Source organism: Streptopelia decaocto (assembly GCF_964273445.1).
Source record: "Streptopelia decaocto genome assembly, chromosome: Z".
Classification (NCBI taxonomy): domain Eukaryota; kingdom Metazoa; phylum Chordata; class Aves; order Columbiformes; family Columbidae; genus Streptopelia; species Streptopelia decaocto.
The window spans coordinates 31,844,212-31,910,765 of NC_138657.1; the positions used below are offsets into that span (position 1 = coordinate 31,844,212).

At 39.3% G+C, this 66,554-nt stretch overlaps 1 protein-coding gene across 1 annotated transcript; it reads right to left on the minus strand.

The window, feature by feature from the left end:
* Window positions 1-35,396: 35,396 nt before the first annotated feature.
* On the minus strand, window positions 35,397-45,063 carry LOC309451123 (protein FAM240B-like). The gene is made up of 3 exons (XM_082074579.1): window positions 45,017-45,063; window positions 39,319-39,467; window positions 35,397-36,851 (listed from the first exon to the last, which is right to left on the minus strand). Exons 2-3 carry the CDS (start codon window positions 39,462-39,464, stop codon window positions 36,719-36,721), a joined length of 279 nt encoding a protein of 92 aa, XP_081930705.1. The 5' UTR covers window positions 39,465-39,467; window positions 45,017-45,063; the 3' UTR covers window positions 35,397-36,718.
* Window positions 45,064-66,554: the final 21,491 nt, after the last annotated feature.

Consider the following 66,554-nt stretch of genomic DNA (forward strand, 5'->3'; position numbering starts at 1 on the left):
TATAGAGCATATATTTTGTATAACTTTCACTTAACAATCTTTCAGATTTAGTGTGTATATACAGCAGAACTTAGAGGAAACAAGAATTTGTGAAACTGATGCCATGACTGAGAAGAATCTGCTGTCCCTGAGTGTGCAGGAAGAGCCAGTGGGGGGTCCACCTCTCGTGTACCCCTCACATGGATATGTCTCAGTTGCAGGCCCCATGAGTCTCTTCCTGAACTGAACCTTGTAAAAGCATCCTGAGCTGGTGAAATTCCACAGGGGACCAGCTGAGGTGCTGTCGGAAGCAAAACAGCCGTGATTTGGGGAACTAGGTTTGAGGTTATACACATAATGTTTCTTTCTGCCAGTCGTCTTTCTTGTTTCCTTCTGCTCCAGTGTGGTTTATTCATAGGTCACAGTCCCTTTGGGGGAGTTCCTGCCCTGGCATATGTTCTCCATGAACCACACTCCCTTTGGGAATGTCCCTGTCCTGGTGGTGACTGATGACTCAGGGATGTCCCTACCCTAGTGCGTGTCACTCAAGGACCACAGCCTCTTCAGGGCATCCCGGCTGTGGGCTGCAGTCCCTTCAGAGATCCACCTCCTCTGGCATGGAGCGCCTCTGAAGAGCACATCTCCATCTGTGCCTTCAGTAATGTTTCTATCCATGTGTCTCCTCTACTTCTCTTCTCCCACCAGATGCAACTCTTTCTTAATAATGTCTGGACAGAGGCACCATGTGGTTGGTTGAAGTTTTGGTGTGTGATGTGGAGTGCGCACTGCTTTCAGAGCCAGCTGGAAGCAGCCGTGAATGCACAGGCCAGCTAATGGATAGGGTTGAGTGTTTATGGGTAAGAAGGGGGAAGGCCAACAAGGCGGATATCCTGTTACAGACCACCCAACCAGGATGAAGAGGCAGATGAAATATTCTGCAGGCAGCTTGGAGAAGCCTCACAGTCGCTAGCCTTTGTTCTTGTGGGGACTTCAACTTCCCAGATGTCTGCTGGAAATACAACACAGCAGAGACGAAACGGTGTAGGAGGCTGGTGGAGTGTGTGGAAGACAACTTCCTGACACAGCCGGTCAGTGAGCCTACTAGGGAAGGTGCCCCTCTGGATCTGTTGTTTGTGAACAGAGAAGGACTTGTGAGTAACGTGTCCGTTGTAGGTCGCCTTGGGCATGACAATCATGAAATGATTGAGTTATCTGTTCTAGCAGCAGTAAGGAGGGCGATCAGCAAAACTGCTACATTGACTTGCAAAGGGCAGACTTTGATCTGTTTAGGAGGCTGGTTGGCAGATCCCCTTGGGAGGCAGTCCTGAAGGACAAAGGAGTCCAGGAAGGCTGGTCACTCTTCAAGAAGGTAATCTTAGAGGTGCAGGATCAGTCTGTTCCCATGTGCTGAAAGACAAGCTGGTGGGAAAGAAGACCGGCCTGGCTGAATAGAGAGCTTTGGCTGGAACTCAGGAATAAAAGGAGAGCTTATGACCTGTGGAAGATGGGGCAGGAAACTCATGAGGACTACAAGGATGTTGTAGGGTTATGCAGGGAGAAAATTAGAGGGACAGAAGCCCAACTAGACCTGAGTCTGGCTACTGCTGTAAAAGGCAACAAAAAAATGTTTCTGTGAATACATGAGCAACAAAAGAAGACTAAGGAGCCTCTCCATCCTTTAGTGGACACCAGCGGAGTCATAGTGACAAAGGCTGAGGTACTAAATTTCTTCTTTGCCTCAGTCTTTAACAGTAAGAGCAGTTGTGCTCCAGGTACACAGCCCCCTGGACTGGAAGACAGGGACAGGGAGCAGAATGAAGCCCCGGTCATCCAAGGGGAAATGGTTAGCCACCTGCTACACCACTTAGACATGCACAAGTCTATGTGGCTGGGTTGGATCCACCAAGGGTACGGAGAGAGCTGGCGGAGGTGCTCACCAAGACACTTCAAATCATTTATCAGCAGTCCTGGCTAACTGGGGAAGTCCCGGTTGACTGGAGTTTAGCAAATGTGACACCCATCTACAAGAAGGGCTGGAAAGAGGCTCTGGGGAACTACAGGCCTGTCAGTCTGACCTCAGTGATGGGGAAGGTTATGGAGCAGATCACCTTGAGTGCCATCACACAGCACATACAGGACAACCAGGTAATCAGGCTCAGTCAGCATGGGTTTATGAAAGGCAGGTCCTGATTAACTACTGGTGGTCTCCTTCTGTGACAAGGCGACCGGCTTAGTGGATGAGGGAAAGGCTGTGGATGTTGCCTACCCAGCCTTTAGTGAAGTCTTTGACACAGTTTCCACAGCATTATCCTGGAGAAGCTGGTAGCTCATGGGCTGGATGGGCATACTCTTCACTTGGTAAAGAACTGGCTGGGTGGCCGGGCTCAAAGAGTTGTGGTGAATGGAATTAAATCCAGTTGGCGTCTGGTCACGAGTGGTGTTCCCCAGGGCTCAGTATTGGGTCCAGTTCTGTTTAATCTCTTTATTGATGATCTGGATGAGGGGATTGAGTGCACCCTCAAAAAGTTTGTAGATGACACCAAATTAGGTGGGAGTGTTGGTCTGTGGTAGGGTAGGAAGGTTCTGCAGAGGGATCTGGACTGGCTGGATCATTGAGCTATGGCCAGTTGTTTGAGGTTCAACAAGGCCAAGTGCCAGGTCCTGCACTTGGGTCACAACAACCCCAGGCAGCACTAGAGGCTTGGGGAAGAGTGGCTGGAAAGCTGCCTTGGGGGAAAAGGGTCTAGGGTTGTTGATTGTCAGCCAGCTGAATATGAGCCAGAAGTGTGCCCAGGTGGCCAAAAAGGCCAACAGCATCCTGGCTTGTATCAGAACTAGTGTGGCCAGCAGGACAGGGGAAGTGATCGTCCCACTGTATTTGGCACTGATGAGGCCGCACCTCAAATCTTGTGTTCAGTTTTGGGCCCCTCACTACAAGAAAGACACTGAGGCGCTGGAGAGAGTTCAGAGAAGGGCAGCAAGGCTGGTGAAGGATCTGGAGAGCAAGTCTTATGAGGAGCAGCTGAGGGATCTGGGATTGTTTAGCCTGGAGAAAAGGCGGCTCGGGGAAGATGTTATCGCTGTCTACAACTACCTGAAAGGAGGTTGTAGCAAGGTGGGTGTCTCTTTTCCCAAGTAGCAAGTGATAGAATGAGAGTAGATGGCCTCAAGTTGCACCAGGGGAGCTTTAGATTGCATATTAGAAAAATTCTTCATGGAAAGTTTTTTTCAAGCACTGGCACAGGCTGCCCAGGGAAATGGTTGCGTCTCAATGGCTGGAGTTATTTCAAAGACATGTAAATGTGGCACTTATGGACATGGTTTAGTGGTAGACTTGGCAGTGGTAGGTAAATGTTGGACTTGATGATCCTAAAGGTCTTTTCCAGCCTGAGTGATTCTGTGATACTGTACCTATGATATACTTAAAACTGAAGTAGTTGCACTTCCTCTTTGTTATAGCAAAGTTTCTTTTGAAAATGGCTCCTCCTCAAGGATGTCAGACAGTCCATTGGACTTCAGCAGTTGAAAACAGATGAGCAAGAATTAAAGCAAATGGAACTGAAAGTGAGGCTATTGAGAAATGAAACGTGCTGGATATTTGTCACAACACTGACTTTCTTTGGAGTTATCTACCTCTAATTACCAAAGACAAGGCTTGCAAAGCTCTGAGTTAGTATGAAGACTGCGGAAATGCTTTCTTTCATGTCTAGCTTGCTAGGCAAAAGTTGTTATTCTTTATCACATGGAACTACTCACAGCAATCTATTCCTGTGATCCTCATCTCAGCAAAGACTGCTATAATAATTTGTATCTGAAGCTTATGGTAGACACCAGCTTTACCTGGTGTAAATGCTGCAGTTAATTCTCTTTACATAAAAAATACACTACCAGTAGTTGCTATAGTTCCCAGGATCCTCCACAGTCTCTTATTTGACTTATAGTGTCCGCTCGAGAGGCCTTAATCTTCATTTGCGCCTTGATGGGAAAGCTATGCTCTCAGGAACCATGTAGTTATAAAGCTCTGGACAGATGGGGACGGTTCTTGGAGGAGGTAATCTGACTGTGGAGAGAGCTAATGGATTAAATGAAAATGAATTTAAACTGCAATTTGCAATGCTTGCCTTCTAGGAAAATCTTTTGTGTGTTACTGCTGGCAGAATTATATTAATAGAAAGGTCAGGAATGAAAGAAATCAGCAAGCAAATAAGAATTTGGACGTACTTGCCTTAAATGTCCACCAGGCACACATGGAGAGCAGGGTCCACTGTGAAGCATTCGTTGCATGTCCTAAAGAATTGGAAATATGTTGGAATTGTGGTGATGACTGCCTTACAGGAAGCAGAAATGAACATAATTGTACTCATTTTAATTGTTAATTAGCCATAGAAATTTAAAAGGAAAATGGGATTTTTTTTTACCCTGAATGCTGATGACAGTAGGAGCAGATTTTTTACTGTTGAGAGAGCCTGAAGACATCTGGTTCCCAATAATCATTAACTTTGAGAAACAATTGGTCTCAACAAAATTGCAATCGTGCTGGTGTGTTTGCTTTCCTGTTCTTCTTGGCTGGTACTTTTTTTGTTTGTTTGATTGGTTTTTGGGTTTTTTTTTTGAGGGTTTGGTTTTGCTTTGTTTTTTTGGTGTTCCCCCCCCCCCCCCTTTTTTTTTTTCCTGACTTGCTGCTGTAACAGAAGGGGAGGGGCACAAGTCTGATCCATGTCAGGCTTAGTTTTAACTCCTGTTGGGGATCTTTTTTGTTTGTGAGTTCCTTCTAAAATATATTGTGTAGGGGTTTAGTAGTCTCCACAGAATGTGGTTATGATTTCTCTTAGATGTGATCTTTTAAAATAGCTAATCTGACTTCTGAATTGAACACTATTTTGAATATCAGTAAAGGAAAATTCATTTGAAAGGTAAAGAAGCTGGAGTGAAATAATATAAAAAAAGTTTATTTGACAGTAAGTGGCATTCCTATGCAAGACTGTCTCAGGACCTGTAACCCGACCAGGAGTGGGCTCAGGAGGATTGTCTTTATAAGCACCTTGGAGTGCAACTTCATTTTAACAGCCTTGTGAACGCGAAGCAGCTTGTTGAAGCGATGAGCAGAATGCACCTTTACAGATTAACCACTTGGTGTCAGGAAAGCATAGCCCAGTATTGCTCAGATGCGATGTCAGTCAGACTGACGGTGCCTAACATTCTGTAGGCTTATTTTTAAGTTGTGGCTTCAGCAAAAGGCTGGATCTTCTGTTTCTTTATTCTTAATTTTATTTTCTTTTTTCTAGTCTTTAGGTTTTCATGAATAATTTTATTATGTGTATGTGGTATACACACTTCTAGCCAAAAACATCCTCTGGAGAAATATAATATTCTATATTTCATGTATCTTAAATTAAAACGCAGAGCCGTACCTATTGCCATAGTGTCGATGTATTATAGTGTATCTGAAATCTAGGTCTGCCCCAAAGTTTGACAGCTTGACTTCATTTTTGAAAGTACTACAGCTTTTTAGAGGTACTGGCTTCTCCCTCAGACAGAGCAGAATTTACTCTGAAACCCAGTAGGTTCATCTGGATACTGAGTTATTGTCGGCTTGCTTAGTTAATTGTAGCTCAGCTGCTCATGTTTTTGTGCCAGTATATTTATCAGAGAATCCACAATTCACTTCAGTTTTGTGCAAGATCTGTCTGCAACAAAAATGAGACTTGGGTTGTGACTACCTCTTCAAGGAAGCATTCCTCAGACGATATATTTGTCCAATAATGAGTTAAATTTAGAGTGGGATTTACTGAAGTGGTGATTTGGGAAAGACACCCTTTGAGAGCACAGAGGCACAAACCCAGAACAGAGCAGATCCTATTAATTGTAGTTTACTGTAGCCTACTAGGAAGAATACTATCTGAATACTGGTTATTTCAAGCCACAAACAACCCTGTCAGAAAAACAATTAAGAATGACACTAACCCCTTTTTGAGTTAATAAGTGAAAGCTGTAGTGAACTCCAGAAAGTGAAGAGCTCTGACTTTACTCGTGACTGATGCATTAGCTGTGGTATTTTTCAGAAAATTGAAGGAAAAAAGTGAGATATGTTAATGAGGATTGTATGTTGTTATGTCTACAGTCTTTCTAGATATACAAATAATTGGCTGTCACGTCATCTGCTTGCTATCTCCCAGCTAAAGCTTCCTGATACTTTAGTGCTGTAATTCTTTGAAATCGAATGCAAATATATTTAGAATGCAAACAGGGGGTTCCAAAGCATTGTGGCTTACAGCGAATTTCCATATACCACAATTTAATGAAGTTTCCTATCCATTTCCTTTATGATTCAGTTGATCACTCCAGCCTTGACATGGTATTTTGGTACCTGGCAGCTTTTCCTTTTTCCTGAATCAAAATTGCCCTCTGGGTATCTTAACCATTTGGATGTTGAAAACTCATTTTCTGTTCTCCAAGGCTATAAAAAATAGTTCAATTTGTAAAAAACATCTTGTCTCCTTGAAATAAAGAAGAAAGAAAAAGAATATATAAAGCTACAGAATAATCTTGCACCTATTATATGCCATATCCTTGTCACTGCCATGACTCTTTATATGTCTACTCTGAATTAGTTTAAATAGTCATTAGCATTCGACGTGGCACGGCGTATAATAGGGATTGCAGTGCTGATTCTAGGCAAGTGGCAACGTGAACTTCAGGGGGTTGTTTAATATTCATTGTACACACTTTGAAAAAAGACAGAACATGTTTTTCAAACTTCACTGCACATCTGTGCATGATTGCATGTGTATTGTGGGCCCTGGTGGCCACTGAACAATCTGGGCCAAATCTGCCCTCAGTTGCACTGTTAAAAATCTGGATAAATTCCTTTTAAGAACAGAAATACCCTATTTACACCACTGTAGCAGAAGGCAGATCAGGCCCCCTGTTTGTTGCTGGCTGCTGTGATCAGCTGATGGTCTGTGCTTAATTATATTACAGGCCTACAGGGGTATCTATACAACAGACTCAATTCAATTTGCTGATTTTAAATAAACACACTGCACTGAGACCTTTCTTAGGAAGAAGTAAAAAAGAAAAGGAATAAGTACCAGCCTCCTCTGCCTTCAAAAAGGTTCCTTTGGTAGAGCCTTCTGGTCCCTAATCTTCCATGTTCTTCTACAGGCACCCACTCCCCAAAGAGCCTCTCTTATCCCCAGGGTCAAAGCCTTTCGTCCTCTTGGGTTTTCTTGGCTGTAATGCTGGGTTTCTAGGTAAATGTTTTGCATAGTAGTGCATTAATATACTTGAAGTACTTCATCTTAGAAACTGCAAGATCATCTCTTGCTGTATGTATTCTGATGTACTTCCTTGATGAGTGCTAGAATCAATCCCAGTTTTCATGTTGCAGAACACACCACTACAAACAGATGTATGTCAGGGAGTCTGAGAATTGATTTCAGTTTTTATTTGTCCTGAGCTATGTGGTTCTGATTGCTCTTTTCTAATTTGCTTAGTTTATGTCACACAACATTGATAACAATTCTTCCTGTAGGTACAGAAGCTTCAGGGTTAACTTTATATTGAGCTGTATTTGAATGAAACTGAGATGTACAAGCATGTTAGTGGGCTAAGTGATTTTTTTTTGTTGTTGTTCCTGTATGTCTATTGTCAGTAGAAATTATGCTAATAAAGCATATATGAGCTAAGATTATTTACTGCATGGTCCTTGCTATTTAGAAACAGAAAATTCTGAATTGTCTGTAAATATGAAGAAAGCTTGTATGCTAGCTATCATTGATAACTAGTTCACTGTATAGGTATAATGTATGATGGTTATAGGAGGTGCTTTGTGAATATGGCCAAGATGTATTATTTTTAAGTACAAGTTTTGGAATTAGGGGGATATATTGAATGACCTTTATACAGTGCCTAGAAAAATAATCTGAGATATTTTTCTAACCTCTGTCAGTACAGTTTATAAGAATTGACATTTCTAACATTTCATGCTGAATCACTGAGATGAAGTGACACTATATTTATTTTTTCAAAGATGCTGGTAACAAATTTGCTCCATTCGTAATGTAGTGGGTTTTTTTTTGTTTTGTTCTGTTTTCTTTTCCCTAGTTGCCAACCCAACCCTGCTAACCCAACCTGGGATCTGAATTCTGAGCAATTTTCCTAATGTCATTGGCCCCATCCTGCTTGGCAGCAACGATAAGCTTAATGAAGGTATATGAGAGAAAAAAAAAAAAAAAAGAAAAAAGAAAAAAGAAAAAAAGAAGTGACTCCCTCCTTGGTGGAAAGGTTAAGGAAAAAACACTGATAAAAATTTGACTATTTGAATCATAGAATCATTTTTGTTGGAATAGACCCTCAAGATCATCGTGTCCAACCATAACCTAACTCTGACACTAAACCACATCCCTAAGAACCTCATCTATGTGGCTTTTAAACACCTCCAGGGATGGTGACTCAACCACTTCCCCTGGCAGCCCATTCCAAAGCCTGACAACCCTTTCCACGAATAATTTTTTCCTAATATCCAATCTAAACCTCCCCTGGCGCAGCTTGAGGCCATTTCCTCACATCCTGTCACTTGCTACTTGGGAGAGAAGAGACCAACATCCTCCATGCTGCAACCTCCTTTTAAACATTAAATTGATAAAAGTATATGATGCAAGATGTAATTGATCCATACAGAATTGCAGTCAGTGGGTGTAGTTTAGGCTAGGATTTTGATGAAATTTAGATACATTGGATATACTTTCAACAAGTACCTGTCACTACTAGCCTGCGCTTCTGGCATTTCTGTTTGTGGTTCCAGTTCTTTTTACATGAAAGCAACTGAATAAACAGTCAGTAAGCATTTATTAACTGTCTGTGGTACTAAATGTGACCTGGAAGCTCTTCTTCACAGCCATTGCTCAAGTACAGCTTCATGTCAGCCCAAATCTGTGGTCCTGCTTCTGCTTACTGAACAGCAATACTCATGTTGTTTTTCCAGCATTCTGCTGTACACACCTGTGACATCCCTCCCTAACACGTCTGACAACATCACCTTGCAGCAAAGAATAACTGTTTTATCCTTTTCACTGCACAAAAGGCCACAACCACCAACTGCTCTGTTTAGTACACTGGGCTGAGCAGTGCATACACTCCATGTTGCAGTGATTAGTAGTGGGTGTCTTTACCTAACCTTGAAGGTGTCACTGCGTGACCTTGAAGCCATATTTCATGTTGCAAAGTACTTACCTTCGGTCCTTTTTTCTCACACTGCAGCCACATTTACTTGCTCAGCCGGTTGACCATGCTATCTGCCTACAAAACCATTTGACTCATTTCCATGTTGTGATGATTTTAATCCTCCCTCTCCCATGAGTTGCCTTGATCACACAGTGACTGCCGATCAACTTCATTCTTGTTGGGGTTCAGCTTTTATCAGCTCTTCAGCAAAGTGTTGTTTTAGGTGATGTATTATGAAACCTGTGTGAGGATAGCTTTTTCTTTGTTCAGAAAAAATTGCAGAAGGAGGTGTGTACTGTTGCTGTCTTTGGCATGACTGTAGCTTACCAGCTGTCCCAGTTGATAAATTTAAGGAGGGATAAAGCTAGAGAGGGGCTGGCCTCTGTTACTTCCTAGTGAAAAGGCTTTAGGGCTAATACTAGTTGACTCAGGATAAAAAAGATTGAGAGATTGCAGTTTGGAGGCTGTTTAATACTGTATCAGGAGGATGAATACTTCATCTGTGAGTCAGCTCTGTAGAAAAAAATAATTAAAGAAACTAAAATTGAATTGTAATAGCTGTAAATTACTCTGAATGATGAGAATAAACAGAGAGCAAGCAAACAAAAAGCCACAAAAGGAGTAAGAATTGGAAAGGCTATATCTTTTATTTCTTTGGTGTTATGGTGATATGACTCATCCCTCTGTGGCTTGCTTTATTTGGTATTCATTAATCACTCCACAAATAACTCCATGACTCATCTGAGCTTGGAGCTAAACATCTCAATATTTGAAAGAAAATTCATGTTTGTGAAAGTCGGCGAGATGAGAAAATTGTACAGCCTCTATGTCTGTGAATTGCTAGGTCTGAAGTAGGAGAGCTGCAAATTTCCCCCCACTGGTCCACCTTTCTTCTTCAAACCTGCCCTAGAGGATACACCTCTCTGAGTGTGATAAATGTTCAGTCACCTTGCTTGTTGAGTGTGGTCTTAAATGTGAAATAGAGCACTTTAACGGTTGTGTACTTCTCCTAAAATGGAACAGACAAGTGTATTTATTTGTTTTACTTCTGATTTGAAGCAGTGCTGTAAGGGTGAAAGGTTTTTTGTCTTCCCAACTAAGATATCCCAAGAGAGATTCAGCTGACCCGAACATTGTCTCTGGCTGTGCAACCTGCGTCTAAGACTTTCTGCTGCTTGTATATCTTAGAAAACTTCTTTTCCTGTTAAGTACCGATATCAGCTCCGAACGCAATTGCTCCCGCTTTAAGCAAGCCTTGAGGTCCCTGCAGCATGCTCACTCGGGGAGCGCTCCACTAGATGGCAATGTGTATCCAGAATCTGTTTATGTTTGCTTTAGTGGGAGATCTTCCAAGTGCATCAGCAGATTTTGCCGATGGGGTAAAATATTAAAAAGTTCCATATGAGAAAAACCGTATATAACAAAATAATATTAGATATTTTCTGTTTAAATTAAAACCATTGTGCGTTGTTTTAATATTGGCAGATTAATATGCAAAAAAAAAAAAAAAATGATTGTTTTGTAAAGTGTAAGTTTTCTTTCCCTGCTCTGTTCCATATCATAAAATATATCTTTGTTCACACGGTATTACTTTATTGAGACAGATGACTCTGTATAGCAAATACAAGTAATTATGTCCATTTATAATTCAAATAATACCATTTTTTTAGTGAAGTAAACATTGCAAGTTAATTGTGCCTATCTTTGTATCACTTTCTCTGCTCAGTTCTAGCTTAGCTGAAGATTGCTTTTGAGAGGATCCTGACTCATATACACGTAAATTGTAAAACACCAGTTTGTCCCCTACAGACTAGGGAGGCTTTGTGGGGCAGAGAGATGAGCAGGCGAGTTCTCTTGCCCAAAGAAATAGGCAGGAAATACTTTACTTTCCCTGTGATGAAAGGCAGGAATAACTCCCCTTTTCAGCCCACATAGAAGATACTCCTCACTCCTTTATTACTGTTGGGCTCTAGTGCCTTCCCTTTTTACATGAAGTAACGGATAACTAGAGGCAGCTGGTCCCAAGGGCTGGATGCAGTAATACATGGGGAGCAGAAGGACTTGGTGCACAAGATGCTGCATTTCACCGCAGAAGCAAAGTGGAATCAGGGTGATACTGAGGGAGGCTGCTTTAGCAGATTCTTAGCAGCTCATGACACACACAAAAATGAAGCTCATTTGTGAAACAATGAAGGAAGAGGGAGCAGAGCTGTGTGAGAGGAAGAAAAACGGTTCCTCCAGGAACTACAGTACTATTAAGACCTGGTTCCCAGTGGATGTCTGTGCCTTATGGGGTCTAATAGGTATGAGCTCCAATCTAATCTTTGCTGGCAATTGGAATATTCAGAGGCTACTGAGAAACACCAAGTTTTTCTTTCAGTGGATATCCCAGGTGACTAATAATGTCAGAATGCATGCTTTAGCCTCTCCATCTTTGGGGCACTGATGCGGTCTCTCTCCTTTCATCGCTTGCCTATTTCCCGGCAACTTCCTTTGAGAGCCCTTTGTCTTATCTGGCTGAAATTGAACGTAAAGTTCAAATATTGTCAAAGGAAAAGAGAGTGGCAGAAACAGATGGAGGTATGGGCACAGGGCAAGTTTTCAACCCTCATGGTGGTGGGGGGAAGAACAGAGTAAAAAAAGTCAGTTTCTGTTCCTTGCCTTAAACTTCTGAGGAGACACAGGGTCAGCACTGAGGAAATGAAGCTGAAGTGTATCTCCTGCCACACAGGAGACGACACTTATTTTAACAAATATATAAATATTTTGGGTCATGGATATTAATCTGAATGGAAATGGAATTTATTTTATATGCTGGTAGGCTGCTTGTCTCTCCTTTTACCCTCCATCTAGCCTCCTGAACTGAAAAGAGCCTGCTAATTTTCACCACTAGAGCATCTGAACAGATCTTACCAGACACGGTCACCAACTTCCCTATAACAAAAGCAGCTCTGTGAAAGTGCACATTACTGAGGGAATTTGAAAGACTTGCTTCTGTGTAACTAAATCTGTAAGCTGTAAGTATGCATCTTTAAAGATTTCATTCTAGCATGCTGTTGAGTTTGCCTTTGTTACTTTAGTAATGTAATAAACTATTCACAGAATCTTGGTGCCCTGCTGAGTTGTAGGCTGTCTTTGAAGAACATCTAGGAATTTTGCAATATATTAGAACACCTCAGTTTTCAAATTGTTAAAAGCACGGAGCATTTTCACAACACTGTTTCAAAAATATCTCCTTTGGTAACATAAATGTGGAAGGTAATATGTGTGCTTGTTGAATCTGAGTCACTAGTGGAAAATGCCTGTTTATTCCTGCTTCCGTCTGACTGGTGGCATAACTGATTTCCATATTGATATGAGACTGTCAACGTGATTCTCATTTTCTGACACTGCCAACTGATGCAAACCTAAAATGATCCTTCTTCATTCTTGCTATACAAACAGAAGTGAATTTTACTTTCAGTGAAGTTACAACAAAATTCTCACCTGCCTTGATAGTGGCCAGGATTTCAGCCATGTGAGAAACTTCATCTGAAGGATTTAAAAACTAACCAGATTTAAAAAAAAAAAAAAAAAAAAAAAAAAGGCATGACAAAAGCTTTTTAAAATTTTTTTTTTTTTTTAGATACAAGAAAGCTGGATGGGACTCTTTAAAAAGCACATAGCTGATGTGGAGAGCTACCTTGGAAGCTATCAGAAATGCCTATGTAGAACGCCAAACTAAACAGGATTCTCAGCACTCCCCACTGTACTTCCTGTATACCTGTAGTAACTCTAGTCCTGTGTGAATTGCTTGATGACGTGTTCGTGAATGTAGGCATTGAACCACTTTCTACAGCCATATCTCAACATGACCACCGAGCTTTGCTTTCCCATGCAGTAGGATTGTGCAATGAAATATCTGTTCAGGATAGATGCCTCATTCAAAATAAGGCCTTGTGAGCTTGGTTGTTGTGTACTTGAAAACTGAACTGCATCTAAGTTCTGCAGGGAGGCAACCGCAACTGCAACAAAAACAACATGCAAATGAAAATCATGCCCTGAAGCTACTTGGTGGAAAAAAAAACCCAACAAACCAACCACGTGACCCAAGAATATAGAAAAATCCCCTCCAATCTGCAACCTCATGTCCTATGACTAGTTCTGCAATTCAGTCACCAGTGCAAACCAGATACCTTGAGCACACTGAATGTGTCTCACGTTCTGTCTTGCACGATGCAAAACTGCAAATGGGCTCTTTGTAAAAACATCAACTCCAAACTGAAACATTTATTTAAAATTAGAGATGTGGTAGACGACAGCACCAGCAACATATGTCACACAGCATATGGATAAATCAAGTCACATCGATGGCTAATGAAAGGCTTTTCGATATGCTTAACACTAAATTACTTTTGATTAAAAAGCTTACCAGAGAGACAAATGTAAACTAAAGCTAGGTGCACTCACGTTAGACAGTTACGCTCTGAATCTAATTTGAAATGTATAAGTGCTAACACATTTCATTTCCTGCATACTCAGTGAGACAATGTTCACATTTTTTTTTTAAACAGTAATTTCGAGTGAGTCTTTCAAAGTGCTTGAGTCAGCAACACAGCAACAGTGTTTGGAAAGATGATCATGCAAATGGAACTTCAAGTGATTTAATATGCTCACCATTGCAGGTAGGTAGCTTGATCTATGGCATACTTAGAATGATGGAACAAGCTGTGTACATCAGTGGCATATTTCAAGCTGTTAGTATTCTTAGCAAATGATGTTTAATATGGGTTTATCTATAGTCTGGAAAACTTACCAGCAAGTGTGATGAATAGCAAAATTACGGAAGCAACAAATAAGTGAGAGTGGATATCTGGATGTAATAGAGGAGGGGAGAGAAAATAAGCTGGCTGGGCTGCACCATCACTATTTTTGAGCTCCTTATGCTAAATCGTGTCAGAACTGTTACATCTTATGAGTATTCCCCAGACTGGAATTAGGCAATCTTAGAGGAATAGTGTGTGTGTGGGGATGAATAGTCATGATGGGAAGGAAAGTATGTAACTGTGTGGGAAAGGGTGCAACACCAAGGTCAGGGCCAGTCAAAGAGGAAAAACCAGCACATCACTAATATCTGAGGTAATGGAAGTAATGGAAATCAGGTAACTTTGTACAACAAATGGGTCTTTCCAGATGTAAAAAGCCTTGAGATGAAGGAAAGAAATGTTGCACACTGATAAAAGCTTTTTAAAAATCTAGAGTCTGTAATGATTTTTAAAAATGTAGCCAATTCTGTTTGTGATTGTTTTTGCCCAAAAGTAATTATATTGCATTCTAAACAAATCAATAGGCACATAGTCCTTTCCCAGCACCATTCTTTTAAAACTCCCAGAAAGCAATGAGTACACTCACACTTTACTCAGCAGCACTCCCAAAATAGTTATTGCCCATCAGTGTAAACACTTTTTACCAAAGAAATGGTTCCTCTTTAGGAAAAGGATGTAGCCTTTGCAGCTCTGAAAGTCTGAATAGGGGAACAGTATTTTTTACATGTTTGGTGGCACTTAAAATCATTTCGAAATGTACTGATATCACTGAGTTTTTTCAGTGCAAAGGTATAGTTTGAACATAACTGATATTCTTATTTCTCTTCTGACCAGACTTGGGTCACGATTTCTGTGATGGCAACAGTGTGCTGTCCAGGACTCTGTCACACTGAATCTTCAGTATCTGCAGACTCCACCACTTCCAGCAAGTTGTCACAGAATCAAAGAACAATTGAGGTGGGAAGCGAGCTCTGGGGCTCATCTGCTCCAACTCCCCTGCTCAAATGGGTTGCCCAGGACTGTGTCCTCACAGTGAATTATTTTTTTCCTATGTTGAGATGGAATTTCCCCTGTAGCAACTTTTATCTGTTGTGTCTTCAGTCACCACACATCCCTGTGCAGAAAGTACCTCCACCTCCTCTGCATCTACCCTTTAGCTACTGGAAGACTGCCATTAGCTCTTCCTTGAGCCTTCCCTGCTCTAGGCTGAACAAACCCCATTTCTTCAATGTTTCTTTGTATATCAGATTCCTCAATCCTCTAATCGACTTGATGACTCTTTGTTGGGCCCTCTCCAGTTCTTCAGTGTCCTTCTTGAGCTGCAGAACAGGATGAATAATTCCAGGTGTGTCCTGATGAGCGCCAAGAGGAATAATGACAACCCTCAAGTTGTTGGGTTACCTCTGGCTGATGTAGCCTCATTGCTGCCCGGGCACACTGATCACTGAGGCTGAGCTTCCCATTTCACAAGCACCTTCCTAGCAAGGCAGTTACGTGTCCCTAGCCAGGAACACAGGCCTGTCACTGGGCTCGTCTCTCTGTCTGTCTGATCTGCTGACTCTTCTTATCAAGACATCTTCCTAGGCTCCACTCCACCACTCTTTACTGCCTGTGTGTGGATCTCATGTGAGAAAAATCTTAAACATGAGTTAAAGGGTTAAATTTTTCTAGTCCAAGGGAAGTAAAAATACAATGCTCCTGCTAAATGTTTAGAAAAAGTGATAGGCATGTCATGTCATGATGTAGTAAGCTTCCTGTCAGAGAAAAGGTACCCAAAGCCCAAGCTGTAATTGAACCTGGCCTTTAATGAGGAGTCAGCCTGAATACATAGCCATCACATATCTGAGAAAGGGATCACAGGCTGTTCTTTTTCTGTTCAGTGAATTATTTAATTAATGACAGATATGTGCATTTGAGGTACCGTTTACCTATCTGCTGTGATTTTTTTTAAGTGCCAAAGGATGTAGTCAAATACAAAAGACATATAATGAGCTCTCCAGTTCAAGTGTCAGTCTCTGTGTTGGTTCCATTTTACCTTATCTGCCTGAAATATCCCACTCCTTCATGCCAATACCATTTCCACCGTACCTCTTCTTCAGCCTGACCAATGATCCTCTTGAACCGAATACAACTAAACCATTATCTCAGAAAAGCATTTTTTCTCTAACTTTTAGAAACTGTCAACAGTTTAACTGCATTAAGGGCATTATATGTATTGTGTTTTTAACTGGGCACTGTTTCTAATGTTCATGAAGACTATCTAGCCTACTGAGACAACTTTTTTTTCATAATTCATGATCATTACTGTACCTATGGATAAATGTGTATTCTTTTCATGCTGAACCCAACTTGGGGTTAAAAAGCACTATTTTTTATATTCCCAAATCAATCACGGACATATTGTTATTGATCTTCCTTTAGTAAATTTTTGATTAATCCATACACAGGTGCTTCAAACTGCACTCTACATTTTCTGCAGCCCAGAGAAAGAGAAGAGAAGCGGAAGAAACCATAGTCCCTACTACATTTGCAAAAAGCTCTGCAAATCTGAACTCCATGCCTAATAGAAATACAAGGCAAAAGTTAACATTTGAAAACGAAAAGTAAATGTAATACATATTGCATGAACATACTATAGTTATATAAATTATCTGAAATCAAATGCTTTAGAAGAAGACATGGCTTGAGTTTATAACAAAGGCTGATGTCTACCAGATAAATGCTGAGATCATTGGGTAGTGTTTAAGAAGGAAGTCAAGGTAACTCCCAGTTATGTAGCATTTGGCACCTCAAGAAATAAGCGGTGGGATTCAGCTGGATTTTTTTCAGAAAGGGCTTTAGGATATCATCCCTCCACAGCACTTCTCTTTCGTGCTTCTGACAGCCATGGAACTGGGTATGCAAGCCCCCTGCACAGCAGAAGGCTCTTACCAGTAATTTATTTATCTTCTGCAGTACTGCTTGCTCAGTGCATCGCTTGGGTCACAGCAGTCAGTGGATTACAGGGCTGTATATACCCTAATTTTAAATATTTTCACACAAAGTTACACCAGGGGTGGTACCCCCTCTTGGCATCTTTGCTACAGCTCTGCTTATGAGGCTTAACAACATCGAATAGGTGCAGAAAGGTACCCTAGGAGACCAGGAGTGTGGAGCCTTGTAAGCGAACTGAATCAAGTCTGACACAACAGGAAGAGCAGAGATATAGATTAACAGTCTAGTTACTACAGTGATGAAGGGGAGTATGTATTGAATGTGACAGTGTCCTTTTCAACACTTGACATACTATGTATCTTTTCTAAAAAAAAAAAAAGATGTACAGTAGAAAAAAAAAGACAAGTGTGTAAACTATGTATACCGCTTACTGGTACGTGCATATTAATTTCACGAATTCACAATATGAAAGAGCTTCAAAATATCATGCCTGAAAACAGAATAAAACTGTGTAAATAGGTATATCAGAGCTGTTACATCAATGAACTAATGACTCGATAACACTAACGCTTTCATGTAGAATAGAATCTGGTCAGTAACAATAGTTCTGTTTTTAAAATTACCTCTCAGTTTCTCTTTTATTTGTAAACACCCACTGTTAGCTTCCTTTGTGACACAGCTCCCACAGAGTGCATAAAGAAGTGCATTATCAATTAATTTGCCTGGCTTCATTTCCCAGCTGTACATCAGTGTCACACTATGCATTAAAATAGCTGTCTTTGTAAATTTTCCAGTAGGAAATAAAACCAGAATGATACTTTTTGAAGCCTAACTGAGAACCTATAATATAGACATGTAATGTTTTCACTACTGCAAAAAGAAAACTCGCATTTTTTACTGATAAAAATTCCTCTTGTTAAAAATTAGGAACAGGTAATTTTTTTCCTAAGAGGCTTTAAACTTTCTTTTTCTCAGACCTTCAGTGTTCTCTAATAAATATTATTATTTAACTCTTTTCTACTCTTGGATATTATTTCAGAGAAAGTTAACTCTTTGTTGGCATACAGTATTTTCTTCAAATTTCATAAAATTATTGCATGTTTTAACCCCTCTCCATCATGACACTGCTTAATTCTACATTTCCTTTATTTTGTAAAAAGATTTCTTCGGGGTCTGAATCCTCCCTTTAGACAACGGAGTAGTGATTACTCAAGGAACTGCTATCTCACACGGAGCATTAATGAAGGCATTGAATGTTGATCTAAGGGGTTAAATCTGTATAAAGGAAGAGGTGGGAGGAGGTCTTGTAATGCTAATGAAAAATAGCTGGAGATGATGTGCTGAGGAGTGCCACAGGTCCTCCTTGCAGGTAGCCACTTGCAATAATTGTCCCTCACCTCTTATCCCTGGCTTGGGAGAGTGATATTACCAAGTGAAAGCTCATGTATGTATAACGCTTATTTAATCTGATTTACTGATATGACAGAAGGTTGAGTTTGAGCCATCTGAATGGTTTTGGTTCTGATCGGTGACTTTGCTGTAGGATCTAATCTGAGATGGCCAACTCATTTCACAAAGGTTACCCAAAAGCCTTCAGGTACAGCAGTGCTGGCCGCTCCTGACCTGGGCTGGATTCAAACTGGCAGTTAAAGCATGAAATGTTCCATATGCCAGTATCTCCCCTGAGCTGTTTGGTGACATATGGTTTCATTCTGAGAAAAATGATGCTAAGCTGATCTGAAATTATGTATGCAAAGGTTAAAGGCGTCCTTTGCCATACCTCATGGGAGCTTTTTACAGTTGTTTATATCACAGGGGAGAAATCTATAGTGTGGAAATTATAAATTCTCTCATTCATTTAGTATGCCTATTCATGTTAAATAGAATGATCAATGGTATCATAAAAAGACTGAAGAAGACTTCAGAGTTTTTCAGGACAAGGTATGGATCAGGGGCAAGTGTGTTTTTTTTGGTGTGTTTTGTTTTGTTTGTTTTTGTTTTGTTTTTGAGGAGAGTGAGAATAAAGATGATTGCATATTTATTTGTTCTGATTTCAACCAGCTATGTTAACTGTTCATGAAAAATATGTCTATTAATTTGATTTACATCTACAGTTGCCTGTCCAGAGTTCCTGTATAGCTTGGCCAACAGGACTCCTAAATCTGCTTGCTTTTAGCTGATGGGTGCAGCTGAGCTCCTGCTTCTATACTACTTCAAAATATATTCAGAAAAGCTTTTGTGAAAGTCTTAAAAGGTGATTTGAATAAGCTATCTACAATAGAAGACTGTGTTAAAATTGTATTTTCTTCCAGGCTATGGATAAAATTTAAAATATTCTATTTTCTTTTCCCATTTGATTGAGTTCTGGCATCTAAACAACAAAGAGATTAGCTTGACCTAACTTACAAGTCATGCAGTCCAGCAGAAAAAAAAAATAAATCAGCAGACTACATTTCCTCCCTGCTGCCAAATTTTTAAGAAATCTATTAAAATTGAACTTTAAACACATAAAAAACAAGGTGACCTCATAGCTAGGTCTTGACTGCCAGTCTGAAAGGGGGGAACAGGCCCAGGTTCATTTTCCATTACTACTAGAGTTCCCGAAGGTTTCAGTTGGAAGGAAAGAGTAGGAGGAGCTCAGGACATGGACTCTCAAAAATCTGGTCACAAGTTTTCCAAGACTTTTGACGGTTCCAGAGAATTACTGCTATGTCTGCCTCTACTGGTTCTCAGGTAAAATGCTTACAGCATAGTAATTTTAAATTGGAAATATGACATGAAACCTGAAGCAGACCTGGTGATTTCACTGAGAATTTTGTTGTGTTTTTATTCTCCTCACATTTCCTTTTTCTTAGTATGCAACGTAAGTGCAGGTACTACAGTGGGCATAGGAGACATGTCATCATTTTCAGGCATGGGTCGACAACTGTTGCACCAAGGAAATGTTACTTCCAATGCCCCTGGACTTCTGTTGTAAATATGTCCCCAAAAGAAGAATATATGCTTGTTAAAAGAGAGAAATTATTTGTGAGAGCATGCCTAAGGAGGAGGGAGAGAATGATTGAAGTTTCAAGAGAAAACCATAGGAAAAAAGGTCTTTTATAAATCGCAGAGTAGCCTGGAGCATACTCTGTGGGATCTGGAGGAAGAGATAAAACCAAGGAATAAAAAAGTGTGCACTGATAGAATGATGTAAGCTACTAGGAGAAAGAAGTGGTTGTGAAGAATTAAAATATGTATCAGACACCTGCTGAAAACAAAGGTATGACAGACTAGGAGCTGGTTTAGAAAGTGATCCTGCCACTAACTATCTAAATCCATTCATAAGCAAAATGAGTGGAAAAGGTGTTTTTAGCCTTTACTGCAAATAAGAGAAAATAGCATATGTTTTAGCAATATAATTCCACATGTTATTTTTGTAAGCATGTTACAAAATACTACTTAGCCAAAGAATTGGAGTTTGGACTTTTAGACCACAAAGGATGACTGAATGGATTGGGATGGCTGGCCGCTGGAATAATTCTGAGGACTGAATATATGAAATACAGTCTGTGTATTGTCTCCCACTCAGTATTCCTCACTTTGTTTCTTCTGTGCTGTGTCAGTTCTGTTTTTTTTTTTTTTTTTTTTTTTACTTGAGCTGTCTACAGAAGCTCCCACTCTGTGTTTTTGTAGCTCTCTTAAGCACAACCATGAAAAGAGCTGTCAAAAAAGCTGTCATGAGCTGGGCAGTGCTAATTAACTGAAGGACTCGAAAGAAGAATAGTGTGATTCTGAGATCAAGCTTGGGATGTTTGGGCAGAAAAGAGCTAGGCAACACAGTTGCTTCTTTTAGTGTAAGAGCTCATAAAGCCACGGAGGAGGAAGTTGCAGTAGTAAAGACGAGGAGATGAAGCAGACGTGCGAGGATTTCAGTAGTGATGCTCTTCAGGCAGTGTCGTTCCCAGCCCACTGGTTTCTGGGTGGTAAGGGAGGAGAGAGGGCAGACAGCTCAAGAATCAAGTTCAAGGTTCAAAACGGAGTCAGATTTTTCAGTTGCTTAAAATTTTCGCAGTCTCATTTAAATTTAAGTGTAAATCAGCACATTTTCACTTAACAGAGGCTAGAAGGCTTGAAGGCATAGCTGGGGATGTAGTGAGGAAAACCCCATGAATTTGTCTGTTCGTGGGAGACACAGAAGGAAAGAAGTCAGTCATAGCATTGCCTGACTATGTTCTGAACAGAAATAGCAGCTCAAGATCATTTTATTAAAACTGGTTGTACTCTCCCAGTAAGTTTTACATGGGAGGACAGTGCTGATTTATCCCAAGGTGACTGCTTTCCATAGGGAAAATTAATCATTTGCATTCAGAGTCTAAAATACTGCTAAACTTTGTGAGCCTGAAGATTACATATGTCTCCGCAGAGTGCAAACCAGGATCTGACATAAAATTTACATCAACAGTAGATATAGAGTTTAGTAATGTGACTCAGATTTTAAGCAGGTGGTTACTCTAGCGGATCTGCCCTGATTTTTGCTATTTTATACTCCAGGGCTACAAATCTTCACCACTTTCCGGTGTTTCACACATTAGGGGGGCTCATTTTTTTGAAGTTACATGCTGATCTAGATTTTAACATAGTTATGAATGGAACATTAAATGTATGCATTTAAAACCATTTTAACTTGGTATAGTTAAACCAACACCTGGGTAATAAATGGTTATTTTATTCAGGTTAACTAAGGTCTTTTTCATTGGTACATCTATTACCAATAGGTGGCACTCCAACAATTTCTGTAAATGCTATACTGCATGAGTATGAACTCTCGAAAAGCAGAGGAGCCTATGCAAATAATGAAAAATTGATTTGTAATTCTTTTATTTTAGACATCACACGAAAATATTTTATGTTTATCTATTATATGGTCAAGGCTTTAATCTGGGGAAGGAAAGGGGAGGAGAAGAAAGAAATTTGTGGAATTGTTGGTTTATGAACTCTTGTGAAATGTGCTACAGTAATTTGATTTAGTATTCTTAGTCCCAACACTCCCAACACTACTACAGTCTTCGCCCGGAAAGCCTGGAGTGCCTGGCATGGAGGCACCTCTCCTGCCTAGTGTGCTCTGGCCTTTGATTCAGTGAAGGAGTGATTCTTCTGGTCCTCAGAAGCACTGCTGTCAGTGAGAGAAAAAGTTAAAGAATAGAGATGAAAGAGATACCAGATTACAGGAGGACACAAGAAGGAACTGCCAGGATGTAACTGCATTCACAGTAATGGTAAGATATTCTGTGTAGGTAAATGTGGTTACTCTTAAAGCTGACCTGAGTCCAGCTCCCTGCAATTCTTTGGCTAAAGAATGCAGCTGGCAACACTGAGTGCAATGGCAGAGCTCCATTAAGTTGAAAGGGGCTGAGATTTTACCTGGTGCCGCTTATCCTCCACCTGTCTACAGCCATCACTTGTGATACAGAGAATAGCTGAGCTATGGTTAAAACCACAACTTGTTCTGAATGTTCTCTAAATCTAGTTTAGTGAAGGAATAAAGTGCATGTTCTTTGCTTTACATGAAGCAAATTTGGTGACTCAGTGCAGTCACTCTGTGCACCAAACAAAGGAAGGTCACACAATTCAAAAGACCGAGATACCTCATTCCAGAAGAGCTCGATCTGCCAAGCAGCAGCATTATGGCTGAGACCTTGTGATGTTGCCCATATTTTGTGTTTCCCATGGATCTTCAGTTTTATTCCAGATACTCGATCTTGCATGGTGAAACTTTGGTAAAGTTAAAATGCCTTGGTGGTTTCTTAGCTTATGAGTGTCATTTTAGATGTTAAACCTGCCATGCTGGGTAACAGGTCATCCTTTCCTTTTCCCCAAATAAGCAAATTTGAAGGTGAAATATGTCTTTGAGTTAACATACAGTGTAGTAACAATCTTCTAGCTCAATTTCCTAAGGGATAGTTTGACATGGTTAACAGAGGTGACAACCAGCATTTCTGAAGTGTAAAAGAGTTTTTAGCTAAACTTGCTGAAATCAGACAAGCCAAAACCAGAGGTAATATTAAGTTTTGGCATTGTGTAGATTTAGTTTCATGTTTGCAGTAAAGGGCCTTGACTGCGGGTTTACCTGAAACACAGAGAGCTTTATCCTGTACTAAATGTATTTTAATTTTGATGGGACGAGTGAGCATCAATATGCAAAAACAATACATAAACATGTGTTCCCTCATTCTGAAGAGCTGTTTATAAACATGTAGAAAGGAACTTTTTGGAGCATCAACTGCATGGTAGGAAGTCTGCCCTTTTGACAGCTGCTCAGATTGCTCCTTTGCCATGCCCTTCAAATCATGTTTGGTCAGAGCAGCTCGCTGTCTTTTTGTCTTGTCTATATTTGTGTTGATCAATCTGTCACACCAAGTTAAACAACACTACAGCTGGACTGTGCAATATACTTTATTTTTAGGTTTCTGGAAAAGGTTGGTGTCCTATGTGAGAGCTATGGAGGGAAGGCATCATTATGGAGGAATCCTAATTGTAAATTGAACCACATAATTTCCTCCCTCCCCAAATTAGCAGTATAAGGTAAGAGAGATTGGATTTCAAAAGCTGTGGCACTCTTCCCTCTGTTCCAGTTTATGTGTCCTTGATTCATCTGGAGAGAAAACAAGCGTGTTAAAAGGCGGTATAAAGCAGATCACTTCCATGTACAAACAAGCATCTCTCAGCCTCACAAAGGTTTGAAAAGCCCCGCTATTTATCGTGTTACATTCTCACTCATTCCTTGGTTTCAGATATCAGAGCAATATGATCATACTTGTTGGGCAGAGGAGTGAATTTCTTGTTGTGCCTTTGTGGTGAAGTGTTCAATGTTTTAGCTCCTCCTTTGGCTTTTTTGTTCATCCTTTTTGCCATCCTACAAGGGCTAAGATTGGTTCCTTTGATAAGTTACTTGTTTCAATAAATCTGAAAGGTCACTGACTGGGCTGTGTAGACTAACCCTGACTTCTCTTTGGTGCCAACCAAAATGATTTGCACAGGCTGACTCTCTGTGACAGCTTCAGCTGGGAGTTTAGAACTCCAACAGATCAGCTATGATGGATTTAGCAGCAGGAGTTTTGGATGTTACCACCCCTACCTGCCAGTTTCTCATCACCAGTTGCAGGTACTGCATTTCCTATCCAGGATGATGCATCTGTACTTCAGTTATCCCAGGTCAAGGACTTGTATTTCGGTGTAAAACCTTCACTCTTGGCTTAAGCTAGTTCACCAAATTGTACCTGTACACTTGGGTGGGCTGTGAGCCTGGGAACCTGTGAAAGAGAAAACTGTGACCAACAGTTAGGTACTGCAGTACTTAATCTGCCAAAACATCTCTTTGGGAGCCCTAGAAAACACCAAAAGTCAGAACTTCTGCCTTGTGTCACAGCAATAGACCAGTTTTCAAGCCACAGAGCAGTAGCAGCTCTTTGGGGTGGAAGAAAAAATTAATTTACTATTTAGTTTTCATTTCTTAAAACAAAAGAATCAGATCTCTTCAGAAATTCTGACTCTTCTCTCTCCTTTTGCTTTGAACTCATCAAAATCTTTTAATACATTTAGCTTTTAACTTTACTATGAATAAATCTGTGAAATCATAAGTGCAGAAAATCTATATGCATAATTGCTAAAATGTTTTTACATATGCATATATTGTATTTAACACTGATGTTTTAAACATTATGTTTAACTTATTGAATATACAAATAATATTTTGTTAGTTATTGCTCAGCACTTTGCTTTGTTCAGATATATTTATTTGTTTTTTTTAATGACAGTCTGTGCCTACACTAAATTAATTTTTAACAGAAAGCATATCTTGTGTTTGGTTGTATTGGAGAGCTGATATATATATATATATATATATATATATACACATATGAGTGTCTGTCTTATAGAAAGAAGTGTTGTTTTGGGTTTTTTGGCAGATTTTTTTAAAATACAGTTTTTGCCAATACAATTTGATGTGAAATTTTAAGATCTTTTTAGGACTTCCCCTAAAAATCAATATCCCTTATGCTCTGGGAGTTCAGTATTATGATATAACAAAACATTTCTTCAGGGAGTAGGTAAAGTAATGCCAGTATATTACCTGGCAGTTGAGGAAGGATGCTAATTAAAGCATGAATTTAGTTACCTGAGCTTATTAGCTTATCCCTAACTAACAATGCAAAAGCCTTTTGAGTTTTGGGAACTGAACTATACTGTGTTAAACTCTTCGCCTGTGAGAACTGCTGAGCTGCATCTTTTAATGATGCTTCCTCTCTTTGGAGACAAAGAAATGTTAAATGTTGTCAGTACCCTCCTTCCCAGTTTCTCTTTTAGCTCTGTCTGAATAACTTTCTGCTTTTACTTATTCCCTTGAAGCAAATTTTATTGAAAACTCAATTCCTTGTAAATTGGATCTCAAACTATCTTTTGAATTTTATCTAGAGAAAACATAAAGCTACTGAGAATGACTGTTCCTCCTCTTCGTGCACTCTCCGTGACTCCACAGACAGTGAATTATTATTTTACTCATTTCTGTGGCACCTTTGTTCTGCTGGCTGACTAAGATATTTATTTCTTGTAGTATGACTTGAAGGTCATTAACGCTGGACTCTGAGAAACTGCCAACTCCTCAGCAGTCCTGCTAATTTGATGAAGGAGGCACACTTAATGGACTGAGATTCATTATGAATTTGCTGGATTTCCCCTACTGTTGCATGCACTCAGAACTAGTCTGAGAGTTTTGAATCCTCGGAAAACAAGGGCTTCCCAGTCAACAATCAAAGCCTTGCCAGGACTACAGCGAGAAAAGGTTAGCCAAAAGGTGATGCTTATTCTTAGGTCACATGAATTATTGCTTGAAAAAAGCAGGAGGGCAACATACCATAGCTGTATGTTCATGATTACCAACATAAAGCTGGAAGCAGGAAGCTCTACTCTGCATCGATCCCATCTCCCAGGGAAGCTTCCAAGGTGTCTGGAAACACCCTGCACTACTCTCGAGGCTAAAGGCAGCAAAGGGGTAGGTGACCCTTCTGGATGTAGCCCTAGATATTGAAGACAACTGAAACAAAAAGATTTTTTGCACATGAATTTATTACATGTACAATGAAATTGCTCGCTGTGTGTGCAATGTATTTAATGCCTCCAGTGAGGTGTGGCATTAGACAGTCTGACTGTGAAGATATGCAGCATACCTCCTCCCCACTGCAGCTCCACTCCCAATTTCACTTTACGTGACATTTCATTGTGCCCACCCAAGGAGGCTTGTCCTGGCTGAGCCAGGTCTCCGTAAGCCAGCAGAAGTCTTACCCAGGAAAACTCTGGCTAGGTTTCTGTGACACCAGAAGGTTGAATGAGAGACATGCAGAGCCCTGCAGCTGCAGGGTGGAAGAGGCAGAGCGAAGGCATGGACAGGGCAGGGGGGCACATTGGTCTTTCCGGGAGCAACTGGATTGTGACAGTGGCTCCACCATTTTGTGTGACTTTGTGAGCTCAAGAGGACGAAAATAGCACAAATGTCTCTCTGATAGATCCTGCTTCTGCGGCAGGATAGAATAATAGAGTCATTTAGGTTGGAAAAGACCATTAAGAAATGGTCTTTTGTCTTTGTTTGTTTACAATGTAATAATTTGACTATTTTAACTTATAAACAGCATTGGCAGCTCTCAAAATTGTGTCTCGGTGTCCTGGTTTCAGATGGGATAAAGTAAATTTTCTTCCTAGCAGCTGGTATAGTCCTGTGCTTTGAATTCAGGATGAGAATAAAGTTGATAACACATTGATCACAGTATCACAGTATGTTTGGGATTGGAAGGGACCTCAAAAGATCATCTAGTCCAATCCCCCTGCTGGAGCAGGAACGCCTAGGTGAGGTCACACAGGAACATGTCCAGGTGGGTTTTGAATGTCTCCAGCAAAGGAGACTCCACAACTGCCCTGGGCAGCCTGTTCCAGTGCTCTGTCACCCTTACTGAGAACAAGTTTCTTCTCAAATTTAAGTGGAACCTCTTGTGTTCCAGCTTGATCCCATTACCCCTTGTCCTATCATTGTTTGCCACCGAGAAGAGCCTGGCTCCATCCTCGTGGCACCCACCCTTTATATATTCATAAACATTAATAAGGTCACCCCTCAGTCTCCTCTTCTCCAAACTAAAGAGACCCAGCTCCCTCAGCCTTTCTTCATAAGGAAGGTGCTCCACTCCCTTAATCATCTTTGTTGCCCTATGCTGGACTCTCTCCAGCAGTTCCCTGTCCTTCTTGAACTGAGGGGCCCAGAACTGGACACAATATTCCAGATGTGGTCTCATCAGGGCAGAGCAGAGGGGAAGGAGAACCTCTCTTGACCTACTAACCACCCCCCTTCTAATACACCCCAAGATGCCATTGGCCTTCCTGGCCACAAGGGCACAGTGCTGGCTCATGGTCATCCTGCTGTCCACCAGGATCCCCAGGTCCCTTTCCCCTACACTGCTCACTAACAGGTCATTCCCCAACTTATATGGGAACCTGGGGTTGTTCCTGCCCAGATGCAGGACTCTACACTTTCCCTTTTTAAATTTCATGATGTTTTAGTTGTTGCTAAGAAGGGCTTATACTAAGTGAAGGAGTTTTCAGCTTCCCATGCTCTGCCAGTGAGGAGGTGTGCAGGAAACTGGGAGGGAACACAGCCAGGACAGCTGACCCAAAGTGGCCAAAGGGATATACCATGCCATATGGCGTCATGCTCGGTATATAAACTGGGGGGAGTTGGCTGGGGGTTGGTGATTACTGCTCAGTGTGTCACTCCTTTTGTATATTATTTTGTTATTATGATTATTGTTATTTTCCCTTTCTGTCCTGTTAAACTGTCGTTATCTTAACCCATGAGTTTCACTTCCTTCCCCCGTCCCACTGTGGGTTAGTGAGTGAGCAGCTGTGTGGCGTTTGGCTGCCTGCTGGGTTACACCACAAAACTCAGATAACACTACATTTGAAGCTCTTTTAGTAAAAGCCTCTAGAGCATGACAGACTGAAAATCATGTTTTAAGGCTGTTTAGGGACTTAAGATGCAGAATATGCTTGAAGCTTGTGAAGTCATAAGAAAAGGCCCAAAACTTTGTAACTGCAGAAGAATAAGAACTCAGCATTTTTAGTCTTTGATCTTTCATAGTGCTTAAAAAAAAGAAAAAAGTTTGGATGCCGGGGATTGGTAGTATCTAGTGTTTTTCTGTGCTGTTTGGGTTAAAAATTAGCGTGACTTTAATGAGAACTTTACCATAAATTCCGAGAAATGTTAACCTAGGGAAAAAGGGCACTCGAGAAAACAGACTTCAAAGAACACATTCAAAATTTTCATTTGAACTGTCTTTTATTTGCCTAGAGAAATACACAAAATCAATTTAAAAGCTTTCTTTTCTGGATCTTCTGTTTGGTTCCAGAGCACCTGTTAGTCTGGTCAGTACTGTGCCCTGGCACTGTTGCCTTGACTTTAATTTCCATCTTCAATTTTTCTCTTGCTTATACATTCCTCCTATTGTCATAGATCTGCATGTGAACATCAAAGACAAACTTTGTCTGACATGCACTGGCATGGGTTTATCCTGCTGACTGCCCTGCAGCTGGTGCGTTTGGGACTGACGTGACAGCAGCCAGCAGTTCTCAAGCAGCTTCTGTCACGTGCAGTTTCAGGGTGAGTGGGAAGAGAAAACCAGGGTGTATCTAGGTTCCTGTCCTCAGACCCTCTTTCCACATTCTTACTCACAGATCTAGCGGGCTGCTACTCCTAGTAAATAGCTGAGGAAGGCTGTGAAAAGTGGGGTGCACAAAGACTGGCAGGTAGCTTTTGTTCTTAGCCCTACTAGCAGGATGGCAGCTACCCTGTTTGACCATCCCTCTCATGTGGCCTTCTTGCACATATCTGTGCATCTCTTTGGTGCTTGGAGAAGGTGATGGAGCCCCCTCCTCAGTGGCACAGACAGAGAGGTGCAAAACATGTCCTGCAGGAAAGGGCAAAACTTGGTTCCAGACTGAGGGAGCAGAAGTTCAGCTTGCCAACACTGTCATGGGAACTTGAACATCCCTCCTTTGACCTTGCTCTTCTGACAGACTCCCACCCGCCCCCCCCAAAAAAAAAAAAACAAACCCCAAACCCTGAAAACAACAGATAAGCAAAACAAAAGAATAAAAATCTTTTGCTCTGGAAGCAGCTTTGTGTTTAGAGCTTCCTAGAACCTGTGTGTCTGAGCCTGCTGGGGGGATCTGCTGGATGAGTGTTTTACATTCCCCAACATGGGTTTTCTCTCTGATGTATTTCTCCTATGGCTGGCAAACAGTTAGGTGAAATTGTGCAGAACACCAAATATTAAGAAACCGTAAGACAGAGCACTGTGTCTGTGTTGCCTCCAGATTGGAGATGGGGCATTACAAACTGACATTTTCATAAACCTGAAATTGGAATTGCTGAAGCATTTAGCATAGTGTGTCTGTATGTTTTTCTTTGGAACAGAAGAAGCTATTTTTAACTACAACTCCTCCATGTGGAAGGCTTTAATTGTTTCAATTTTAACTGATTAAGTAATATTGCTGGAATAAATGTGTTTTATGTGGGTAAAATTCACATACATGTGTTTAGCTTGGTTTACTTTTTAATTGACATGTTAATCTGGAGTAATTTGGAACATTGGAAGGTACAGTTGAATGCTTTTATTTCTATTTGGTTCCAATGATTAAAAAATAATTTTCTGAGACAAGTCTTTCAAGTACTAGTCTCTTGTTAGAAAATATATGTGTGCAAGTCAGGAATTGCTCTGCAGCTTAGGAGATACAGCTTGCAGATCAGGGATACATAGTAATTACATGCCAGATCAGAGCAAAACTCCAGAAGCCTGTCACATCGACTAGGAATCATGCCAGAAGGCCATATTTTTCCCAATTCAAATTTTGCTCTTGTATCTTGACAACATAAATAAAGCTCCTCTGTTTGAAAATCCTGCAGCCTAGCTGTGCATTCCTGTTGCCTGCTTGCCAACAGAAATACGAGGCTTTCTTAAGGTGCATTGAGGTCTGGCAGCCAGGAGAATTTGCGTTACGTTTGGAGCTTTTACAACTGAGTGCCAGAGGTTCCAGATGAGAAAGTGCCTGGAATACAAGATGGCACTGATGGAACTAGGCAGTGTACCTGCTCAAATTTGCTGGCTTTTGTTGAAAACAAATCTAGCAGTATTTGGGCCAGTCAGTATTATACTTTTCAAAACTAGCTTGCTGGGAGAGGTGCTGGCCTTGTTGTCAGGACTGGCTGTTTTCCTTGGTGATTTCAGAGTGTGTAGCAGCAGTGTCCAAGTTAAACTGTAAGTATAGCAGCTGATGTAGTTGAAGGTGTACTTATGTTCTGCATCCTTAATCTTTGTAGTGATGTATTAACTGAGTGCTGTCAAAATCCCTGCAGTAAAGTGTAAGATACACCTGTGCCTACTTTGAGATCTTCAGAGGTGCCTTGGAATAAAAAAAACTGGTTTGGTTTTGAGATAAAGACAATGCTCTGTAGTGCATCCACCAATTAAAGCAATAAGACATCCCATGAGACACTAGCATTTTGTCAGAACACAGTGAAGTGTTACATATTAATTACTTTCATGTATTGCTCCTAATTATCTGTAATGGCCAAAGGTAACCAAACTGAAAATAAACAAAGTATATGCAGAAACTGTCTTTGACCAAACACATGCTACAGAATTTTGATATGGCTCCAGTGGGGCTTATTATGAGTTGGAAGTACTCAAATTTGCCTATGGTTTAGGCATAAAACTTTTCAAACACGGCTGCACTCTGTTAGTTTGTTGTCAGACTCATTCCATGCAATTGTCAGCCCCCTAGTACATATTATTGAGGGGTCATTAGTTCTGGGAAAATGGAATATTTGTCACTGCTGCAGCAGAAGTGTGTACATATCATAAATGGAGCCTGAAGGGACTTAGTTCCAGGTTATTAAGTGTTCATTCGAGATGGTGGATAATAACTGCTGTTTCTGATATTTTAGATTAGACTGTCCTTACTGCTTGTAGGGCTTATTTTCAGTGGCTGTTAGTCTTGTTATTACAAATACATATTTAATGATTGAGGCAGTATGAATAAAATCAGTAAACTTGTGTACTATCTGAAAGCTTCAAAGTATCAATTCATTAGTTAGCACTTTATCATTAACTAAGCTCTAACAAGAACTCTGCTGCAACAGTATGCAGTAACTAATGAGACAGCATTGTTATTTGGAACTTTTTACATGGAAAAATGAACAATTGTGTGGGCTTGTAATCATATTAGAATACATATAATAGTACTGATACAATTCTTACAAAATGAATTTCTGTAAGAAACTGCAGTTGCTAACATCACCCTGAAAAAAATTAAAATTAAGATATCAGGGCAAACACAGGTACTTTTTCAAAAGGTTTGTCTGGAATAACACTCTTGGCCACTCCAGTAATGTTATGTTTTTCTTGCCTAATTAGACTCATAGCCTATACTGCAACCTCAAACTCTAACAATAGGATTGCAGTTGTTAACTAGAATAGCACATTAGAGGGAGAAAAAGAACATTAACTATAGCAGAATCTCTTCGATAATGTAATTTTCTGTTGCTTATTTCCAAATAGACAATACAGACTGTGCTTTTTGCATCACTATTTTGCAGATATGATTCATCTGTGTTAGATACTAAATCTAATAGAATCAAGAGCTTTTCTCTGTTTAAGTCTATTTTTTGAACTGCTCCCTATGGTTGAATAGTCAAAATATATTGGGAAGTTACAGTTCTGACCAAATGACACTAATGCTTGTGTTGGATGTGCAGTGCAATCATAGTGGAAGCCAAACACAAAGGGTTATCTCTTACAGAATTGGCCAAGATAGCTCAATAAAGTATTTTCTTTCAGATTCGCTACTGCATCATTTTCCTCCTTTGGTTTTTATCAGATGATGGTTTTATTACTGCCTTTATTTGAAATTATAATTCTCTGTGACGCTGCTGCTGTTTGCTGTAGAAAAAATACTGACCTTGATTGTGAACCTATGAATTCTTACCATTGTGAGTAGACCCACTGAGGCTGAGGCTGAAAACTGGCACTAAGTACCAGGCAAAGATTAAGTCAGTAGTTTCTCACATTTTAATAGTCCCTAGTAGGAAATTATTATTTCATTTAAGGAATGGCATTTGAGACAAGTACACTTAACTATGGAGGTAAGACAAAGTAACCAATCATTAAATTTGGCTTCCCTGTTAAAATAACCCATTATCAGCCTATTTGTCAAACTGTCTTATTTGGGGGATGGAATTTTCCCTGCTTTGTGTCCACCCTAGCTTGAAATATGTTTAAAACACTCACCACTAAATAACACAGATAGATACACACAGCTGAAATGGATGGGAAACGGAAGTAGGTATTTGTATTATCAGTCCTGACTACAGATTTTTTTTGTGTGCAATTTTGTCTCAAATGCATAACACCATGGATAACTCCTGTCCTTCTCTGTAAGAAATAAGTAGTATAGTAATGCTTTATTCATGAAGGGAACTGTCCTCAGGAAGTATAAGATTTTATAAAGCTACTGCTTGTTTCATCTTCATTGATCTACAGATGCCCTTTTCAATCCACAAGTATTCTTTATCTGATTTACTATTCCTTATTCAAACTGTGGCAGTGAAGTTTAATAGGCGAGGTAGAGAACAGCATCCCTCAGGACACAGCCAGTTTGTAATTAGGAGGAACATTTGGGCTGGGAAATTGGTAATTATTCTCATATTCCTATCATTTAACTGTAGAACTGAACCACACATAGCTGTTTTATGGTTCCAGAAGCCAGATCTATGCTGAGTTTTATTGTAGTGTGGGTAGACTCTGTTCCAACACATACAGCTCCAGTAGGTCAGGTGACAAGGCTGTGCATAATTATGCATGCTAGCACATCTGCCTGGCCGTGTAATTAAATTATTGTTCCTGAGCTAAGTGGTTGTATCTGGTAAGGTCCACCTTTAAACCTATATAAAAGGTATTAATGTGATTTGATCCCATCTCTACTGTTTCGGTCGGATTATACTCATCTACATTAGCAACGCCTCAGCATACTACCTTCCAGTGGCTTGGTAGATCAAAGTGTCTGCAACTGAGGTCCCTAGGTCCCTATGTTAGACTAAGCATGGTTCAGGGGCTTAAACCAGACTCAGTCTAATCTGGTTTCTTGGACCAAATAACCTTACTATGCAAGTGTTGCAAAACTGTCTGAAGAGCTAGTACTTGTCTCAGATCCTTAGAGGCTAAGGTCCTTTCGCGTGCACTTGGAGCTTATAGTCTGATTTTGTTTTCTTTGAAAGAAATCTGTTTTGCATGCCTTAAATTTGCTCTGTGATCCAAACCAGTGCATGGTAAGTGCAGGCAATCAAGGATTTAGCTTAAAAAACCCACTCCTGCTCTGAATTTAAGTGCTAATTCAAGTGCAGCAGCTGACATGTGTTGAACTTTTGCTTATTTAAACATTTCCTATCTGTAACTGATTGTGTGAGTGCTTCTGGATGGAGTCTGAATGAAGCCAGACTGCAGCTCAGTGTGGTCTATATTCACCCTTTTGACTGCCTTGATTTGAGTAAGCCGGACTTCAACAACAGGCCCAGCTCAGTTTAAGGAAGCAATCCTTGCTGTCTTTCAAGCATTAGTCACTGGTTCCCAGATCAGACGCAGCACTTAAGAGTAACCATGTGAATGAGTGTACTATGTGCTCACATTATCTTCCAGGCATGCTAAGTGGGTGTTCTGCAGCTGACATCAGCATCCCAGCTTAAGTGCATTACCACATAGATGTGATCTGCACCTATTGCATCATATATCATATGAATTAAGGTCCCATGACCAAATCCTGTACAATTTTAGTTGCTCCTTACTGGCTTAGGCGAGTGCTGGACTGGCTTGTATGGAGATGTAAGACATAGTAACATCATACTATTGCAGGCTCAGGGTGGTACTGATTATGCAGGCTAACTGATATTCAGTTTCAATTCTTTGTCTACTAGGCAAATTAATAAACTCCAAGGAAAAAAAGAGCCTGGATAATTAGTTTTTCTTCTCAAATAGCTAGTCCAAGTTTCATTATATAGCTATTGTAATCAAAATTTTCATTTGAATTTTTTTTTTTTTTTTTTTGCATTGGAGAGGGAGAGGAACTAAGAACAAGGGAGGAAAAAAATATCGAACTGACTATCCTTTGCATGCTTTTTTTTAAATGAAAGACAGGTCTGACATTTTCAGACATGTCCAAAGTGTTTAAATTTAGACTTGAATTTCACCAATTCAGTAACTAAAGCAAAATCACAAAATGTTATCTGTCACCTTACTGTCTGCCTTCAGCTTTGCAATTTGCAAGCAGCATTATCTGACTACATCCGGCTACTAGACTTTATTATTTCTTGTACTTGTTTCCTTTCTCAGTCTGGTTGTGCGTGCAGTGGCAGTGAAAAATGGATGAACATCCACATTCGGGAACAAAAAGCATCTGGCGTTCGATATCATGGAGGCACCAGGACAGTGCTGTCATGTAAAATGTGTGTTGGAATAGGTAAGCACAACTAACGCATATGCACTTGAACAACTCACAGAGAGCTGCTTTTGACTAAGAGTGGGAGGATTTTAGTGTTTTACACTTGTTATATACACACTCTGTGCTGCAGTGGATATATCAGAAACCCTTTCCTGACTTAAAGTGGTTCCTTGTACTTGTGAAGATAAACAATGCTCACAAAACCCTTCCAGAGTGTCAACGTGATGCTGCTGGCACAAATGACTTCACACATCTCTCAACCTCCTCAGAGCTCCTGATGGAAAACCTACTGCTCAGGGACCTAAAGTGGATTTTGGGTGCTCTCTGGGGGGTGCTGTAAATTGCTGCATGTGGATTGCATCTACTTCGTTGGCCTTTTTCCTGTGTCTTACATAACTTCAGAAGCAGGCAGATATACTATTATAAAAGTGTTCCCAATTAAAAACATTGGCACTAAATGTAAAAGAACAATGTATTCTTATCGGGCCATCTTTTCTTGGATCTTATTCCATTGTCGCACTGGCATGGAGTAGGCGTAAGCTGCACTGATGTGGGTAGCCATGACTAAGTTATCAAATCTAATAGACCTGGTTTTCAGAATTGGGAAGTCTGGCATTTCTCTGTTTCAATAGGCTGCTGCAGAACAGTGAACTACTATGTTTTTTATGTAATTGTCAGCAGGTTCAGGTCCTATTTGATCTTTTTCACCAGAGATAATGTTTGACTTGGGCAGAGAATAGTAGGAAATAAATGCACACAGAAGAAAGGGACCAGTCTGCAAAGGAAAAAGCAGCTACAACTTTATTATTTTTCAGCATTGCTTCCCTAATGAAAAAAACAAAACAAAACCAAACACTAGAAGAAACAATTGCTTTTTGGGTTGGTTTATATGAAATACTACATTCCTTCCAGTTTTCAATAACCAAAGAATATTTTGCAAGGTTTTAATTGTTTTAATCCTTCATGGAATAACAACATTTTTGTGATAATGTGGTTGTTTTTTTTTTTTTTTTCTGTGGGAGAATGTCCCTATGAAAAAGTGGGAACATTCTGTAAAATTTTGTGGTTTTAACGAAATGTTGTTTTAAAAGGATAAAAAAGGTATTTATATTGAGTCAAAATGTTTTAATTTTTGTTTTCTTTCAAAATTTATCAATTGTATTCCTGTCTACTTCTTCAGTATAAACAAAGATGCAAGGTAAAATTCCACCTGGCTCAATATTGTTAGAGAAAAATAGTTGTTTAGATTTATGACTCTTCTCTTGCTTATTAAAGAAATTAACTGAAGAGGTAACAAGTACGTTTTCATAAGCGATATAGTATTTAAACACTCAGATATATAGGTAAACAGAAGACACTATTATTACCCTGTGTTTTGTTACTCCTCCCTGTACTTTACCTGACCTAGAAGAAGATGAAATGCAGCAAGTATCTGAATTAGTGCACACCAGGTATAGCAAGCGATACCTTGCGAAGCATTCCTGTGCTGTTATGATGAACTGATTCACTCCGTTTTATTTCAGGCTTCCTTTCATAGTCACTTGCTCTGACATTTCTCAGACTTGTTCATAATAACCTCAGTAGTCTTACTTCCCCCATGAAAGTGAAAATCCTTTCCTCTGCTCATTTAATGATTAAGATCTGTAAATATTCTTATATGTTGATCAGAAAAGCTCATTCTTTTTTTCCCCCCAATTTCATTAAAGAATACATTTCTCCTTCTGTCGAGCTGATCAGACTAATCCTTAATTCCCTTCACTGTGGCTCATCAAGACAGGCAGAACATCTTCTATCTGCATTAAGCCAGACTCTGTGAGCTCTGTAAATGGAAATGCGCAATTTTGCATGCAGCCGTCTGAATGTATTATTACTATTAAATAAGTGATCCTCTTTTCTAGAAATATGTTGTTGTCACTTGGAAATACAGAGTTACATAAGAAAGTCCTACTGCATTGCAGTAATAATATATCATGGAGAATTAAGGGTGTCTGCTTCTCATCTATCCCTTTGCATTTTTTTCAAGATCATGTACTTTGGCCTTATTCTTGCACTGAATTTCAGTAGGACTTTATTAGTAGCTCTAATAAGCAGTTTGGAAAATGGCCAGATTCTGACCTTTTGCTTGTCCAGCAGCATAACTGCTGGTTTATAGGTGCATGCAGAAGGTCAGAGTCAGGCCTGATGCTTTCTGTTTTTTCACAGTAACTTCAACCAGCGGTTTTATCTGCTGAGGGAAGAGCTACGATGGGCAGCAGCGTCATCTGTCCTTTCTGTGTTTTTGTGTGCGCCTGGACCTGCCTTGCTCGGCCTTCCAGCTGCAGAGTCCATTCGTGGCGGAGCCTGTAAAGGGAGGACAAGCGCTTAGCAAGTACTGAGCCAAATCCTTCAAATGTATCTGGGGCTTTTCAGCAGGGTCGAAGCTTTCCTCTCTTTCATCACCACAGCACTTGTCCTGTATTTATTTACCATCTACACATGTCTCTGGCTTGCTAGACTGGGAATGCAGGGGAGAAAGGGATAGTGCTGATGCTATCAGTGGTTGACATTGCTGGATTCCTAATGGGTCAAACAACTGCTGAAATACTGTCAGTACGAAGAGCTCTGTTTTCTTACTCTGAGGTATTCTCAAAGCCACATAGAAGTACTGTCTATCCAGTATGATGTGTCAGTTGATGTGTAAAATAAAAAATACAATTATGCCCCCTGAGCCCCCAAGTTTACTATAAAGTGCTGTTGAGAAGAGCAAGCAGAACTCTAAATACATAAATTTTGGTTTACTCTGAAGAAAATAAAAAGGAAAAAGGGCAACCATTTTGTACCCAAAATCTCTGCAGACCTTGGATGTGTTTAATATAAGGAATTGATGTCACATGCAAGAGGAGCCACATAGCTTCAAGATACAAGTATAGTACAGACAAAAGAGCAAATCACTAGGGACCACTGCAAGATACTGTTGGCTGGGTCATTTTCCAAAGGAAATGATGTTATGAAATGCCTGAACCAGCAATGCTATAAGATTAGATACCATATAGTAATGCCAAATGCATAATGGAATATATGGATTTTTATATTACATTCAGTGTGTTAAAAAGAACAGCAGCCAGTGATTTCATCTGAGAATAACTTAGCAGTAGCTGTTTCCTATGGAAATATTCGGCTTCTGAGTTTGATTTCAGTTTGTGTTTCAAACCTGTTGTGGCTTCACTATTCTCTTGTGTGTGTAGTTAAACCTCAAAAAACCCAGCTTGATTAGTTAGCAAAAATTTGCTATTGAAAGCACGGTTGTTTCTTGTCAACTACTGTCCTAGGTGTCACAGAGGGTGCACTTGTCTCTAATTAAAGCCACCTAATTTTCCCAGGTGCCACGTACATGAGGTAGTGGACCTGTAAATTTTGCAATCAAACTGCCTATTACCTCCTGAAAGTACCTTTTTTTTCAAACTAGATAACTCTTTATGAATAATTTGGGTTTTGACCAAGGCCCTTGCTTGGGTCTATTTCAGTTGTGACCAGACAGTTAAGACATATTAACTGTGTAAATTCAGATATATTCAAAGTTCATTCACTACATTATTTTTCTATTCAGAGAAGATCTGATGAAAGTTTTTAACATTTTTAACTTTGTGAAGTTAAAAATATTATCTACAGCCCTAGTTACAACTGGTTTGTAATATCTTCTTGTAGTAGTTTTTGTGAAGCTAGGTTGACAAAGGTTTGCAGTGCAGCTAAACACTTTCCTAGGTTTTATTATACAGGTTTTCTCTCCAGTAACTTTGTGATTTTGTTTTGGGAATATTACTGACTATCTTGAGTGAGATACTGGGAGCAGGACTGTCTATATCTGACTCTGTTGGGACACACGGCCTGCCTGCCCAGATTCTGATTTCCTCATCTTTGAAGTTATGATAGTATCTTTCTCCTTGGGCACTAGGGTCAGAATACCTGGCATTTTTCTTAAAGAAACAGCACATGCCTGTTTGCTGAAGTAAAATTAATTTATGTGAATGTCCCACTTTTGAGGAAAGTCGATGCAGGAAACTTTTGTCAACTCCAAGAGGAAAGCCCATCAGAAAAATGCAAGAGGCACAGGTATTTCTTATCCTCTTTCTCCACCCATTATTAGTCAGGGGATTTACTTAGTGTGAGGGGGACTCTGGTTCAAACTCCTGAGGTGAGCAAGTATTTGAAGCAGCCTATGACACTTGTGCAAAGTATCTATGTCACAGTCACAGCTCTTTCTGGGAAGTGCCTGTTGTTTTATACTGCTTTGGAAAAAAAGATAATACATTTGAATTATGTGTTGTATAGCAGGAATGCTCATGAAATGGAAAAATAAGATTTTTCTGTCCCATTAAATACATTTCTATTTTTGGGCTGATATGATGCAAAAGGCTGTTAAACATGATAAAGATGCCATGGATTTGTTTATACTACACATTAAATGAATGATTTGCCTGTCTCTTTAATGTAATACTATTTTATTTATTTGTGTAGCTGTACCAGTTCCAGGTAAAAATCCTGATATTTTCTGTCTGTCACAAGCCATAGTGCCAAAGTGCTTTATTTTCATGTGGCTATGATCCAAGGCCTCTGAAGAATGCTCATGAGGTTCAGAGGTGAGAGGTGTCTGAGTTTCCATGCAGAAGAGCCATGGAAATACGAGACAAGCAGCTGTGAGAGGAAAAGTGCCAAAGATCCAGAACACAATCTGTACTATGAATAAAGCAGTACAATAACAGGTTACCTTATTTTAAAGCATGTGATGACATGCCTTGCTGTCTTGTGCAAAAGAAAAAATACCACTTACTTGTTCAGGGCGCTTTTGCTTAACCTAGACTCTTCACCTTCTCGTTGCTTAGTTTGCTTTTCGATGACTTTTTCCCAGAAGTTCTTCAGCTCTTCTGCATCATGGCCACCCATCTTGTGGTGTCGAAAGCTGGTATTTTTGCTCATTTTCTGAAAAGCAATTTAGAGGTCAGAGCAGTCAGGAGCATAAACTGAGGCAGATTCTGTGTTGCTTAGCCCCTTGCATTTTCTTTCTCATGAATTACTATTGAAATAGAATATGTCACCTGAGAAGAAGAGGTACCTGATGCTTACTCTGCCTTGAATCAAAATTATAAGGCATTGAAACAGGCCTTGGGTGATAGTTAAATGGTATACCTATATTTTTGTTACTGACTGATGACTGCTGATGGTACAGTTCACTGAAATATTGTGGAGGCCTCAATATGTGAGAGATTTTAAGTGGTTTTGGAAGAACTAGGAAACATACTTTCAAATATAGTGCCACTATCACTGAAGTTCAGATGAGATGTTGTGAAGGGCTTTCCCTTTTTCTGCTTCCTGCAGTTTTAAAAGATACCATAAATGGTTATTACCTAAGGGAAACATGTTGCTTTTAAATGATTCCTTTTACTACTCCAAATTATATCAAGTGCAAAATATGCAGGGGAATTATAAATCTGAAGTTGAAGCACACAGTGCAAAGCCCTGGGGAGCTTGTTATGGCCATGTTCTTTAATTTATCAAAATTCAGTCTTAAATACTGTTAAAAGTAATGCTCGCTAAAACATAGAGATGAATCCCAATATATGGGAAACAGGACAGAAATCAGGTGAATTTCTCCTTGCTAAATGCATAGTATTCAAACTTGGAGGCTTTTAAAAATCACCGTATATATCTGAGGCACTTGCTAGTATTAACAAATACACATTGTTTAACAGATTTAAATGGTACTTTGAAAAGTTAAGTTCTGTTGTTTATTCCCAAATGAAATAATCAGAAGAAAATGCATCATATACTATATTTGTTGCTACCCAAATATTTCTTTGCTATGATGTTAAATAAGGTACCAACAACACGTTATACTTCTACCCCAACTGTGAAGCAGGATTTCCTGCATTAATCTCCTCCACTAAGCCCCTCCAGCAAGCGGAGGAATGATGCAAGAAAGAAAAAAAACCCCTCAAAATAATTCTCTTGAGTGTTCCATGACTAGATCAGCACATAATTTGAGGGTTCGTATGAAATCCATTTGCTTCCCTGTCTTCATTTATCTTCTGTTGTCACTAGATACTTTTGTCAGCCATCCACTCTGTAAGGTTGATGAATTAATGCCTCATAGACCCTGATATGTACTTGTGAGTCTGCTTCATAGGCAGTGTCATACTTTATGAAATATCCTTGATAAATACTATGAAGACTATGCTCATGTACGCCAACCTGATGAAACCTTTGATTTCTGCAATGCTGTCAGCAAAAGATCAGAGAAAATAAAAGGACAGTTAGATACAACACAATGTGTAAGGTCTTCCTATCAAATACTGTACTTTAAACTCCTGAAGTTTTAAAATGGCATGTAAGCAAGATCTTGACATCTTCCGACATTGAATATTTTGTGACTTGGCATCATTTTCACAGATCTGTTTTTTAGAAACATCAGTAATATAAAAGTATTTTGCCAAACTCAGTACTAAGTCTGACTGGACTGAAAAAAATGCTTAACAAGAAGAAAAGTGTATACCACTTCCAGATGCAGCAGTTTTCCACAAAAAAGTTGAGCTGCTTGAAGACTGGCATAGTCCAACTGGAGTAGTAAGTGGGAATTGATTAGTGCATGTAATATAATATCTGTGATGGAGTATCAGACGTGCTTGGGTGGTAAGGATATTGGTCCTCTCCACAGCAAGTCAGCAAGAGCTTCAATATCACCAACACAATCAGATATTTTCCTCTGAGGCAGACAAGTTTTCTGGTGTTTCCTTTGCTGTGGACTGCGGATGCTGTAGATATGGCACAGCAGGATGTAGCGGGAGTCATTACCATGCCGTGGGTACAGCAGTTCTTCTACCACCTTTTGCTAAAAGTGCTTTGCTTATCAGTGATGTGGTCTAAATGGGAATACATGTGATATTTTAATGATCTTTTGTCTCAATTTGAGGACCCAAAATAACAGTTTCATCTAAGGCTTCATCTCGCAAAAACTATGAATGTCACAGACACACTAGCACATGCCCTATCTGTATCTTAATTCTATAGGCATTGAGCAGTGTTAGAATAAATGCTCTGGTAATAGCTTGCTACAGTGAGTGATGGAATATGATTATTTCATCATTCCCAGACCAGCAGGTCACCTGGGTCTTTGCACCATTTAAAGGCTCTTCTATCAGTAGCAGCTGCCCACTTGACACTCTTTGGATAATTATCTGGCTGCCTCAGACGCCAAGTGCAAGCTGCTGACAAAATGTCTGAGTAGGTTTGCCCTCCAAACCTTATTATACTTTGCCTCATGTACGAGTCTGCCATAACACATTAACCTTTCAGTAGAGATTAAGTTTTTATGATTATTAAACTTCTAGTAGATGTTATTCAAGTGGTACAAAGAGGGCCTCCAGTCTTTATATGAGGTCTGAATTGTTTAGGTTTTTGGCGGCCATGTGAGGGTTTTGGCTGCCTTAAATCTTGGCTGCTCCACTCAGAGGAACAAGCTGTGGTCAGACAGGTTCCTCCAAGATGGAGGTACTTCTGCATATGTTAGTCTGGCAGGTCTATGGGACTTTTTGCAAGCCAAGAACATTTGACTTGATAATAGTTCCTAGAAATGTCAGTGACAGTGAATATTTCACACGATATTGCCGCTAAAACATTCTTGGTGTAAGACTTTTGAAGATGGTTCTGTCTGGCATTATTAGCCAGTATCTCTTGTGCTGTGAAGTGTGAAAGCATCCTTTCTCTGAGCCTGGCATTACAACATCCATGTAGAGAGATTAGAGTTCAGGTATACCATGTAATACCTTCTCTTTTTCTAATTGAAAGATTCTACTTGCGAGCACAGTTTGTATTTCTGACTAATTATCTAGGTTTGTTTTCTTTGTATCAAACAAATTCTTTATTATTGCTCCAGAAAATATATTTTTTTGTTGTTCTTGTTGTTAATAGATTTTCTGCTTTCTTTTTTATGTCCCAATGAAATAAATTGGAGTTAAACTGACAAATGGACTTAATTCTGGCAAACTTGTTCTTAATTCTTTTACTCAGGTATCTCAGAGTTCAGAAACTAGTAGGACAGTTATATTTTCTCTTCAAGTAGAAAATACATGTTCTTAGAGTCACTCCACCAGTTTTGCCTGGGTGGTAAGTGAGCAAGGAAAAGAGGTTCTTACTAATGGCAGGTTGTTTTAACAAGTTCTTCCACTGATGTAAAAGTGAAATAAGCAACAACAATACTTCCATGGGTTCACAATAATTTGTTCCGAGACTTGAGTCAGTGTCAATATTGTTTAGGGACTGAAAATATATGTTATGAAACTTCTGCAGTACATTTCCCATTCAGGGCTACAAAAATGTGCGTAACACTGGTGCAAGGCAGAGACTCTTACTAAATCTTCAACTAAGAGGGCTGAGGAGGGACTGTTTTTCTATGGGTTGTGCAGTCCTACCTGCTCATTTAAAGTATAGTTGACTGCTTTTCTTTTTGGGAGACAAGGTAATAAAACAACATTTAAATAAAGATGAAACTGTATCTTGGCTAAAGTGGCTTAAGTATTTGATAGCTCTGAAACTTAACTGTCAGAAAAATGTCTATGTGTGCATGAAGGAGTTTTTTTACACCATTCATTTATGGGAATTAATTTAAGTGTTAACAAATTATTAATTTATTGGGAATGTCCACAAGAAGAAGTAATATTAGATAAAATTAACAACACTGTAAAAGAAAAATCTCCTACATTTATAATCAAACCATAGATCACATTGCCATGCAGCAATCTGTAAGACAGCAAATCACTCATGAAATGCAGATAGCATCTACATACAGTACATTGCTCTAAACTCTTTGAACTGCTGTCTCAGAGCATATTTAAAGGAGGTTCAAAGTGTGAATGATGAGTAGTTTTTCCTCAACAGATCTTTCCAGTCCAAGGGAGAAGAAATTTTGCTTCCAGTTGGAAGTTATTATATTCACAACTTTTATCCACTGCCACAAAATTAATATAGAAACAGGCAGTAGCACAGCCTTCTGTCTTTTAATCCTATCTGCAGGCTGAATGTGTTAAATTAGTGTGTTTCCAAATGCTCTGGTTTTAGCCCTTTCCTTGTCTACCCTGTTTGAATTATTGTAATCTCAGACAACCCCCACTGAGGTACAAAAAGGGGCTTGAACAAATATCTAATCCAAGGAATTTCTCTTCTACACACTTTGTAATTGTATTTCTACTTTGGACTCTTGCCAGAGAAAGTTTTTGATCATAAATGGCACTTGATGTTTTGAAGAGAAGAGCTATTTTTAGTAATCGTTATCTAAACTAGACAAACAAAAGAAAAAAAATATTGTCTGAAACTTCAGGAAGCATTTTTTTTTCCTTTTTTCAGTCTTTCTATTTAATATATATCTTGCGTTAGCCATTGTCTTCAAAATTCAGTATTTTATATAGAGAGACAATACTTGTACCTACAATGAGATTCTCTGAAAATCTTTTACTTTTTAGTAAGAAATGTTTTAGTGCATTCGGCATAGATGTTAACTGAACATATTTTGTGAAAAATGTCAAAGTAACTTTTAATCTAAAAGATCCATAACTAAAAAAGAAGGTTTAGCTAATAAAAAACCCCACCAACCTACTTTTCTCTCTATTTTTTTTGGCTTACTGGACTGAATTTATTTATTTTATTTCCAACATATTTGCAGGAAGAACAAAACATTGAACGAGAATGTTTTTTATATATTTAAAAATATTTCCTTTCTAAAAGGTGGAGTTAGGGCTAATTTTAACACTTTGAATGAATTTGAGGATTCAGCCAGTTTTAGTGTTGAATGTGAACAAGTTTCTGAAAGAATTTCCACAGTCACTTCAGAGCTTTTTTCAGACCATTGTAAACAATGGAAAGATTATCTTAGACTTCAACAGGACTCAGTCCCTTGGGTCATATCATGACTATGAGCTATTTTATCTTTGTCAGGCCACTAATTAGTCTCCTATTCCTTTTGCCCTTCACTGGAGTTTGTTTGCCTAAGCATGGAACAGTTTACAGCATTATAGAATTATTACAGTACAGTATACAAGGTCAAAACCTGTTTACGGTTTATGTTCTAAAAAGTTTTAAATTACTCAGATCAATGCATCATTAGGATGAATAACCCCTTACACGTTCATTTTATGGGGGTTTTGCTTTCAGCTGAAGTATGTGTAATACAGAAGTTCTAGTAATACATAAAACAGACATAGAAAAAAACCCAGGTTAATAGCTGAAGTTAAGATTAGAGTAAAGCAAAACAAAGCCAGAATGCCTCTGATATTTTATAAAATAGACAGGAATGAGATTATCTTCCAATGAGGTATACCATAATATACAGAATTCAAGGTCATGGAGGGAAGATGAAGAAAGCATTATTCAAATTCGCATTATTTTTAAACAGTAAAATAATTGTATATGCATGTATCTTTAGGCAAGATAGGAAGAGAAAAATCTTATTTTGGCCAAAATACAATAATATAAATTCTTACTTTGATTGTACAGTAGCTTCCTCTTCTGTCAAAGTATGGATTTCTTGAGTGATTACTGAATAGTGTCAGTTTTACCCCTGGGTTCCCCTTTTCAAGAGGACTCTAACTGCCAGAAATAACTGATGAAATCTTTTCATCCGTCACTCATTTTTTTGGGAGTGATGACATCTGCTATTATGAATTATTTTAATGGCAGGGGGAAAAAACCCAAACCCACAGTTTCATTTCGTGAAGTCTGCAACACACCAAGTGGAATGACCAGTCAGTTCCAGGGCACAAACTCTGAATACCACATTTGATCTGTGCTATAATTTTTGGCAGGTGCCTCTGATGTCATAACTTGGCTCTGGATAAACAGTTATTCTTTGACAAGTGCAGATCACTGGAACATAACTTCCATATGACTTGCAAGAATTCAGTACTGTCCTCTACAAGAAAATGGATAGATGTGAAGAGAACATGCTGTATAACACAGCTTGTCTCAGGATTGTGCTACTGAGTGACTGGCAGATAAATAGATTTCTTTTTCACCCCTTTTGAAGTGTTGGTCTTTAAGAGCACCTGGTAGGCTACATGACAGAATCCAGCTAAGCTGTTAATACGCTGAATAGCACAGGAATCTGAACTCAGCCAGCTGCAAGTTGGAATCATAGCGTATATAATTTGTTACAGAATTTAGCACTTCCACTTCTTGGACAGATTCTTCTTCTCTCCATTGGTGCAACTGGATGAACAGAAAAACACAGGGAAGTAAGGTGCTACTTACTCTGGCAAAGGGAGAGAACACAGAGAGTGACTTCCTGATCTCACCTATTATTGTTAACCCGACTGCATAACCCCTCTGCTAATTTGGCAAGTTCCATCTTGAAATGACTTATGCTTCTTACTCCAGGTATTTCAGGTGAAAGGTTACTCTGGAATCTTTCTGTGCAAAGCACTATAAGTTTTCTTCTAATTTACAACCTTCATTTATTCAAGAGACAAGTTACCCTTCCTTTGGCTCCATGGTATGTGTGGCAGAAATCACCTCCTCCCTCCTTCAAGATAAATCAGTTGAGGACTTTGAACTCTTCTCATACTCACTTTCTTGATAGGTGTCATGGCCTTTCTCTGCATTCTTACTGAACACAGACAATGAGACCTGTATGTCATATTCCAGATGAGTACTAGTACCTTATATGCATATTTATTGTGTTTGGATATAACCATCTGAATCTAGAATCACATTTATCTTTTCCAGAGATGTAACATGCTCATAAGGACTCTTTAACTGATTAATGCACCCATCTCTTATATTTTTTCCAACTGATAAGCTCCGGCTTATAACAGAAATTTTTATCAGATCCCAAGTTCATGATCTGCCTTTTGGGTCACCTTTTCTGTTTCAGTCCTTCAGGTCATCTGTTTCCTTTGTCTTTGAAATTCAGTCCCCTGTGCTGCTGACAATCTTTGTGTCCTCTGGAAAATTTCTTTAGCTTACTGCTTCATTTTGTGCCAGGTGTCACACCACTCAAAACAATAGTAAGACTGCTTCTAAGACAGCTCTGGAGGAATTCCTTTTTTAACCTTATTGCAGGTAGAGACCTTTCACTAAAATACGTTGTCTGACTTTAGCCACTCCTCCACTCCTTGTCCACTTAAATGTCTTGTATGTCATTATTTATTTATTTATTTTTCTTTTTAGAACTTATCTAATATTTTTCCTGTGACACTATGTTAAATATTTTACTGAGGTTCACAGTTTATCTGGCCAAGCTTTATTTTGGTTGAAGAGAAGCACTGAAGTAATGTGCCATGGTCTACCTTTGGCAAAACCACTTTGCATTTATTTAATTTGCCTTCATATCTTTAATTATTAAATGATCCAAAATTTGTCTGAAAGCCTTAAATGGTGTAAAATCAGACCAATATCTCCATTTGAAATGTGAGAGAATATGGCTCCACCTATAACACAGTAGGTTATTTTCCAGTTCTCTGTCAATGCCTGAAGTTTGGATGAGATTCATAGGTAGAGGTAATATCTTTTCTTAGATCAGCTAGTATAAGCAGGGAAAAACGCACAAGGTCTGAAATAGAAGCAGCAGACTTCAAGGCTAAATATCAGTTAGGAATAATTGTTCTAATTTTAAATAAATAAACCTCAGTGAGACCATGAGGTAGAAAAGTTGGTTCTTCTGTTGGAAAGAGGAGAATATAGAAAAGGAAAGATAATAAGGTTCTTCTTATCCCTTACCATAGAGAGAAAAAAGTTATTTATTGCTTGCTGGATGTGGTTACTTGACGGGGAGAAAGGAAGAGAGTGACATAGTAATGTGGCCTTATGTATCACTATTAAGTCCATAGTTAGTTTAGATGAACTGCAAAATTAATTTTTCTTCTAATCATTCAGTAAAACACTCAGCACCTCTACTGTTAGTGGAAGGTAGCCATTAAATGTAACATGAGGTCAGCAATTCACTGCTCCAGGACAGACTGCTCTGTCTGATAGCTGATCCTGGACCCTAGGCAAATGCTCAAGATAGTGATATTATCAGACTCTTAGTTTTTCTTCTTGGAGCTCCTCCACTTTACATAAATAATGCAATACTCTGGACTTGAGAGACAGAGTCAACAGCATGCTTATTCAATCTCCTGTATGACTCAGAGGGGGGTTTTTAACTTTCCCACATATTGGAGAGATTGCTTCACATTTTGGCTACTAGGTATTCCAAGACATGTTTTCTTATGGCAAGGGAGTCACTTGGAATTTATTTTGAAAAATCTTGATTTCCCTGAGGCCATGGTGTAAAAGAGATCTCAAAATCCTGCCTGTATTCTTGTGTTTGAAACTGCCCAGAATCAATCTGTCTGAGAACTCACGGCTGTGTAATTTTAGTGGTGACTCGTGTCCAGAAAACATAAGAAACTCTAGGGAGTGGAGTAGGACACTACAAGCCACACAGGGAAATAATCAGAGCTCTTTGATCTTTGTAATTAAAGTGGTTGAGTCTTGGCATGCAGAACTCAGTCTGGTACTTCACAGAGATCAACAATATAGTCTACTCTGGCCTTCTGGTAGTACAGAGTCAATTTAATGAATATTATGTGATTTTATAAGTTGCACAGACAAATCAATATTTAAGGTAAATTCTTTCAACTTCAAAATGCACATAGGTATCACTGTATGTTTTGGGGCTTATAGCCTAACCTGAGACTTTCGCCTAAGAATCTGACGAGTCTGCAGTGTACCTCTCTCAGGATGGCTCTGACAGTTGCTTTTGCTTGTTTGTAGTGGTTCAGAGTTGTTAGTAGGCCTCATGTGGTGCTGTCTTGCACTGACATTAGATTTCACAGAATAACAGAATGTCAGGAATTGGAAGGGACCTCGAAAGATCACCTAGTCCAATCCTCCTGCCAGAGCAGGAACACCTAGATGAGGTTACACAGGAAAGTGTCCAGGCAGGTTTTGAATGTCTCCAGAGAAGGAAACTCCACAACCCCCCTGGGCAGCCTGTTCCAGTGTTCTGTCACCCTCACTGGGAAGAGGTCTCTTCTAAATTTTAAACGGAGCCTCTTTTGTTCCAGTCTATACCCATTTCCCCCTGTCCTATCATTGGTTGTCACCGAGAACAGCCTGGCTCCATCCTCGTGGCACCCACCCTTTATATATTCATAAACATTAATGAGGTCACCCCTCAGTCTCCTCCAAGCTAAAGAGACCCAGCTCCCTCAGCCTTATCTCATAAGGGAGATGCTCCACTCCCTTCATCATCTTTGTTGCCCTGTGCTGGACTCTCTCCAGCAGTTCCCTGTCCTTCTTGAACTGAGGGGCCCAGAACTGGACACAATATTCCAGGTGTGGTCTCACCAGGACAGAGTAGAGGGGGAGGAGAACCCCTCTTGACCTACTAATCATCCCCCTTCTAATACACCCCAGGATGCCATTGGCCTTCCTGGCCACAAGGGCACAGTGCTGGCTCATGGTCATCCTGCTGTCCACCAGGATCCCCAGGTCCCTTTCCCCTACACTGCTCACTAACCGGTCATTGTCCAACTTATATGGGAACCTGGGGTTGTTCCTACCCAGATGCAAGACTCTATACCTTCCCTTGTTATATTTCATTGAATTTTTCCCCACCCAACTCTCCAGCCTGTCCAGGTCTCACTGGATGGCAGCACAGCCTTCTGGTGTGTCAGCCACTCCTCCCAGCTTGGTGTCACCAGCAAACTTGCTGACAGTGCACACTATTCCCTCATCCAAGTCGCTGATGAATATATTGAATAGTACTGGTCCCCATACCGACCCTTGAGGCACTCCACTAGATACAGGCCTCCAGCTAGACTCTGCCCCATTGACCACAGCTCTCTGGCTTCTTTCCTTCAGTCAGTTCACTCTCCACCTCACTACCTGATCATGCAGTCCACACTTCCTCAATTTAACAGCGAGGATGCTGTGGGAGACTGTGTCAAATGCTTTACTGAAATCACAGAATCAGCTGGCTTGGGAAAGACCTCAGAGATCATCAAGTCCAGCCCTACCCAAATCAAGGTAGATTTTTTTTTTTAATATAAATAATCATGTCTTGGATGTTGTGTTATAGCAATTCACTTTGTTACCCTATCATCACTGTGTATTTTTTGCTAGTTGGTGCAGCAACCACTATCTCTATAGGGCTTTTTTTTGCTTTATGTGAGCAATTACAGAATATGGCTGTGAACTGTGATGTTTATAACAGCCTATTTTGAAGTGTTTTCATACTGTTATTATTGTCAGGGCCTGGAGGACGTCAACAGGCCTCCACAGACCTGGGACCCACATCCCTGCCTAAGCACCCCATTGCAAATGAGGCCCAGAAACTTGGCTCCTGCCTGAGCTCTGTCAAACAAGTTCCTGTTTCTAGCCCTGTCTCTTACCCTGCCCCTGGTCAGACCTCAGATCTACACCACAGAGCAGGCATCTGGCAAAAGTGACAGTACCATAGGTGGCTTGTGTCTGGACCTGTCTCCTGGATATGCCCTGGACATTTTTCATTCCCTTGCCATTCTTGGGGCTGCTGATAGATGCTGTTACCAATACCTGATGTAGGAACCTGCTTGGCCTGCCATTCTGAGGTCCCACTGGAAGATGACTTTGTTTTGGAAAAGGCCCTGCCTGTGCTGGGGTCAACTCTTGGCTCCTGGCTCCTTCCTCTGTATGGGGCAGGCCAGCTTTTGTTTCTATCTGACCATTACCATGGATGCAATTCCATGGGTGATAGCAATACAGGTGCATCAAAGATGGTTGAATACTGTCACTAAACCCAGGAAAGAGCATCGAAGAAAAGTCTGCCGTGTGTACAGTTTGGTGTCTCACTAATCTCTGTGCAATTTTGTAGAAAATGCTCAAAAATACTAGTGTTGGCAGTACTATGTTCTACCTTGTTGACGTGGAGTCTGCACTACTAATTACTACAGACAATCACTAAGTATCTACTACGCTGAGAAACCATGAACCCATCTCCCATGGCTATCATTGGTCTTCAAGACGCACTTCAAGATTCACTGAACAGCTTTGTTTCATTTGAATGCCTGAAGCAACACCTTGTTACTGTGAAGTACATTAAGAATGTGGAGGACAGCTGGACAACAAATACTCCCTCAGTGCTGCTTGGATTTTGATATTACATGTGTTTGTTGTGTAGATACCTTTATCTAAACTAGGTACCTAAAGGTAGATTCCTAAAGTCAAGCAAATTTCCTTGCAGTGTTTGAGTTCATGACGAAAACACATGGACTATCTTGCAAATGTGAGAATATTGTCAGAGAGGGGAGAACGTGAGGCTATGGAAGGTAGCGTCTGTGGAGATTAGCTCCATTGCTAATTTGATGCAGATGAGCATGAAGATGAGAGTTACCCTTCCTTATTATAGCCTGACAAAAGTGACTCTTCTCAATCTGTTAGCAGTCAAACTGTGACTGGAAAACAATAATTTCTGGGATGACACAGGGAGTACTTCAGTAATCATAAAGTTCTCTGCTTTAAGTTATTTTCCATTATTTCTAATTACACAAAGGGTTTATAGTGAATTTTACACAGATAGGCTTCTCCAGCTAAGTTGATGCCATAAATAAGATGCTTGTTTACATTAGGTAACCGAGTCTTATCCTTCATTGAAAGGAAGAAAATGTATTTGTTACAGGTCACTGAAAATTTCAGTGGACACTTAAATGCAGTGACCTCAGTGTAGTCTAGCAGGCTGCAAAACATCTATTTCTTTCCCCAGTTATGCTTGCTTGACTACCTGAAGAGAAGGGTGTCCAGTCTTAGATTTGTGTTTGATTTCCATTTCATTATCAGGACTATGTTTCTCTTTTGTGTAGTGCATATTATTTTAAAGCATGAGAGGAAGAAGACAACACAAAGAATGAAGACTAAATTACACTATAGCAGCTTGGTTTTAGTTTTCAAAGCTCCTTCCAGCTTGCAGGGCCTGCAGTATGTTCTGCAAGCTCCCTCATGAAGGGACTATATTATGGATACAAGAAGCATGAAACAGGACAATATAAGAGGTGGTGGTGAAGTGTAGATGGTACTACAGTCTTTCTATGGTCAAGGAGAGTGTACTTATTGTCTCAGCATCATTCTCCTATCTTTGCTGCTCAGCAAATGCAGCCACCAACTACTTATTCAGGACATCTCTGTAGTGTTCAATTGTTGAATCTTATGTTACTGCCAGGTCCTTCTTTTGTTTATTCCAAAGCTTTCATCTGTGTTATGTGGATGTCTCTTCAGTTGTGTGGCTTTGGTCAGTAGGGTCAAGCTTCCTTAAGCTTGAAAATTTGTGTGTCTGGTTGCAAAGAAAACATTCATCACCCTAACAGCCCACAGGATTTAATGGTTCCTATTACCATCTTCCCTTCTGTGTCAGGGGACAATGCTGCTAGTTGTAGGGTCTGTTTGGATGCTTTCTGCATGCAACAGAAAAAGAAGACATAGCATGGACAGTTCCTAAGTGAAACATGTCAAAGAGAGTGCAAAAGTAGGGGTCAATGTGAAAACAGTGCAGTGTGTTGGCCCTGTGAATAATGTCTCTGAGCCCATGTAGACAGATATCAGGCTGGATGATGTGACATTATTTCATATGTATTGTTTTGGGTTGGCAAGCACGTGTCTCCAAAGAAGTCAACTGTATCATGTTGTTGGTCCTGCAAAAGCTGACTGAAGAAATGAAAAACTGTTGAACACGAAAAGCAATTGGAGAAGACTGATATCCTGAGAACTAGGACATGCTGTAATACTACCTTGATCTACAGCTTAAAGGAAGACTTGAAGGACTGACCAATGTGAAGCAAAAGTCTAAGTACAGGAAGTGTCCAGGATGGAAGACAACACAGGGGCCCTATATGAGGGAGGTTGTAGGGTCCAGAGAGGAACAGAAAGGACGTAAAAACAAGCAAAAAAAAAATTTGTGAAAAGTCCAGTTGAAATTTGTCATTAACAGACATCAGAGGACCAACATCAACAATATCAGTGCAAAATTAATCTAACAAAATGTTTTGAATTAATCTGATTTTGCAATCTGAGTTTATAGTCAGCCTGTGCTTTGCACAGTAGAATTGTATTATTGGAACTGAAAAGCTGGCTTGCCTGTTGCCAGGAAAAGTGGCTTAGAAATTCTTGCCTAAGAGGCTGTAACCAATTTGTTCGAAATACACTCTTAATAACTTAATAACTCTCCAAAGTAAAGCAGCAGTGGACAGATTATTATACCCGTAAAATCTGGGAAAATGGCCATTGTAGCTGAACCTATACTTCAGCTGACAGTGAGAAAAAAATTGTATAAGAACTGTTATTTCCTAAGTTGATATTTTATTCATGTTAATACGTTCAGCTATACTAATTACATTTTATCTTTCTAAGGTAGTAGTGCAATATTTTGGCTTTTTTTTTTTCTTTAATTGATTTAATTTAGTTCATCTACAAATAAAAGCGTTTCTGTTAGTATCCCATTGACTTTTAAGCCAACTCTGCTTCATGTTATTTGCAACAGTTTCATGTTCTGATAACATTCCAGGAAATTGCTCTATGGAAATGAACATTTACATTTTAAATACTTTCTAATAAATGAGTAAGCTATTCCCATCTCCATATTACTTATTATACTGAGCCATTCCTTTGAACTGCTCCTTTAATGATTTGTCATAGCCTGCCTCATCAGGGTGGCAAGCTTTTCAGGAAGCAAATAATCCTTTACACCACAGAATTTAACATAATCGGTCCTTAGTCATAATAGGCTGCTTGGTCTTTGATGTTCTATTGTAATACAAATAAACAATATTTCTGTTAATAAATTTTATTTATTTTAAAATATTTAATAATAACCTGCTTTTAAAATTTTGTTGTCTAGAAATATCTGGGGGGGTTAAGTACACAGACAAATCACCCATGATCTCTGGTAACATTTTTTACACATTATTTTAGACTGTGGCAAAAGTGAACAGCCTTGAGGTTGCTCAATGTGCAAAGGGCAGTCTAAGTTAATCTCCATAGTAACAAGTAGTGTATAATCAAAAAGCATCATTAGGGCAAAACAATTGGTGATGAGACCCTGAAGTCCACAGTCTGTGTGTTTCAAGCTCTCTAACACATCGCTGTTACAGACTGGCTCTATTCTGGCCTGAAATTTTCTTAGCAATTGGTCAATGGGTACTGGGGGGGCTCTTGAAGTAGATCTTTCTGTTTAACCTTATCTGAGAGGCCTTTTTTTTTTCATTTGTGGTCTGAGAAGTGAACCAAAGCCTGGTAACTGAGAACAGTTGGGGAATTGACTTTAAAAGTGCCCTTTGGTTTCAAGCACCAGTGCTAAAGTTTAAGAAACCTAAGTGGATTTGAATTATTATTTGTAATGGGGTAAGAAAGTGTATCCACAGAATTAACATGAATCGGATGATGTATAGTAACTTACTACATCTAGCAATATGTTTAGGTATTCAAGTTGTTGAGGCTCTCTTTTTTTTTTTGATGCTAAATTGAACTAGTTCACATGGAAATATATAACACAAATAATGCAAGAATATAGTCTTCTGATTAATATTTCTTCTCGCAAGGGAAACCTATGAACAAAACCCATTGCTTCAGACATTTTAAGTTAGACTGGGCAAAGCACTGCCAAATACACTGAAGAGTCAAAGACAAATGACAAGGAAATTGATTAAGTGAACTCATAGGTCTTTTGTATTTATTATTTTTATTGTTCTATATCCCTATATATTTGTTGTCTTTTTGGGGGGTGGGGAGGGGTGTGTGTGTGTGTGTGTGATAAGGTGAAGTTAGGGAGACAAAATTCACTCTGTGAGGCACAAAACTCAATATAATGGAAGCAGTTTGGTTTTGGGGTTATTTTACCAAGTTCAGCATTTCACAGTTGGACATTTTTAAATTATTTTTTGTTTCTCTTGAAGCTTGGTATGAGATTTGATGAAGAATAGCTTTGGCTTGAAATTATGCGTCTGGCAACAATAAAACCAATCACAAACAAATGAAGAATCTCAAATGCCTGGGTCTGGGGAAAATTTGCCACTTACAAAAAGCAGCCCTCCTAGGCAAATCTCCTGTACTTTCTAGAATTCTACTGCACAGCTTTACAGTTACTTTGCCAGTTCCCGTAATTTGAATAGTTTCTTAATAAGACCCAACTAATATGTTTATTGAAAATGAGACCCATCTTAGCTGATATTGTCTGGATACCCTGATCTCGAATATTTTAAAGACAGACACTGGCAATGTTAAAATTTCTGGTGGCAACAAAGGTCATTTTTTGGCCAGAATAAATGACAAGAATCCTTCTTCCTCTATGGCAAGGCCAAAGGGAGGCGCATCACAGTGTGAACTCTTGCTTTTGTCTGCCATGCAAGCATTACACCATGTTGAAAGCTTTCTATTGCTTTCTAAATAAGCAGTAGATACCTTGAGCTGAAAAACAGTTTGCTGCCAGCACATGACTTGTTGACTTCTTGTGCTGTGCCTTTGTTTTGGCTCACCTTAAAATCTTAAAATGTTTCATTCTGGAGCTTCTTCCTAACATATTCAAGAGCTCTTAAACTTCATTTTTATGGTATTGTTCCTCCTTTCTGATTTTATTTAACGTTATCTATCAATGTCAGATGTGTTACTGACACCCCATTATACAATTCAACATTTTCACACTCTGGATGCAACTGTGGGCTGAGGTGATGGCCACCACCACCACACTACCCCCCATCAGCTGCTCATCACCTCCCAATTGCTGGATGCTACCTCCTCTCCTGCTCTGCCAGATGCAATGCTGAAAGGGGTCTCTGAGCTACTCATGCAATGCAGCCCAGAGCTTTAAAGAATCTGAAGAGCAGGTCCCTGCCTACACAAATAATTTGGTTGAAATTGCTTGGGATGAGATATCATGAGAGTCTCAGCTGGAAGGCTGAAGAGAGGAATGCTGAGGACTGCTACGGGGCCAGCTCACTGCAGCTAAAACCACTTGTACCAGCCTGTATTATCTCAGACAGGAAGTAGAACTTAAGTCTGTGTTTACTTAATGTGCTTATTTGCTCTCTCTGGTCACACTGATGAGCTATATGTTTCTCTGTTCACATGTTGTTCGAGTTTTGTCCCTGTTATAATTTACTTTAGAACAATACTTAACCTCAGGAAGCAAGGAGGAAGTGGTAAAAACAACGAGTGTTTTTAAATCAGCAAAACAACACCTGAAGGTGGCAGAATTAAAACCATTCACAAAAACGAATGTCCATAATGGTGATGGATGTTTCTAGGTGGGAAAAAGGCTATGGATAAAATAATTTGCCACACTGGGTTTTGTGCAAATATGCATAAGGCAGTGAACACCCTATTGCCAACGCATCTTTAATTTAAATTAAGTGGTAGCCTAAAGGCTGAGAATAAAGATGAAATCAGTTACATCACAACTGGACATGCTTTCCAAAAGGTACAGATCATGTCTAACAACATATTTAAGTGTTAACATCCACCAGTTTTCTTTCAAGGCATAGATTGCTACTGAGAAGCTATGTCTTTATGAGTGTAGGACAGATGATTTAGAAAAGTAAAGATTTTTTCAGAAATAAAAATAAATGCTGGCCTTAGACTTAAGGAACTCCAAGGTTCTGGGCCCTGAACAGTCACCCTAATGGACTTCCCTCAGTCTGCCAGCTGGTGAGTGAAAATGACTTCAACTTTGGGAGTCTTATTTATTTGCTCCTGGGTCTTAAAACAAGTGTTTTGTTTTAGATACCCTGCGGCCATTTTAAATAATCTGTTTCCTTAAACTTCTCGTGGGAAAAAAAAAATCAGCAAAAGAGGAGAAATCTTTTCTAGAAGAGATTTTTTAGAAAAAACGTTTCCCACAAACAAGCCATTCTAAATTATTTTTTTTTTCTGCCTTTGTCTCACTTTTAATCCTTTTCTGCATTTCTGGAGTATGCTATGAGTGCAACGTTGTAAGCACAAGTGTGGACTTCACTGTCTCTGTTTCACAGCATAGGAGCCCCTCAGGTGGCAATGAATGTCAGCTTTTCAAACTAATTTCCTTAGAGGTGGTCTGTGGAGAGTTTTGGGCCGTCTGCTGTGAACAAGCCAGGGCTTGAAGTGGCTGGGGTGCACTAGGACCATGCGGAAGTAAACAGAAGCTGGTCTGTCCTCGACCCAGGCTGCAGGAGGGTGCCGTCGTCGTTGCTGCACATGTGGACAGTGCCCTGCAGCCAATCACCATCGTGGTGGGGGAAGAGTGACTGCAAGTGTAACCAATCATAGCCCGTGATTGCCGCATGGCCTTTCGGTATTGAGTATATAAGGGTTGGAAAAACGTGGTCTCGGGGACATTGATATTCAGTGTTGTCAAGAGTTCATTAAAGGGTATTGATGGTAAATTCATATTGAATTAGACTCATTACTCTCACCGGTCCGCCCGTCGTGCTCAAAGAGGTCCTGCCGGCAATTTTGCATTCTCCACGTCGTCTCATGACAGTGGTCAAGCAATTTGTAAACTGTCCCAGAAGGGAAAGGTTCCAAGTGTATTGGAAAGCACAGATAGAGAAAAAAAGGGAAAAAAAAAATCAAAGGAAATTAATAAACATATTGGAGAAAAAAGATGAAAAAGCCCCTCCCCCCCAAATAATTTAGTACAATTTTGCTTAGTTAAGAAATGTGTTTCTTTAGAGATGTTACATCTAGGTTAGTTTAGAATTAGATCTGAATCTAGTTATGTTCTTTCCAGCCTACTTTAAATGCGGTAATTGTCCTTTATAATCAAGCTATTAGAATGACATTAAAATGTAATCCTAAGAAACAACACAGTCATTCATCAAATGTTATATTAGCCTGCTTGACATTTTAATTTACAAGCTTTTATTATTAGTTTGGTCTCTTGGTTATTAATTGCTTGAAAAACATGTAATTTTTCATGTCTTATGAAAACAAATACAAGAAAAGAGGTCAAATTTTAATCTTTGTGAAACCAGCATAAATCAAAAATAACTCTACTAAGTCAGTGAAGAGTTACTCTGGTACAAGACTGAAAGACACCTCCTCTCTCATATCTAAGCAGACGTAAGTGAAAGTTTCCTTCAAGCGTTGTGTGGGAAAGATGTAATTTCTTTACTAGGTTTCTTTTGATAGCAAAAGAGACTGTTTTTTTTTCTCTTTTGTTTCTTCAGCAATAAAATCACATAGAGCATCATGCAGTTTCTCAGCTGTTGTGTTTCGTTCAGTCAAACTGTGTCTTGAAATGCTTCCTGTAAGCACTGGGATCTCAGTTTCTGAAGCCTATAAATAAGGACTTCTTCAGCAGAAAAAAAAAGAAGTAAAATCTTCCGTTGGAAAAACACTGGCTTTGTGCTTGTTTATGAGCTAGTATGTATGGCACATATATTTTATTGAAAAATAATAATTATGAGTCTTAGCTGAGAAAACGTGGCATTGATGTAATGCTTATTGTCATTTTATTCCATTGCTAGGACCATGATTACCAGACTGCTTAAAAATGCGCAAACTGTATGTAGACAAATTCACCCAAATCCTCCTGTGAAATTGTCAATGTTGAAAGTAAAATATTGAGCACATAAAACCGTCTGACCTGGAGAGCACAGTACCGTATATCTAATCGAATCTTGCCCTTTACATTTGCACCTGAAAAAAGTGATGGGCTAACACCGCAGAGGTGATATCGGAGATGTGACTTTTTCTTCAGAAATTTTGAGAAAGCAAGGGTGGCACAGTTATCAGCAGTGGAAGCATGAGGAATGCCCTGTTTCTGTACAGACCTTTTAACTTACAGACCTTGCAGTGTTTTATTTGCAATACAGGTGTTAATGTTATTTTATAGATGGAAGAATGAGAGTTTGAGGAGTAAAGTGATTTGTTTAAAGCAACTTTATAGTTGATCTGGGAATCCATCTATTAAATAACTGCAGTGAACCTGCCCCACATACTTACACTGGAGTTTGAGACAGAAACTTTTGCTGAGTTTTTAACTTCCTCCACATTTCCTTTTTCACCTTAATATGCTTTGGGCCACCCTTGGGCATGAACAAATAGTGGGTTAAAATCCGTTATTGTGATGTTTCTAATGCAGGAAAAATCAGGAGGCAACAGAAATCTTTCATGTTTTGCTTTTGCCATAGAAGCTCAGTAGCCCTGTAAATAAGGCTAATGGGGTTGTGTCACCAGTGAGTAATAATGTTTCTCTCTGTTTCTTCTATCTTCTAACCTCATTCAGCCTACTATCTTCTGAATTGCCATAATTACACTTTGATAACCTATTTTGAAGACAGAGAGAGAAAAACAAAACAAAACAAAACACTTTTAGCATAATATCTGCCTGCACAGCCTTTAATGTGTATTTTAGAAAATGCCCATGCGTGTTATGAAAGCAACCTTATTTTTGCTCTACTATGGGAGTCAGGGCATAAATGAACAGACATATTATTACCACTCTATATCTTTTACAGACACACCATAGAAGTTACTGACTTGCTCTGCATTTTTTTTCTTAGCATGTTCTTACCTTTATACTCTGTCCTTTTTCATGCTATTCTTCATTTCCAGAGAGTGTTCAAGATCTTATTTCAAATAACCCAGTGAAAGACATTCACTTAATCTGTTAAAAATTCCTGATGGGACCTGACTTAATGCTAGACAAAATCTGCATGTTTTGCCTTTGTTTTGTGACACCTTATTTATCTGTCTGATGTCCACAAGTCTACAGTTCATCTTGTCTACAATTTTCTCTTTGTTTTTCTTGGTTTTCTTAGTAAAGATATCTCCACCAGACCTCTCCTAAGCACGCAAGGGCTTCTTAATGACCCAGCCCTATAACTGTAGGATTATCTGGACCCAACATTGTATTTTATTATGATTGAAAATCCTTGTTCAGTTCAGAATCAATGCCGTGTTAGTATCCGAACATGTCAATTAATTTGGTCTGAATGTTACAAAAAATAGGAAACTCTCTCTTGTGTGATTCCTGGACCAGTCCAAATCCTGTATCACTTTCCACTCATCCTTTTCTTCAGAAGAGGAGTTTCTAGGGTTGGAAAAAAGAGTAGAAAGCTGTACGTGCAGGAAGGTATCTGAACAGTGGAGACAAAATTAAAACAAGGAGATGGAAGAAAACACAACTACGAAAGTGGAAAAAGTGAAGTGATTGTTTTATTTATATACTCTGTGCAGCCGGTGCGTGGCTTGGAAAGTGTATGTTCCCTGCTCCTCTGTTTCAAGCTGGGTTTTCAGACTTGCTATAAATGACTGAACAGGCAGTTTTAATTATAGTAAAACATGACAAGAGAAATGAATCCTTGTGGTTAACAGGTCATGAGACTGCATCATAGTCCTCAGAGACTGAGAGGATTCAAATGCTTGTGAATAGTGCAGGTGCTGAAAACCAATATGAGGTTATATAATTTCTGGACCAGAGAAATGCCAACATGTCTTGTAGAATTGTGGTGTGTGACAGCAGACTTCTGGTGGCAATTTACAGGCAGGGAAAAAGGTCTTTGATCTCACTACAGTTGACAACCTTTCCATTTCTTATTCACTCATCACCATCTCAGGATGTGTCAGTTTTCAGACAGAAATAATAAGACTAGGAAAGAGTGGCCAGCTGTGCCGCTAGTTTTTTAAGAAGACAACCGTAGAGTTTATGTGAATAAGGTTTAGCTCATTATATACAACCTGCTGCTGTTATTAATTTCAATTTTTAAATTATTATTGTGAATGGGCATCTAAGTCCCACAACCCTGTATCTGTTGTTTAGCTGAGTGATCAAAGTTTGACAGGAGTGCAGAAAAAATGTTGAATGTCTAATGATAAAGACCATCAGTCAAAGATACTTGGTATAAAAATAGTGGCATTTTTGTGATTGAGAAGTAATCCATTGTCACATGTCCATGAAGATACAAGATGGGTGCCAAAAAAACACATACCATGACATAGACTAATAACATTCCTCTGAACAAAGTTTTGTACTACATTTTGTAATTTTTATTTACTGTTGAAATCCATGTTCAAAGCTGAATTTGTTCTTTTGTCTGGTCAAACTTGCTGTACCATGTAAGATGATCCTCAGGACTCCATTTAGTTATGAGAACTAGCAGATTTTATGAGGTGTTTGAAAATATATGCAATACTTTCAGGGCAAGATTTTCAGGAACAGTTTTGTGTTTTGTTTTACTTTTCTGAAAGGACTCAGGTTTCTGTAGTGCTACAGAAATATTCTGTAATTGCTCACTCAACCCTCCAAAATGTTACAATAATGTAATTTCAAGTCAAATAAGATATTCCATTTAAACTCTACTGTTGCTGTAAGCTGTACTTGGGTTCCTCTGTAATGCAGATTTATTGCCCTCCTTATTCTCTGCAAATGTAAGAAAACATAAAATAGTTTTCTGTAATTATATAAAAAAGAAATATAAGCAATGTTTTAAAACCTTCTGTGAGATAGCAAGGTCAGCCATATGTGACTGAATAATTTCCTGAACATCTGTTCATTCTGGCTATTGAAGTGTCCAACAGTGCAGATATGGTATAAATAATAATGGCAGTACCATTTACTGGGATCTAGAGCTGCAACTGTATGTTTGCAAAAGTCCTGCTGAAGGACATGGAAATTTTTGGGGGCTGGGCTGTGATTTTAGATCAATCGTAAAAGTCAGTATTCTACTTGACCTTCACTATAACAATGCGCACGTACAGCCTGAAATCAGACATGTAGCTACACAAAGGGAAACACAAAGAGGTAGCATATCCTAACACATGGAATTAGCTGTCCTCTTCATAGTTGGACTTTGCAGAAGACGGGGGTTTGAAATGTGATGGACTGCAACACTTGACAGCTGTTAAACGGGGCACAATAAATATCTGATAGGAGACCTCACTCCAAAGTGTGGCTTCTCAAATGACTTTCACAGATTGCTTTTAATGTTAAGATCATGAAGGACATCAAGAAACCAAAGACTTGTTAGTTCACAATCCCTTTTTCACAGAAGAAAGTGTCACAGATTTTATCATGTGTTGACACTATTTTTTTTTGGTTGAAATTTATGCTGTTTCATGGTATGTCAGATAAGAGAGACATTATCTTGGTGGCTTTTTTTGGTGACAAGTCTGATGTATGCTTTCATCCAAATACATATTTTTACAACATTGTGAGAAGGCCTGACTCAGTCAGAAAACCTTGTTCCCTATTCAGGTCATTTGTGGCTTCCCTGGGCTTCCTGGAAGCCTTTCCTATGTCCCTCCAGGAGAGGGAAACCAACAGGTCATAGACCTTTTGCATGTGCAGTTACCAACACTGCCTTCCTAACCAGAGACGGTGTCTCTAATGCTGTCTCAGCAGATAAGGCTCTGAGCAGGGCTATTTATTGTCTCCTGAAGGCTGTAATTTTAGCAAGATCAATTTGGTGCTGTGTCTGTTCCAGGCTTAGCGAGCAAACCAGGTGCTTTGGGATACCTCTGTGGCTTAAAATTATGGTAACATGCTGCAACAGATCCTCTAGAGAACACAGGAGCCAGCACACATTTGGGTTGTTGGCAAGGAACACACAGATGGATCTGTGGTCGAAATTCAGATCTGAGCCTATTATTTGTTTAGACCCGCACAGAAGCATGACAAGCTGCACAACCAAAAGGGGCTCAGTGCTTCCCTGAGAGAGGAGGGTGGGTCTAGTTGTGTCCAGCTGAGGTGACCCACCTTTAGTTATGACTTATAGTGAAATTTGCCTTTTCTCACAGGTGCATAAAGAAGCACAGAGAAAAAAAAAGAAAAAAAATCAGAGAAATTGAAAACTTCACTGTATTTCAATATAACTAATACTAAGGTATATAATAGTGTCATGATTCAGCCTCACCTGGCAACTAAGCAGAGTGCAGTTGCTCATTCAATCCCAGGCAGGTGGGAGAGGGGAGAGAACCAGAAGAGTAAAAGTGAGAAAACTCATGGACTGAGATAAAGACACCTTAATAGTAAAGCAAAAGCCATATTCACAAGCAAAGCAAAGTTAGAAATTCATTCAGTACTTGCCATCATCAACAGGTGTTCAGCCATCTCCAGGAAAGCAGGGCTCCATCATGAGTAATGGGTACTTGGGAAGACAAATGCCATCAGTCCAAACATATCTCCGCTTCCTTATCCTTCCATCCAAACATATACTGAGCATGAAAACATACGGTACCAAATACCCTTTTAGGCAGTTTGGGTCAGTCGTCCTGGCCTGTGCCCCCACCCTAGCTTATTGTACACCTGCAGCCTTCTGGCTGAAAAGCTCTTGCCTTGGTATAAACATTATTTGACAACAATAAAAACATCAGTGTATTATCAATATTCTTCTCCAAAACACAGCTCTATACCAACTACTGGAAAGAAAATTAACTCTATCCCAGCTGAAACCAGGACAATAGCAAAAAGCTGTGTTTTGAAAGAATAAAAGTAGTCACCTGGGTAATTGAATTGTTAATGAGTATCAGCTGTAATAAATAGATATCATCAGAAAAGCAGAAGTACAAATATTTACTGTCTTTTAACTGATATTTCCCAATCTTATGCACTCATGTCCCATCCCCCTCTGTTATGTTATAAAAACAACTAATTACTTCCACAATGGGATAATGTGCACAATGGCATAATGTGTTTAATCTAATTCACTTGTGACTAAGGTAAGTAGCATTTTTTTTTCTCTCTGGCAGCTCTGCTTCTTTTGTGATGAGAGCGATATGATATCAGAATTAAACTGGATTCCATTGAACTGCTCTTCCCACATTTACCTCTAATGAACATTGACTGGACAATTAGTGTTCTATTTACTTTCTCATTTTCATTCATTTGTACATTGATAAGAAAAAATGTACATAAAATATATGCCTTTAAGTACTTAAACCTTACTAGAAAAAAAAAAAAAAAATCAGGGGGTTAAAAAGGATAAACACAACTTGCTGCTATTTTCTTAACTAAGTCAGTGTTTGCTCACAACAAGGTAAGACATGGATGACCAGCTAGGTTCTTATGGTATGCCTTATGGAGTGTTTTTTTTTCAGCCTGGAGCAATGCTAATCAGTTATTGGGTCAATCATATTTGGGCTATTGCTATGTGTTTGTGTAGGTGGGAATGGGAAGTGTAGAGCCAGATATTGTTGGCAGAGTTAATATTAGTGCAGAGTAGGCACTCTTGGAGTAGGCCAGGTGGAAAAAAAAAAACCAACCGAAAACACAACCAAAAACAAACAAACCCAAACATTTTTAAACTTTTCATGACCTCTTTGTCTTTTTTTGGAAGAATGGAAGTATTTTAATCAAGTTGCCCTAAGGGAGGAAAAGACAAAAACTCTCAGGCCTTATGGGGGACTAGACAATCTTTGAAGAAAATGGTGGTTAAGACATTTTTTACCTCCTTCCATTATACCAGCTACATCATGATCAGCTAACATGTTTTTATGCAAGATTTCTGTAATCCACATTAGGAATAAAACATCTATTGTGCTGGATAGAGCTGTACCTCAATTTTTTACTGCTGTAGGGAATGACTAAGTTACTGATGGTCTGTGCAAGAAAGTTATGTGACTAAAATTCCTAACATAGGCAAGAGTTGCAAAAGAGAAACTATTGCTTGTGCAACAGATCCCACCTGGGTATGAACATATGTTGTTTTTCATACATCTACCTTGCTGACTGTATACAGACTGGCAAGCATGGAGCTCTTTTGTGTATAAGTGTATTGTGAGATACAGTGTCATGTAATGTTATGTTGAACCTCCTGTGCTAGGATAAGCAAAGACCTCTTATTTTTTCTGTGATTCCTTTCTGGAAAAACAAAACCAAACCTGCTCTTGAGAGTGAAGAAATCAGTCACTGAATACGTTGGGAACTGATGAAACAACCAGGACCCAATGTGTTGTTGTCTGTACTCTAGGTAAATATGAATATTATTAATCCTGTGGCAATGATCTATGTATCATTAGCAGCTTTCTAAGATTGAAAGATCAGTTTTTCATTCAATTGGTGCTAGTTTTAAAGACATCTGGCTTAGTATATAAATGACAATAAACCGTCTTTGAACATATATTTTAGCATTTTGCTTCAATGATGTGCTAGCTCTGTTGTGACTGGCATAGGTATAAATCTGCTCTGCAATAGTCCCAGACTCTTCCCTAGAGGAAGAAACATATGAAAAGTGGAAATGAGATTGAATTTTGTGATTCTTCCTGCCCCTGTTTTAGTTTCAAATGAAACTCTTTAAAGTAGAAAGTAAACAATTTGATCAGTCAGTTACTTATCAGAACTGAAAAAACTCTGAGTGCACACTGAAAATAAAGACATCTTTATCTTAAGGTGTAAATACTTCTCATGTGAATTTTCCAGCTCTCCTGAAACAAACAAAAAAAATAGAACAGAGGAGAGCAACCAATATAAAAATGTTACAGGAAATAAAATCAGTAATGTTATTTTTGTTTTTGAAAGGAAGATTTGATATCTCAGTTTCTCTGCTCTATATTATCCAGTTAAACAAAATGTTTTCCACATAATTTTCATGTTGGAAATGCAGTTTCAAAATTCTGACATGCATTAGAACCATACTCCTGTCATTTGTAAGAAATGGAACATGCTAAATGTTTTAATTACTTTTGAAATAAAAATGTACTTACACGTGGCAACAGTAAGTAGAGTGGTGAAATGCACACCTATAAACCCAATAAGTATTTAAGATGCGAACTTTTAAAAACAGGATTCAAGAGAAAATCTTCTCCTGAGAAAAATCTTCAGAACCCCAAACCCAAAAAACCCCACAAAACCAATGAAGACCCACTGCCCTCAAACACCTTTATACACAACACTGTGAAAACAGTTATCAGTTAATCTTTTCAGTGGCTGAAATAGGGAAGCAATTAACAACAGGATATAAACATAGATAACAATCACATGAAGAAGGTGTTTTTTTTCACTGGAAGAATCAATCTTTCAATACTAAACAGTGTTGTTGGATGTAGTAAGACCATTTAAAGATGCAGAGAAGCAGGGTTTGTTTGGTTTTTTGTGTCTTTCTTTACATTTCCAGGAAACATGCCACTGTGCTAGTGCTGTAGCTTTTCCATTCAGGCAGCTGTGGGGAAGGTGGACATGAAGGTGACCTGCAATCCTCCCTCCACAGGCAGATGATCAGTCAGTTCTGGAACTGCCAGCTACCTGAAGCTTGTCAGTCAGGCTACCACAGTTTTGTTCCTTTCTGTCACTGTTACTCCTTGAAGCAGCTGCCAAAGCAGTGGGAACAGGGTTGGCACGGTCATCTTTATGATGAAGGCTCAGGCCTTCAGACCTGGGTCCAACCTGCATCCAGTCAGGCGGATTCTCTTTTGTGAGACCTGAACAAACAAAAACCCGCAATTTGAATAGCTTTAAATGGAGCAGAAACAAGAATGATTTGCATGGGTTCTTTCAAGTTTTTTATTGCCCTAAACTACTTCCTTTCGGTCTTCCCAGAAGCTACTTCATCTGAACAGGCTGTGATGGAGGGTCCTTAAAGACCCTCTTCGCAGTTTTGAAAGAGCAGCAAACAGCAACACTCAGAACGTTTAAGAAATAACTGATGAGATTTTATGGTGCTTAGGAGAGAAAATATCTGAGTATTCATATGTAAATCTCAGATATTCACCAGAATGTTGCTTTTAAAGTACTGCCATATTTTTCTTTGCAAGTGCATATGGAGTAAGTAGCTGGAGGTAATGATCCCTCTAGAGACTCAGAAATTTGTTTTAATGTGAAACAAAAATGTCAGAGTACTAAAGCTCTCAGGCTTTTTCTTCCTTTGCAAGAAAAGTCCTCAAGGGAAAAAAGACAGAAAAAATCATTCTAAAGAGATTAACAAAATCCAATTAACCTGGTAAAACCATTAAGTAAATTAGCAAATTTGGTAATCAGAATGTGGTCGTTTTTTGTTTGCTTAATTCTAGCGTTAATAGGTTAACATGGCAAATGTTTAACAATGAAGAATCCTCATTTTTTTTCCCCACACACAAACATTGACAAGTTCATGCATTTGGAAT

Coding starts and splice junctions, on each gene's coding strand:
- LOC309451123 (XM_082074579.1), bottom strand. CDS start 39,464: ATGAGCAAAAATACCAGCTTTCGACACCACAAGATGGGTGGCCATGAT. Junction 36,852..39,318: donor AGCAAAAGCGCCCTGAACAA/GTAAGTGGTATT, acceptor CTCCCTTTACAG/GCTCCGCCACGAATGGACTC.